The sequence below is a fragment of the Pleurodeles waltl genome, chromosome 2_1 (assembly GCF_031143425.1).
Source record: "Pleurodeles waltl isolate 20211129_DDA chromosome 2_1, aPleWal1.hap1.20221129, whole genome shotgun sequence".
Classification (NCBI taxonomy): Eukaryota; Metazoa; Chordata; class Amphibia; order Caudata; family Salamandridae; genus Pleurodeles; species Pleurodeles waltl.
In genome coordinates, this window is record NC_090438.1 from 734,040,355 (window position 1) to 734,112,443 (window position 72,089).

Sequence of the window (72,089 nt, forward strand, 5' to 3'; positions counted from 1 at the left end):
ATACACATGTGGAATTGCCATCATTCTCTACTATCTCTTGTTTGGTGAAATTTTGCACTTTGCTTACTTAAGTCCTTGTAACGTGAGTGATTGAAGTGCTTGAAGGAAATTGCCTCACACCACTGAGCAATCTCACCTCTTTGCTACTGTTTCGAGTCACGCAATGTACCGACCATCTTCTTGTAACTGCACACTCTGACCATAAGTGTTGTCGCGCTGTGCACGGGTCATGGAACATGGTGGCTATATAAGCACAAGCTACCGTTTATGATTCACACTTTTAGCAGCTGCTCAATTGGAGCAGTGCCAAAGTGCTATTGCAGTACTACAATTCTACAGGGCCACAATAAAGAACAGTACTGTTACGTATGTTGTTATTCCAACTCTGGGGATTTGTGTAACACATTACAAGTCGCTGCTTGAACAGCTGGTGAGGTTGAATCTTGTCATATGAAATGTGTGTGAGAGATAGGGAATGTCGTGAGGGCATATATAGTGGGATAGAACCTTGAACGGCATTCATGAACTGGGATTGGTGCTTGTAACATCTTAACCGAGGAATAAACAATTGGAGCATTTACAAGGTAGACTTGTTCTTTCTGTGTAACCCTTTATCCTCTTAGCACTGGTGATGAAGATGGGTAACTACAGCCTTAAAAATGGACTAATATTGATTGTGGGGGAACGATTGCAGAAGATCATCAATTTAAACAGCTTTAGTTATCTGACAGCGAGGGAAAGTCTTTGTGAGACATCCTTGGAGCCTGGGCACCGCCCATAGCTGATTTATTTTGAAGGCACAGCAAGAACAAATTTCTGCATTTTTTAATACTAGTGGTGAAGACTGAGTGCAAGATTCCATTCACATCCACCACATTTTAACTCAGAGGTTCTTGGGACTGGCATGACTTCATCACGCCACGCATCAACAACATGGTGGGCATTTTGGATTGCTTCTGATTATGAGGAGGAAGCAAGTGGAATGCTTCCAGTTTGACTACTGCATTGACAGTGATGTGCACAGCCAAATTATTTATATTTCTACATCCACAGTGATGCGCACACCTAAGTAGAAATCCTGGGCACATTAAAGGTGATGCGCACACCGAAGTGATTATTAATTACTTTTATTCAGCTCGCTCACTGTGATGAACGCACCTAAGTTAGAATGAAACAATGAAGTGCCTTATATTCTAAATTGCTCCTTTTCATAGTAACTGCATATACAATATTACAATCTGTGGACAGTTTTGCCAACATCTATGTTTTTGCTAGCACCTGGGGAAACTACCATGGATTGAGAAACTTGGGAAGTAGTGTTTCCTGCTTATGTAGATGTTTTGGAAGGTGATAATTGTGGATCTGAAAGAAAATTGTCTCTATTAAAGCACTGTGGTTTTGGGCTAAAGTACTACAAAAATCTACAACTTTTACTTAATGCTTGTGAATGGAATGCCTAGCTTTATGCTTCACAACAAATGTACTTGAGATGTGGAAAAATCAAATGTGATTATGGAGAAATTAAAATTTTAATCCAGGAAACAAAATGCCAATGGCCCTTTCGAAGAACATGTTTCAAAGTTACAGTAATTTGCTTCAATTTGTGATTTTGCACACATTAATTATGAACAAGTATTAAGAGATCAGATCTTAATGAAAACCAACAGTAAGAAAGCCCACGAGAGGTTATGGGCTAGTGCTGATATATTACTTGTTGCTGCCATTGAGCTTTTCAAAGCAATAAAACATTCAGAAAAAATTGTGCAAGAGATAAGGGGTTTACCCCGTGGAGAGATTCAGGTTGTTACGAAACATTTAAAAAAAAATTACAAAAACAATATTGAAAAAGGAAGAGGTCAATAAACCATTCCTAACATGGTATAGATTTAGGAATCCCATATATTTACATCATTTACATAATTTTAAAGCCTGCCCTCCCATTGATAAAGTATGTTCTAAATGCAATAAAAAGGGCATTTCAGTAGTGTGTAGATTCAATATGTCGAAAACAATGAGTAAATATATCCAAGGGCCAGCTAGACCAAACTGAGGAATTGACACAATATACAAGTACAGTTTGAATGTATGTGATGAATCAGTCAAAAGGCTTTCTGCCCTGTAATACTGATACTGATTTTAAACACATTTCTGATCTAGTTGATGCCTGTTTTGGGTGCACTACTATTAACTAAAGGATTATTGATTAATTACGGCCTAATACATGTTTACTGCCATCTAATGTGACAGACAGGATATACAATTGATATCGCAGGATATTTTTGGGAAAGGTTGACTTTTTTGGTTTTATTGCTAGAGGAAAAATATATGCAGCATGAAAGGAGTGCTCATTATTGGGATGGTCTCATTGAGTGAGTTGAAATGGACATTAGACTGGACCTAAGTTAAGTTTAACTGTCTTTGAATTTGATGAATGGAAGGGAATTCAACAGAAGTGAATAAGTTTATGTCGCAATTGGAAATAAATATAATCAGGTTTTCAATGAAAATGTAGGTGAATATAAAGGTTTTAAGCATTGTATAGTATTGAAGACTAATGCAATATCTGTAATATATAAAGCCATAAATGTACCATTCATGAGTAGAAAAAACTTAAAATCAAATAAAAAAGATTTATGGGAAAAAGGTATAATTGAGGCAGTATTGAAGTGGAAGCAACTAGGGAATTGAGGCCCTGCAATGATTTACGCAGTATCACTACAGCCATTTGGGTGGACACTCAGCCCCTCCCAAATCTACATGAAATCGTTCCAAACTTGCGGGTGCCAAGGTATTTTGTACCCTGGATTTAGTTACAGCACACCACCATGTCAACCTTGAGGATGAATTCAAAATGCTAACTCTATTCATTTTGTTATCGTAGGATGCATTTTAGGCTACCCAGGGCTACCTCTGTTTTCCAGTGTTTAATGAAAGAAACACTTGAAGGAGTACCTGAGGCAACTGCCTTCTAGGGCAATATTTTGTTATTTGGGAGCAACATTGAAGAACATGATAAAACTTGGATAGAGGTCTCCAGGCTTTGTCAGATCAAGGACTAACACTGAAAATGAACAAATGTACATTTCAAGAACATGAAGTAGAGTATTTGGGACATTTCATAAGTGGGTCAAGTATTTGGGACATTTCATAAGTCGGTCAAGTATCAGCCAAAACATAGTCATGTTGAAGGTATTTTGAAAAGGGCCTATACCTGACACTAAACAGCACTTGATCGCTTTTTTTAGGACTAATTGAGTTTTATGCAAAGTTCATCTAAAACTAAGCTGAGAAGGCCAAGCCTTTAAGGAGTTGCTGAAAAAGAATACAAAGTTTGGGTGGAATAAAGCAAAGACAGTTGCCTTCAATGAGATGAAAAAATTAATAAGCAATCCATCTTGTCTTAAATTGTATGTTGAGGGAAAGGAATTTATAACAGTCATAGGTGCAAGTAATTGTGGAGAACAACAAACCACTTGATAAAAAGAAAGGGGCGAGAATGTGTAGTTTCCTACGCTTCAGAAACACTCCGTCCAGAATTGAACACGTTTCAGGGAAAAACTAGATTCATGCAGATTGCATGTCAAGATTACTGATGTCAGTTGAAAATCCAGTTGACGAATTGGGTGAAGAACATGAGGTAGTATTTACTGTTGCTGATGTGACATTGACAGTTATAGACAATCCTGCCATTTTTGTATCTGAATAAACTGATGAATTGTGGAAAAACTCAAATTTTAAGTTACTCATTGAAATCTTGGTATGTGTTGGCTTGAGGAAAGTAAGGTTCAGAGAGAGTTGAAAGGGTTCTCCAAGGTACATGAGGTGTTAGGTGTTGAAAATAGACAAATTATGAGAGGTTACAAGTTCATTACTCCTTTTGCTCTCAGAAAGAAATTAATTGATCATGCACATGTAGGTCATTTGGGAATATCTTGTATCAGGGGAAGCATCAGAGATCATTTATGTTGGTCTGTAATTGATGTAATGGTTGATAAACAGGTAAGATCCTGTAGTGAATGTGCATTTAGTGTTCAGTCAGTCAAACCACTCATTCCAGATTTGCGTCAAAGATAATTCCTTGCAGGACCGTGGATGAAACTGGGCACAGAAGTCATTGGTCCTTCTGCAGTTTTACCTAAGGATGATCCGATTGGTATACTTCTCAGCGATTACTTCTCAAAGGGGCCGGAAGTCAGAATGATTAAGGAGGTTACATCAGAAAGTGTTACAGAATTCTTTGAAGAGTTGCTTTGCAGAGAGGGACTACCATGAGAAAATATTTCAGAAAATAGTCTGCAATTTACCAGCAATTATACTCAGAATTAATTGTCTAGAAGTATTATCATTCATGGGAGGCTATCTACATCACATCCAGAATCCAATGGCCAAGTGGAAAGATTTAACAGAGTGGTGAAAGAGGCTAATCCGTTATCTGTTACGAGTGGGTTACATTGGAGGGAGGCATTGCCAGCAATGCTCTTAGTGTACACAACCACTCCCAATTCTGTGACTGACACTACACCATTTGAATTGTTGAGAGGGTATAATCCAGGTACTTTTCTTGTACCATGGTGGTTGAAGATGAAGAAGAGCCATGATACGGAAGTAGATATAAAGAAAATAAGAAGGGTGGTGGAGGTCTATAAGCACAAAATGAAAGTTGAGATGGAGATGAGAAAAGGCATTCGCAGTAGTGAACGTGAGCATGAGTTATTTAGTCTGTCTCAAGAAATACGTACTAGTAAGCAAGCGATCAATCAGCATGCTAGTAAGGTCCTGTGAAAGTTGTGGAAGTGATTAGAAATGCTGTGCATGTACCCAGTGGAACAATGTGGAATCTTAATCGTGCTTCTCTATTTAAAGGGAAAATATAGGAAAGAGGAAGACATGGGAGGATAAAGTGGAAAGTAGAGGAAGTGATACATTTTTTTCGATGTACCAAAAATGACATGCAGATTTGGAACTAAAGATGGGGTAACATCATCCACGAGTGCACCAAATAATCCATTTCTCTCAGGGAGATCTGATGTCAATAGTCAATGTACAATAAGTACCAGAGTACGCAGATTACCTGTAAGGCTCAAGGACTATGGGCCAGATGCAGGAAACGATGAGCGAGTCGCAAACGGGAAAAATTCCCGTTTGCGACTCGCTAATCGCATTTTCCTATGCAGAAATGCATATTGCGAGTTGGGACCAACTCGCAATATGCATTTCAGAATCGCAAATAGGAAGGGGTGTTCGCTTCCTATTTGCGATTCGGAGTGGCATGCAATACCATTTGCGACCGCATCGCAGTTACCATCCACTTCAAGTGGATGGTAACCCACTCGCAAATTGGAAGGGGTCCCCATGGGACCCCTTCCCCTTTGCGAATGGACCCAAAACAATTTTTCAGGGCAGGTAGTGGTCAAAGGGACCACTACCTGCCCTGAAAAAATACAGAAACTAAAGGTTTTTTTTTTTTTTTTAAGTGCAGCTCGCTTTCCTTTAAGGAAAACGGGCTACACTTGAAAAAAAAAACTGCTTTATTGATAAAGCAATCACGAACATGGAGGTCTGCTGACGACAGCAGGCCTCCATGTTTGCAAGTGCCTAGACTCGCTATGGGGCCGCAATTTGCGACCCACCTCATTAATATTAATGAGGTGGGTCATTGCGACCCCATAGCGACTCGCAGACGGTGTCTGAGACACCGTTCTGCATACCAATTTGCGAGTTGCAAATTGCGAGACGCAGGGACTCGCAATTTGCAAGTCGCAAATTGGCATTTTCCTACATCTGGCCCTATGTTCTGTAATTCCTCCTGCTATTTGTGTTTATTTAGTGTATAGACATTGGAACTATTTTTCATAATGAGTTTTATTGTTTAATTTTGTGGGGGAAATTATGTTATTTGAACTGTTGGGAGTGGTATATGTAACACATTAGAAGTTGCTGTTTCACCTGCTTTGTGGTTGATTATTGTCATATGAATTGTACGTACGAGCTACAGAATGTCCTGAGGGCATATATAGTGGGGATAGGACTTTGAACGGCATTCATGATCTAGGAGCAGTATGTGTAATATCTTAGCAGAATAAACAATTGGAGTATCTACACTGTAGACTTATTTTTGCTATGTGATTCTTTATCCTCTTAACAAGTACCATTTCACTTGTTCTGAGTAGCTTGTAAGGTAAATGTTTGTTGTGTTCTACCTTCTTAGTCATTATGTGTCTGGCTGCCCAAACTTTTACTTTGACATCCCCCCAGCCGTTCCCGTCTATACCAGGAGAATCTCTCAAGACGTGGGCAGACTGGAGATATCATTTCTAAAATTCTATATCGACCATAGAAGATGATACTTCAGAAGAGTTCTCCTCACAGAAGAAAAAAACATTTTAAATCATACATGAGGGCCAAAATCATTAAGAGTCTCCTGTGAAATGGAAAAGAAGCTGAGAATGCAGGAGGAACTTGATGAATGTAACATCCCTTAGCAGACCTGGATAATTAACTCGAACCTACAGTCTGCCTGCTGATTAAAAGATTGTTTTTTTTCCAGCATAAGCAGGGTGCCACTTAAAAGGATGAAGACTACCCGGCATCTTTAAAACAATTAGCCATCACATGCACATTTGAAATTCTGTATAGTGAGATAATCAGAGGTCAGATTATAATGCATACCATTGAGCCTAATTTGAGGCTCTGCGGTTTAATGGAGATTCCAGCCAAAAGCATGGCATTCCCATAGCAAAAACAATGAGCTATCTAAAAGGTGTTCCACAGCTTCTGTAAAAACCTCACAGGGCAATGAGACTTTAAAGGTTTGCTAAACAACTTCAGTTTAGTCATCTAATGAAAACGAAGTTAACAGTAAAAATTATCAACCCTCTATTCATACATTCAGACACAGGTTTTGGCCCGTTGTCATTCAAATCCCAAGGAGATACATTTCTTTAAAATACATCTCAAGATACCTTTCACAGTGTTAGGTGATCCTGAATACATTGCTTGGAAAGGCTCTCATGAGCGAACAACTGCCCCTCTTTTTTACAACAGTTAAAGGTTTCTTGATTAAATTGCATGTTCACGTCAACAGTTCTACAACCAGAGTAGCTCATCATTATCGCTGTGATTCAAGTCTGTTTTACAGCCCTAAGGTGACACTGCTCTGGTTTGTGATGTCTGACTTTTCTATAATCATCTTCTGTCTGGCTATTCATTGCTTAAAGGAGAAATAGGCAGAACTGGCTGTCTTTTTAAACCATTTCTAGACACACCACTCTGAAAAATATATACATTCCTACTCCAGGGGATATTTAGTGCCCATAGTTGGTTTGAAGAATATGCTGGCAAGTTACATGTCTCCTTTCCAATTCAGCTGTAAAAGTATTTTTTAAACCATCTCCACCCCACTACTTCCTATCAAATGTGCATGATTTATGAATCTGATTTATAAGGTGAGTGTAACTTACCTCTTCTTTTGAATGAGATTCGCTGTGGAAAAATCAATCCGCATAAAACGGGAAAGAAGGTAGTAAGTTCTCTGGTTGTTGGATTAAATTTATCATATGACAATAAAAGAATGGCTTATTTTTGGGGACTCAAAAATAAACAACTGGCATTTCTGTGGAATTCATATTGGAAGACTGAAACCGCATAAGAAAAAATCAAAAATATTTTGCCGCATTTCTTGTTGCAATGCTAGATTTAAGGTAATATCTTGGTGCAATTGTTAGTTTATATTTTGAGTTTCAAACTCCAAGTCTAGCTTCCAAATCTTGATTATCTTTAGGCATCCATACTTAAATTACCAACACACGGTCTTCTACCCTCCTATTAGGCTTTTAATCAGAAGGATGTAGTTAGTAGGAGCCTATGTTTTGAAGGAGTAGGAGCAAAATGTCTTTCGTACTGGAATGGAATAGTTGCTCTGCACAATATATGCTACACCAAAGTGTTTCTGCATTAAAGGAATTAAAAAGCACACACTTTAAAAATACTTCAAAAGGGAAAAATCATAATAAACATTATTAGGACCTATCTCATAGTGCACTTGAACCTCACAGATGTTGTTGCCTGATTCAATCAAACTGACATCACTACGAGGACCAGTCCGATCTATTAATGTGGCCTTTTGTATAGGCTCTGCAATTTCAATCGAAGACAACCTGTGTCCACGCTCCTGATTGATGAGCAGCACTACTCATTACGGTTCTGCTTACCCACGTGTTTTTTCATGAACTGCTGCTGTCAGCTGACACTTGTTGAAAGTAGAACAAATCAATGGACATGTGGAATTGCCATCATTCTCTACTATCTCTTGTTTGGTGAAATTTTGCACTTTGCTTACTTAAGTCCTTGTAACGTGAGTGATTGAAGTGCTTGAAGGAAATTGCCTCACACCACTGAGCAATCTCACCTCTTTGCTACTGTTTCGAGTCACGCAATGTACCGACCATCTTCATGTAACTGCACACTCTGACCATAAGTGTTGTTGCGCTGTGCACGGGTCATTGAACATGGTGGCTATATAAGCACAAGCTACCGTTTATGATTCACACTTTTAGCAGCTGCTCAATTGGAGCAGTGCCAAAGTGCTATTGCAGTACTACGATTCTACAGGGCCACAATAAAGAACAGTACTGTTACGTATGTTGTTATTCCAACTCTGGGGATGTGTGTAACACATTACAAGTCGCTGCTTGAACAGCTGGTGAGGTTGAATCTTGTCATATGAAATGTGTGTGAGAGATAGGGAATGTCGTGAGGGCATATATAGTGGGATAGAAGTTTGAACGGCATTCATGAACTGGGATTGGTGCTAATAACATCTTAACCGAGGAATAAACAATTGGAGCATTTACAAGGTAGACTTGTTCTTTCTGTGTAACCCTTTATCCTCTTAGCACTGGTGATGAAGATGGGTAACTACAGCCTTAAAAATGGACTAATATTGATTGTGGGGGAACGACTGCAGAAGATCATCAATTTAAACAGCTTTAGTTATCTGACAGCGAGGGAAAGTCTTTGTGAGACATCCTTGCAGCCTGGGCACCGCACATAGCTGATTTATTTTGAAGGCACAGCAAGAACAAATTTCTGCATTTTTTAATACTAGTGGTGAAGACTGAGTGCAAGATTCCATTCACATCCACCACATTTTAACTCAGAGGTTCTTGGGACTGGCATGACTTCATCACGCCACGCATCAACAACATGGTGGGCATTTTGGATTGCTTCTGATTATGAGGAGGAAGCAAGTGGAATGCTTCCAGTTTGACTACTGCATTGACAGTGATGTGCACAGCCAAATTATTTATATTTCTACGTCCACAGTGATGTGCACACCTAAGTAGAAATCCTGGGCACATTAAAGGTGATGCGCACACCGAAGTGATTATTAATTACTTTTATTCAGCTCGCTCACTGTGATGAACGCACCTAAGTTAGAATGAAACAATGAAGTGCCTTATATTCTAAATTGCTCTTTTTCATAGTAACTGCATATACAATATTACAATCTGTGGACAGTTTTGCCATTACTTATATAGTTAAGCATTACTATGTTAAGCATAGTACCAACATCTATGTTTTTGCTAGCACCTGGGGAAACTACCATGGATTGAGAAACTTGGGAAGTAGTGTTTCCTGCTTATGTAGATGTTTTGGAAGGTGATAATTGTGGATCTGAAAGAAAATTGTCTCTATTAAAGCACTGTGGTTTTGGGCTAAAGTACTATAAAAATCTACAACTTTTACTTAATGCTTGTGAATGGAATGCCCAGCTATATGCTTCACAACAAATGTACTTGAGATGTGGAAAAATCAAATGTGATTATGGAGAAATTAAAAATTTAATCCAGGAAACAAAATGCCAATGGCCCTTTCGAAGAACATGTTTCAAAGTTACAGTAATTTGCTTCAATTTGTGATTTTGCACACATTAATTATGAGCAAGTATTAAGAGATCAGATCTTAATGAAAACCAACAGTAAGAAAGCCCACGAGAGGTTATGGGCTAGTGCTGATATATTACTTGTTGCTGCCATTGAGCTTTTCAAAGCAATAAAACATTCAGAAAAAATTGTGCAAGAGATAAGGGGTTTACCCCGTGGAGAGATTCAGGTTGTTACGAAACATAAAAAAAAAATAAAAAAAACAATATTGAAAAAGGAAGAGGTCAAGAAACCATTCCTAACATGGTATAGATTTAGGAATCCCATATATTTACATCATTTACATAATTTTAAAGCCTGCCCTCCCATTGATAAAGTATGTTCTAAATGCAATAAAAAGGGCATTTCAGTAGTGTGTAGATTCAATATGTCGAAAACAATGAGTAAATATATCCAAGGGCCAGCTAGACCAAACTGAGGAATTGACACAATATACAAGTACAGTTTGAATGTATGTGATGAATCAGTCAAAAGGCTTTCTGCCCTGTAATACTGATATTCATGTTAAACACATTTCTGATCTAGTTGATGCCTGTTTTGGGTGCACTACTATTAACTAAAGGATTATTGATTAATTACAGCCTAATACATGTTTACTGCCATCTAATGTGACAGACAGGATATACAATTGATATCGCAGGATATTTTTGGGAAAGGTTGACTTTTTTGGTTTTATTGCTAGAGGAAAAATATATGCAGCATGAAAGGAGTGCTCATTATTGGGATGGTCTCATTGAGTGAGTTGAAATGGACATTAGACTGGACCTAAGTTAAGTTTAACTGTCTTTGAATTTGATGAATGGAAGGGAATTCAACAGAAGTGAATAAGTTTATGTCGTAATTGGAAATAAATATAATCAGGTTTTCAATAAAAATGTAGGTGAATATAAAGGTTTTAAGCATTGTATAGTATTGAAGACTAATGCAATATCTGTAATATATAAAGCCATAAATGTACCATTCGTGAGTAGAAAAAACTTAAAATCAAATAAAAAAGATTTATGGGAAAAAGGTATAATTGAGGCAGTATTTAAGTGGAAGCAACTAGGGAATTGAGGCTCTGCAATGATTTACGCTGTATCACTACAGCCATTTGGGTGGACACTCAGCCCCTCCCAAATCTACATGAAATCGTTCCAAACTTGCGGGTGCCAAGGTATTTTGTACCCTGGATTTAGTTACAGCACACCACCATATCAACCTTGAGGATGAATTCAAAATGCTAACTCTATTCATTTCGTTATTGTAGGATGCATTTTAGGCTACCCAGGGCTACCTCTGTTTTCCAGTGTTTAATGAAAGAAACACTTGAAGGAGTACCTGAGGCAACTGCCTTCTAGGGCAATATTTTGTTATTTGGGAGCAACATTGAAGAACATGATAAAACTTGGATAGAGGTCTCCAGGCTTTGTCAGATCAAGGACTAACACTGAAAATGAACAAATGTACATTTCAAGAACATGAAGTAGAGTATTTGGGACATTTCATAAGTGGGTCAAGTATTTGGGACATTTCATAAGTCGGTCAAGTATCAGCCAAAACATAGTCATGTTGAAGGTATTTTGAAAAGGGCCTATACCTGACACTAAACAGCACTTGATCGCTTTTTTTAGGACTAATTGAGTTTTATGCAAAGTTCATCTAAAACTAAGCTGAGAAGGCCAAGCCTTTAAGGAGTTGCTGAAAAAGAATACAAAGTTTGGGTGGAATAAAGAAAAGACAGTTGCCTTCAATGAGATGAAAAAAAAATAAGCAATCCATCTTGTCTTAAATTGTATGTTGAGGGAAAGGAATTTATAATAGTCATAGGTGCAAGTAATTGTGGAGAACAACAAACCACTTGAGAAAAAGAAAGGGGCGAGAATGTGTAGTTTCCTACGCTTCAGAAACACTCTGTCCAGAATTGAACACGTTTCAGGGAAAAACTAGATTCATGCAGATTGCATGTCAAGATTACTGATGTCAGTTGAAAATCCAGTTGACAAATTGGGTGAAGAACATGAGGTAGTATTTACTGTTGCTGATGTGACATTGACAGTTTTAGACAATCCTGCCATTTTTGTATCTGAATAAACTGATGAATTGTGGAAAACTCAAATTTTAAGTTACTCATTGAAATCTTGGTATGTGTTGGCTTGAGGAAAGTAAGGTTCAGAGAGAGTTGAAAGGGTTCTCCAAGGTACATGAGGTGTTAGGTGTTGAAAATAGACAAATTATGAGAGGTTACAAGTTCATTACTCCTTTTGGTCTCAGAAAGAAATTAATTGATCATGCACATGTAGGTCATTTGGGAATATTTTGTATCAGGGGAAGCATCAGAGATCATTTATGTTGGTCTGTAATTGATGTAATGGTTGATAAACAGGTAAGATCCTGTAGTGAATGTGCATTTAGTGTTCAGTCAGTCAAACCACTCATTCCAGATTTGCGTCAAAGATAATTCCTTGCAGGACCGTGGATGAAACTGGGCACAGAAGTCATTGGTCCTTCTGCAGTTTTACCTAAGGATGATCCGATTGGTATACTTCTCAGCGATTACTTCTCAAAGGGGCCGGAAGTCAGAATGATTAAGGAGGTTACATCAGAAAGTGTTACAGAATTCTTGGAAGAGTTGCTTTGCAGAGAGGGACTACCATGAGAAAATATTTCAGAAAATAGTCTGCAATTTACCAGCAATTATACTCAGAATTAATTGTCTAGAAGTAGTATCATTCATGGGAGGCTATCTACATCACATCCAGAATCCAATGGCCAAGTGGAGAGATTTAACAGAGTGGTGAAAGAGGCTAATCCGTTATCTGTTACGAGTAGGTTACGTTGGAGGGAGGCATTGCCAGCAATGCTCTTAGTGTACACAACCACTCCCAATTCTGTGACTGACACTACACCATTTGAATTGTTGAGAGGGTATAATCCAGGTACTTTTCTTGTACCATGGTGGTTGAAGATGAAGAAGAGCCATGATACGGAAGTAGATATAAAGAAAATAAGAAGGGTGGTGGAGGTCTATAAGCACACAATGAAAGTTGAGATGGAGATGAGAAAAGGCATTCGCAGTAGTGAACGTGAGCATGAGTTATTTAGTCTGTCTCAAGAAATACGTACTAGTAAGCAAGCGATCAATCAGCGTGCTAGTAAGGTCCTGTGAAAGTTGTGGAAGTGATTAGAAATGCTGTGCATGTACTCAGTGGAACAATGTGGAATCTTAATCGTGCTTCTCTATTTAAAGGGAAAATATAGGAAAGAGGAAGACATGGGGAGGATAAAGTGGAAAGTAGAGGAAGTGATACATTTTTTTCGATGTACCAAAAATGACATGCAGATTTGGAACTAAAGATGGGGTAACATCATCCACGAGTGCACCAAATAATCCATTTCTCTCAGGGAGATCTGATGTCAATAGTGAATGTACAATAAGTACCAGAGTACGCAGATTACCTGTAAGGCTCAAGGACTCTGGGCCAGATGCAGGAAACGATGAGCGAGTCGCAAACAGCAAAAATTCCCGTTTGCGACTCGCTAATCGCATTTTCCTATGCAGAAATGCATATTGCGAGTCGGGACCAACTCGCAATATGCATTTCAGAATCGCAAATAGGAAGGGGTGTTCCCTTCCTATTTGCGATTCGGAGTGGCATGCAACACCATTTGCGACCGCATATGCGGTCGCAAATGGAATCGCAGTTACCATCCACTTCAAGTGGATGGTAACCCACTCGCAAATTGGAAGGGGTCCCCATGGGACCCCTTCCCCTTTGCGAATGGACCCAAAACAATTTTTTCAGGGCAGGTAGTGGTCAAAGAGACCACTACCTGCCCTGAAAAAATACAGAAATTAAAGGTTTCGTTTTTTTTTTAAGTGCAGCTCGCTTTCCTTTAAGGAAAACGGGCTACACTTGAAAAAAAAACTGCTTTATTGATAAAGCAGTCACGAACATGGAGGTCTGCTGACGACAGCAGGCCTCCATGTTTGCAAGTGCCTAGACTCGCTATGGGGCCGCAATTTGCGACCCACCTCATTAATATTAATGAGGTGGGTCATTGCGACCCCATAGCGACTCGCAGACGGTGTCTGAGACACCGTTCTGCATACCAATTTGCGAGTTGCAAATTGCGAGACGCAGGGACTCGCAATTTGCAAGTCGCTAATTGGCATTTTCCTACATCTGGCTCTATGTTCTGTAATTCCTCTTGATATTTGTGTTTATTTAGTGTATAGACATTGGAACTATTTTTCATAATGAGTTTTATTGTTTAATTTTGTGGGGGAAATTATGTTATTTGAACTGTTGGGAGTGGTATATGTAACACATTAGAAGTTGCTGTTTCACCTGCTTTGTGGTTGATTATTGTCATATGAATTGTACGTACGAGCTACAGAATGTCCTGAGGGCATATATAGTGGGGTTAGGACTTTGAACGGCATTCATGATCTAGGAGCATTATGTGTAATATCTTAGCAGAATAAACAATTGGAGTATCTACACTGTAGACTTATTTTTGCTATGTGATTCTTTATCCTCTTTATAAGTACCATTTCACTTATTCTGAGTAGCTTGTAAGGTAAATGTTTGTTGTGTTCTACCTTCTTAGTCATTATGTGTCTGGCTGCCCAAACTTTTACTTTGACATCCCCCCAGCCGTTCCCGTCTATACCAGGAGAATCTCTCAAGACGTGGGCAGACTGGAGATATCATTTCTAAAATTCTATATCGACCATAGAAGATGATACTTCAGAAGAGTTCTCCTCACAGAAGAAAAAAACATTTTAAATCATACATGAGGGCCAAAATCATTAAGAGTCTCCTGTGAAATGGAAAAGAAGCTGAGAATGCAGGAGGAACTTGATGAATGTAACATCCCTTAGCAGACCTGGATAATTAACTCGAACCTACAGTCTGCCTGCTGATTAAAAGATTGTTTTTTTTCCAGCATAAGCAGGGTGCCACTTAAAAGGATGAAGACTACCCGGCATCTTTAAAACAATTAGCCATCACATTTGAAATTCTGTATAGTGAGATAATCACAGGTCAGATTATAAAGCATACCATTGAGCCTAATTTGAGGCTCTACGGTTTAATGGAGATTCCAGCCAAAAGCATGGCATTCCCATAGCAAAAACAATGAGCTATCTAAAAGGTGTTCCACAGCTTCTGTAAAAACCTCACAGGGCAATGAGACTTTAAAGGTTTGCTAAACAACTTCAGTTTAGTCATCTAATGAAAACGAAGTTAACAGTAAAAATTATCAACCCTCTATTCATACATTCAGACACAGGTTTTGGCCCGTTGTCATTCAAATCCCAAGGAGATACATTTCTTTAAAATACATCTCAAGATACCTTTCACAGTGTTAGGTGATCCTGAATACATTGCTTGGAAAGGCTCTCATGAGCGAACAACTGCCCCTCTTTTTTACAACAGTTAAAGGTTTCTTGATTAAATTGCATGTTCACGGGGGCGTGGCTTCGGGCGTCAAGATGGCGGTCGCACTCTGAGAGTGCTCTGGACCCCTCCGTCATCCGCCCGTAGTTAGAGTGGCCTGACCGAGTTGAGGACGTCGTCTTGATGATCCTTGCGACCCCTGGACCCCTGGGAATCTCCGGCGGCGAGTAACTTCATGAGAGCGGCCCCGTTCCCGAGCCGCGCCCGATCCGTCCGATCCGTCCCTGGAAACAAAATGGCGGCCGGGGCTGATTTCCGCGGCTGAGTCGGGGCCGAACCGACGATCCCGCCCGGTGCGGTTGAGCTGGAGCGGAGGTGTGGCGGGGTGAGGAAAGAACCCTGGAGGGAGCTGAGGCTGCGCTTCAAACGTGGTCCCCGCGGCATGCAGGAGCAGTGCTGCTGCATCTAGGGTGAGAGAGCGCTGTGTGGGTGGCGCTGCGGCCGTGCGCCGGCTCGGGGGCATCGGCCGAGGAGAGCTGAGAGGCTGCGCTGCACCCAGGGGAGACCCTGCGGGCCGGGGCTGGAGCGGCGGAGGGGCGTTCGCGGAGAGGGACTTCCTGGTGTCGTGAGTGATGACAGAGGTGTGCTGAGGGTCCGCGGAATGTGGCGGAGACACCGGGATGGGACGAGGCCTCTCTGAGGATACTGACACGTCCGAATAACCAAAATTGAACGGAAAGACTTGGGGCCACCCTCTCCGGGTTCCCGTTCTGAACGGGCCCACCGCGGACCGCTGCCGCGCCGAGAAACACACCGTGATCCGGCCCAACGAAGGGCATAGGCCTTGAGTGACTTCATGGCGCCGCGGGTGCAGCGTGATCAGCCCTGGGGCCGGTCGAGGCCCTACTGAAGGTAACGGCACGAAGTGACAACAGGGTGGGGGAGGGGAGAGGAGTTAGGGAAGAGGATGCCCTACCCCCCCTTACCATTTAATACCTAATGGCGGTTAGCGGCTGGGTCGGGATGGAGCCGGACCCATCGTGGAGCCACCGGATGCCAAAGGTGGAGAAGACCACAACTTGGGCCTGAACACCTCTCCCCACGCCCTCTTTATAACTGTGGTAACTACAAACGCGCAGGGGACCTAGGCTGGACTTGAAAGACCGCAAGAAGTGAGCTACCTGACTCCTGTTTCCGATATTGCGATGGGGAGAGACAAGGCGAACAAACAACCCCCACCCTCCCAGCAAAAGATTGACCAGTTCACGACGCCGGCGGGCCAGCGGGGAGAGGGAGACACAGCCAGCGGAGGCCCCGCACCAGACGGAGTGAGTGCCATCCTTCAAGCCATTCAATCATCACAGTCTGCGGTAGAGACTAAGATCGGGGAAGTGCGAGAAGACGTGGGTCTTGTCCGACAGGACCTCAGAAACGCAGTGAACCGGATCACTGAGGTTGAAACTAGAGTCTCCCAGACTGAAAACGACCTAGCAGACCTCAGAAGTAAAGTGGCCCAGCTGCAGACCCGAACCGGCGAGCTTCACCGCCGTGCGGAAGATGCAGAAAACCGGTCAAGACGCAATAACCTGCGTTTCATCGGACTCCCAGAGGGCATAGAAGATGGTGGTGCATCTGAGTTCCTAGAGAAGTGGATTAAAACCTGGATGCCAGAGCAGTCCCTTTCGCCCTGGTTCGCGATCGAAAGAGCACACAGGGCATTGGCTCCGCGCCCCCCTCCAGGCGGCCCAAAACGTCCAATGATTGCGCGCTTCTTCAACTTCAAAGATAGAGACAATATCCTTAAAGAGGCTAGGAGGTTGGAAGATCTTCAATGGGAGAACCATAAAATCCTAATTTTTCCAGACTATACCCGTGAGGTCCAGACCCGCCGCCGGTCGTACGAACACGTTAAGCAGAAACTTAGAGCGATGCAACTTTCATACATGCTCCTCTTCCCCGCGTGGCTCAAGGTCCTCCTGGCCGGGCGAGCGCATTTTTTTGAAACACCTGAAGAGGCTTGGGACTGGCTGACGGAGGAGGGTGTCGGAGCCCGAGGGGGGCCCTCGGGACACTCGGAGAGGGCCCCTCGGGTTGGTCCCCTCGCCCCGGGAGGTCCCCGGAGGAGCCGGAGGCGCACCAGATCCCGGAGAGGGAGACCGAAAGACACAAACACCTTGGAAAATAATGAGGAAATCCGAGACTTTGGCTCACAAACAGAGAGGGAACCCGTGGAACCCTCAGGGCCTCAGACCCCAAACCAATCAATAGATGACAACAACTTGAGCCAGTCCCCGGCCCTTGGTTAATATGACGCATTTGACACCCACTGATGGGAGTCCAAAAGACTTGGGATGTCAGACTTACCTATGCAGACCTTACAAGGGTCACTATAGAAGGCGCCAAGCCTCCCTAATATATGACACCCGAGACTTGGCAGGCTTTCTCTAATTGTAATTGATCCGACTATATGGAGGGGTCCACCACTCCACCCCAAGGACAGTCCTGCTGGCTGTCTGGTTTTGGTTGGGTATTTGGGCGACAGATGCTTCCGGGGTGGGAGTATGGGGAGGGGGGTGGTTGGGGGGTGGGGTTTTTGAAGTTAGTTTAGATAGGAATAGGAATAAGTTGGTTAGGTCTCTTATTATTTCTTTGTTATGTTTGGAATGGTCGCCCCTAGGTCCACAGCCTGACACTCAGCCCTATGTAACACCTACGCAACTCATGCCTGGCACTCACTAACCCAGGTCCTTTCCTGGAACGTAAATGGCCTGTTGGACAAGATCAAGAGGTCAGCAGTATTTAACACTCTCCGCAGGTACTCCCCCTCAGTGGTCCTCTTGCAAGAAACTCACCTCCTTGGGACTAGGTGCCCCATGCTCATGCGGGGAGGATATGACAGAGTATACCACGCGGGCTTCTCCAGGGGCTCTAGAGGGGTAGCCATTTTACTTCATCGCTCTCTGCCTGTGGTGATCACAGCCACGCAGGTCGACCCACAGGGCAGATTTGTTGTGGCCACGGGGACTCTTCATGGAACACCGATAAACTTTATATCTGCATATGCCCCCCCGACGAGACTTGATGCCTTCTTGCACTCACTCCGCCGAGTGGTTGTGGGACTGCCCCAGGGGACCACCCTGTTGGGAGGGGACTTCAACGTGGTTCTTGATCCCGATTTGGATGTATCCGGCGAGATCACGGCCAGTAGATTAGCCAGGGCTTCGGCTCTGACTGGTTGGACCGAGAGCCTTGGCCTTTGCGAGGTATGGAGAACCTGGCACCCTAGGGATCGTCGGTACACCCACACGTCGGCCGCCCACCAGACGCAATCTAGAATAGATCTGGTATTCATGTCCGCTCTGGACCTCTCAAGCGTCACAGGGACAGAGATACTTCCCCGGGGAGTTTCAGACCACGCACCGGTGCGGGTCCGCCTAGGTGGAGCAGATCCCTCCAGACGCCCGGTATGGCGCCTAAACGCATGGTACCTTCAAGACAAAGACTACACCCAGGAGATCAGAAATCAACTAACCCAATATTTTGATCTGAACCTGGGGTCGGTCCGGTCCCCGGGAACATTATGGGCCGCCTGTAAGGCTACCCTTAGAGGGCATGCCAAGCACCTTCTCCGCACCCGCGAGCGAGACAGGAACTCCCAGATCTCTGACCTGGAGGCTAGGGCCCTGAGACTGGAACGCCAACAAACGACCTCTTCGTCTGCCACTGCCCTGAGGCAGCTGACTATGGTCAGAGAAGAAATTAAACACATAATGCTAGACTCGGCTAGGTGCATGTGGAGAGCTTCGGTAGCCCGTATATATGGCTGGGGGGATAAAAATGGGAAGCTCCTGCACTGGCTGGCGGCTCGCCCTCTGGCCGGCAGGGTTATACCTGAGATTTTAGAACCCTCGGGCTCCCTCTCCAGGACACCTGCTGAAATTGCACAGAGCTTTGCCTCGTACTATGCCCGCCTCTATGCAATGCACCCCCGCCCTGCCATTGAGAAACAGACCCCCCTTTTGAATGACGTCACTCTCCCCAGGATCTCCCTGGAGGCAAGAGATAGACTGGATGAAACTATTAGCCTCGCAGAGATAACCAGTGCAATTTCCGGCTTGGCATCGGGCAAAACTCCAGGCCCTGACGGACTCCCGGCAGAGCTATATAACAAATGCAGTGATATACTGGGTCCCCACTTACTCAATATGTATGGAGAAGCCGAGAAACTAGGCCGATTCCCCACCGAGATTGACCAAGCTACGATAGTTGTGATACCAAAAACCCAACCCCCATCGCGGCATTGTTCGGCATACCGACCCATCTCACTTCTGAATATTGAGATCAAAGTGCTTTCCTTGACCCTGGCCTCTAGATTGAAAGAGATAATGCCCACACTAGTGCACCCTGATCAATGTGGCTTTATGCCCACTCGTAGCACCAGGCACTGCATTAGGCGGCTGCATGTGGCTCTGGCACATCGCAGGACTCTGTCACACACACCCTTGGCATTACTCTTACTGGACTTTGAAAAAGCCTTTGATACAGTGGATTGGTCCTACCTTGAATTGGTCCTGCAGAAAAATGGACTCGGCCCCAAATTCCGAGGCCTAGTGAGACTCCTGTATTCCAAACCGACAGCTCGAGTCCGGGTGAATGGAGTGGTCTCTGACCTGTTCCCTATTGGCCGCGGAACCCGGCAGGGTTGCCCGCTATCCCCATTGCTCTTCGCATTAATGATAGAGCCTCTTGCGATACTGCTGCGAGGAGATCCCCTGATCGAAGGCTGGTCTTGGCCCGCTTGCGCAGAGGACCGTGTGGCGCTATACGCAGATGATGTCTTCCTATATCTCTCCAACCCGGCTAAAAGTGGCCCCCGCGTGCTAGAGATCCTGAGCCTTTTCGCAGAAGCCTCGGGGTTGATCCTGAATCCCGCCAAGTCCCTGTTGGTCCCCCTACACCGCTCCGGAGATTGTGTGGATTGGCAGCGGAATATTCCAGTGCGAAGAAACAGCTTTAAATACCTGGGAATATTTATTTCACTTCTCCCTGAGTTGACATGGGAACTTAATGTTACACCGTTAACCAGGAAAATTAGAAGCGATCTCCTACACTGGAGGACACTCCCTCTTAACCTGCTTGGTAGAATAGCGCTCTACAAGATGATGATCCTCCCTAGGCTCCTCTATCTCCTGCAAAATTTTCCCCATCCCATTCCTAGGAAATGGTTTGGGGAAATGGACTCATTGGCACGCCAATTTATATGGAGCGGAGCCCGCTCACGGTTAGCACTCAAAACCTGCCAGAGAGATGTGTATGATGGAGGTTTGGGCATGTCTAATATCCATTTCTACCACCTCGCGTCACAAATACTTGTAATTAATGACTGGATGGGGGGTGGGTGGACAGATCCGGCATACCGACTGGAGCTCCAAACAATGGGATACCCACGGATTTGGGACACCCTTTATGGAGGTCCGATCTCTCGAGACATCCCGGACGTGACCAAGGTGGTTCTGCAGGGATGGCGGACGGCTCAAAAATCGACAGGGTGGTGGGGCCGTCTTACCCAACAGACCCCATTGTGGCAGGGGAGGCAATTGGTGGAGGTGGCGGGCCTGGAGGGGTTTCAGAATTGGGATAACATTGGCATCTCCACACTAGGCGATGTCTGGAATGGGTCACACATACAATCCTTCGAAGATCTCCAGAAAAACTTTTCATTAAATAAGACACAGTTCCACAGATACCTCCAGCTCCGACATGCCCTATCAGTACATATCCGAGTGGGAGAAACCATACCCGAGTGCAGCCCCATGGAGGCCAAGGCACTGATGGGGAGCTTGGGCAAGGGGGGTGTTTCCCAGATATATCGCACCCTGGTCTCCGGCACCTCGGGTTCCCTGGGGGTGCTTCGCCAGAGATGGGAGGGGTGGGTGGGCCCCATGGAAGAGGTGGAATGGAGTGAGGCGCTAATGGCCCCGCGTGCCCTGGCGATTGCTACCCGTCTTAGACTGATACAAACGTATTTTTTGCACACAGCATACCTCACACCCGACAAACTACACAGAGCGGGCCTCCGCCCCACTGCGGAGTGCCCCCGCTGCAGAAATCCCATAGCCGACTTCTTTCACATGGTGTGGACCTGCCCGGCCATGGTAGCCTATTGGGGAGCTGTCTTGGGGGAGGTTTCTGAGGTGTTGCAGGAGAATATAGAAAGAGAGCCTTTGCCCCTCCTTCTTGGGAGCATGGGTGACACCGAACTAAGGAGACCGGATCGAATCTTCCTCGGGGTGGCGTGCTTAGTGGCTAAGAGGGATATAGTGGCAAACTGGAAGGCCAAGAGTGCCCCATCACTGGCTAAATGGAGACGGGGAGTGGATTGGTGCGCACAGAGTGAAAAACTTGTATATGAGGCTAGAGGATGTCCGGATAAATACAATAGGATATGGGGGAAATGGGAGACCGCAATAGGCACCTGAACAATATGTCATCTCTAATATTAGTGCTGTCTGGGATCACAGGTTCGACCAATGTTGGGTGCCCGTTGGCATCGTGTTTTGATGTTTGTATCATGGTTTTCTTTCTTTTGCAAAAATCAATAAAAGTTCTTTATAAAAAAAAAAAAAAAAAAAAAAATTGCATGTTCACGTCAACAGTTCTACAACCAGAGTAGCTCATCATTATCGCTGTGATTCAAGTCTGTTTTACAGCCCTAAGGTGACACTGCTCTGGTTTGTGATGTCTGACTTTTCTATAATCATCTTCTGTCTGGCTATTCATTGCTTAAAGGAGAAATAGGCAGAACTGGCTGTCTTTTTAAACCATTTCTAGACACACCACTCTGAAAAATATATACCTTCCTACTCCAGGGGATATTTAGTGCCCATAGTTGGTTTGAAGAATATGCTGGCAAGTTACATGTCTCCTTTCCAATTCAGCTGTAAAAGTATTTTTTAAACCATCTCCACCCCACTACTTCCTAACAAATGTGCATGATTTATGAATCTGATTTATAAGGTGAGTGTAACTTACCTCTTCTTTTGAATGAGATTCGCTGTGGAAAAATCAATCCGCATAAAACGGGAAAGAAGGTAGTAAGTTCTCTGGTTGTTGGATTAAATTTATCATATGACAATAAAAGAATGGCTTATTTTTGGGGACTCAAAAATAAACAACTGGCATTTCTGTGGAATTCATATTGGAAGACTGAAACCGCATAAGAAAAAATCAAAAATATTTTGCCGCATTTCTTGTTGCAATGCTAGATTTAAGGTAATATCTTGGTGCAATTGTTAGTTTATATTTTGAGTTTCAAACTCCAAGTCTAGCTTCCAAATCTTGATTATCTTTAGGCATCCATACTTAAATTACCAACACAGGGTCTTCTACCCTCCTATGAGGCTTTTAATCAGAAGGATGTAGTTAGTAGGAGCCTATGTTTTGAAGGAGTAGGTGCAAAATGTCTTTCGTACTGGAATGGAATAGTTGCTCTGCACAATATATGCTACACCAAAGTGTTTCTGCATTAAAGGAATTAAAAAGCACACACTTTAAAAATACTTCAAAAGGGAAAAATCATAATAAACATTATTAGGACCTATCTCATAGTGCACTGGAACCTCACAGATGTTGTTGCCTGATTCAATCAAACTGACATCACTACGAGGACCAGTCCGATCTATTAATGTGGCCTTTTGTATAGGCTCTGCAATTTCAATCGAAGACAACCTGTGTCCACGCTCCTGATTGATGAGCAGCACTACTCATTACGGTTCTGCTTACCCACGTGTTTTTTCATGAACTGCTGCTGTCAGCTGACACTTGTTGAAAGTAGAACAAATCAATGGACATGTGGAATTGCCATCATTCTCTACTATCTCTTGTTTGGTGAAATTTTGCACTTTGCTTACTTAAGTCCTTGTAACGTGAGTGATTGAAGTGCTTGAAGGAAATTGCCTCACACCACTGAGCAATCTCACCTCTTTGCTACTGTTTCGAGTCACGCAATGTACCGACCATCTTCGTGTAACTGCACACTCTGACCATAAGTGTTGTCGCGCTGTGCACGGGTCATGGAACATGGTGGCTATATAAGCACAAGCTACCGTTTATGATTTACACTTTTAGCAGCTGCTCAATTGGAGCAGTGCCAAAGTGCTATTGCAGTACTACGATTCTACAGGGCCACAATAAAGAACAGTACTGTTACGTATGTTGTTATTCCAACTCTGGGGATGTGTGTAACACATTACAAGTCGCTGCTTGAACAGCTGGTGAGGTTGAATCTTGTCATATGAAATGTGTGTGAGAGATAGGGAATGTCGTGAGGGCATATATAGTGGGATAGAAGTTTGAACGGCATTCATGAACTGGGATTGGTGCTTGTAACATCTTAACCGAGGAATAAACAATTGGAGCATTTACAAGGTAGACTTGTTCTTTCTGTGTAACCCTTTATCCTCTTAGCACTGGTGATGAAGATGGGTAACTACAGCCTTAAAAATGGACTAATATTGATTGTGGGGGAACGATTGCAGAAGATCATCAATTTAAACAGCTTTAGTTATCTGACAGCGAGGGAAAGTCTTTGTGAGACATCCTTGTAGCCTGGGCACCGCACATAGCTGATTTATTTTGAAGGCACAGCAAGAACAAATTTCTGCATTTTTTAATACTAGTGGTGAAGACTGAGTGCAAGATTCCATTCACATCCACCACATTTTAACTCAGAGGTTCTTGGGACTGGCATGACTTCATCACGCCACGCATCAACAACATGGTGGGCATTTTGGATTGCTTCTGATTATGAGGAGGAAGCAAGTGGAATGCTTCCAGTTTGACTACTGCATTGACAGTGATGTGCACAGCCAAATTATTTATATTTCTACGTCCACAGTGATGCGCACACCTAAGTAGAAATCCTGGGCACATTAAAGGTGATGCGCACACCGAAGTGATTATTAATTACTTTTATTCAGCTCGCTCACTGTGATGAACGCACCTAAGTTAGAATGAAACAATAATGTGCCTTATATTCTAAATTGCTCTTTTTCATAGTAATTGCATATACAATATTACAATCTGTGGACAGTTTTGCCATTACTTATATAGTTAAGCATTACTATGTTAAGCATAGTACCAACATCTATGTTTTTGCTAGCACCTGGGGAAACTACCATGGATTGAGAAACTTGGGAAGTAGTGTTTCCTGCTTATGTAGATGTTTTGGAAGGTGATAATTGTGGATCTGAAAGAAAATTGTCTCTATTAAAGCACTGTGGTTTTGGGCTAAAGTACTATAAAAATCTACAACTTTTACTTAATGCTTGTGAATGGAATGCCCAGCTATATGCTTCACAACAAATGTACTAGAGATGTGGAAAAATCAAATGTGATTATGGAGAAATTAAAATTTTAATCCAGGAAACAAAATGCCAATGGCCCTTTCGAAGAACATGTTTCAAAGTTACAGTAATTTGCTTCAATTTGTGATTTTGCACACATTAATTATGAGCAAGTATTAAGAGATCAGATCTTAATGAAAACCAACAGTAAGAAAGCCCACGAGAGGTTATGGGCTAGTGCTGATATATTACTTGTTGCTGCCATTGAGCTTTTCAAAGCAATAAAACATTCAGAAAAAATTGTGCAAGAGATAAGGGGTTTACCCCGTGGAGAGATTCAGGTTGTTACGAAACATTTTAAAAAAAATTACAAAAACAATATTGAAAAAGGAAGAGGTCAATAAACCATTCCTAACATGGTATAGATTTAGGAATCCCATATATTTACATCATTTACATAATTTTAAAGCCTGCCCTCCCATTGATAAAGTATGTTCTAAATGCAATAAAAAGGGCATTTCAGTAGTGTGTAGATTCAATATGTCGAAAACAATGAGTAAATATATCCAAGGGCCGTCTAGACCAAACTGAGGAATTGACACAATATACAAGTACAGTTTGAATGTATGTGATGAATCAGTCAAAAGGCTTTCTGCCCTGTAATACTGATATTCATGTTAAACACATTTCTGATCTAGTTGATGCCTGTTTTGGGTGCACTACTATTAACTAAAGGATTATTGATTAATTACGGCCTAATACATGTTTACTGCCATCTAATGTGACAGACAGGATATACAATTGATATCGCAGGATATTTTTGGGAAAGGTTGACTTTTTTGGTTTTATTGCTAGAGGAAAAATATATGCAGCATGAAAGGAGTGCTCATTATTGGGATGGTCTCATTGAGTGAGTTGAAATGGACATTAGACTGGACCTAAGTTAAGTTTAACTGTCTTTGAATTTGATGAATTGAAGGGAATTCAACAGAAGTGAATAAGTTTATGTCGTAATTGGAAATAAATATAATCAGGTTTTCAATAAAAATGTAGGTGAATATAAAGGTTTTAAGCATTGTATAGTATTGAAGACTAATGCAATATCTGTAATATATAAAGCCATAAATGTACCATTCGTGAGTAGAAAAAACTTAAAATCAAATAAAAAAGATTTATGGGAAAAAGGTATAATTGAGGCAGTATTTAAGTGGAAGCAACTAGGGAATTGAGGCTCTGCAATGATTTACGCTGTATCACTACAGCCATTTGGGTGGACACTCAGCCCCTCCCAAATCTACATGAAATCGTTCCAAACTTGCGGGTGCCAAGGTATTTTGTACCCTAGATTTAGTTACAGCACACCACCATGTCAACCTTGAGGATGAATTCAAAATGCTAACTCTATTCATTTCGTTATCGTAGGATGCATTTTAGGCTACCCAGGGCTACCTCTGTTTTCCAGTGTTTAATGAAAGAAACACTTGAAGGAGTACCTGAGGCAACTGCCTTCTAGGGCAATATTTTGTTATTTGGGAGCAACATTGAAGAACATGATAAAACTTGGATAGAGGTCTCCAGGCTTTGTCAGATCAAGGACTAACACTGAAAATGAACAAATGTACATTTCAAGAACATGAAGTAGAGTATTTGGGACATTTCATAAGTGGGTCAAGTATTTGGGACATTTCATAAGTCGGTCAAGTATCAGCCAAAACATAGTCATGTTGAAGGTATTTTGAAAAGGGCCTATACCTGACACTAAACAGCACTTGATCGCTTTTTTTAGGACTAATTGAGTTTTATGCAAAGTTCATCTAAAACTAAGCTGAGAAGGCCAAGCCTTTAAGGAGTTGCTGAAAAAGAATACAAAGTTTGGGTGGAATAAAGCAAAGACAGTTGCCTTCAATGAGATGAAAAAATTAATAAGCAATCCATCTTGTCTTAAATTGTATGTTGAGGGAAAGGAATTTATAACAGTCATAGGTGCAAGTAATTGTGGAGAACAACAAACCACTTGAGAAAAAGAAAGGGGCGAGAATGTGTAGTTTCCTACGCTTCAGAAACACTCCGTCCAGAATTGAACACGTTTCAGGGAAAAACTAGATTCATGCAGATTGCATGTCAAGATTACTGATGTCAGTTGAAAATCCAGTTGACGAATTGGGTGAAGAACATGAGGTAGTATTTACTGTTGCTGATGTGACATTGACAGTTATAGACAATCCTGCCATTTTTGTATCTGAATAAACTGATGTATTGTGGAAAAACTCAAATTTTAAGTTACTCATTGAAATCTTGGTATGTGTTGGCTTGAGGAAAGTAAGGTTCAGAGAGAGTTGAAAGGGTTCTCCAAGGTACATGAGGTGTTAGGTGTTGAAAATAGACAAATTATGAGAGGTTACAAGTTCATTACTCCTTTTGGTCTCAGAAAGAAATTAATTGATCATGCACATGTAGGTCATTTGGGAATATCTTGTATCAGGGGAAGCATCAGAGATCATTTATGTTGGTCTGTAATTGATGTAATGGTTGATAAACAGGTAAGATCCTGTAGTGAATGTGCATTTAGTGTTCAGTCAGTCAAACCACTCATTCCAGATTTGCGTCAAAGATAATTCCTTGCAGGACCGTGGATGAAACTGGGCACAGAAGTCATTGGTCCTTCTGCAGTTTTACCTAAGGATGATCCGATTGGTATACTTCTCAGCGATTACTTCTCAAAGGGGCCGGAAGTCAGAATGATTAAGGAGGTTACATCAGAAAGTGTTACAGAATTCTTTGAAGAGTTGCTTTGCAGAGAGGGACTACCATGAGAAAATATTTCAGAAAATAGTCTGCAATTTACCAGCAATTATACTCAGAATTAATTGTCTAGAAGTATTATCATTCATGGGAGGCTATCTACATCACATCCAGAATCCAATGGCCAAGTGGAAAGATTTAACAGAGTGGTGAAAGAGGCTAATCCGTTATCTGTTACGAGTGGGTTACGTTGGAGGGAGGCATTGCCAGCAATGCTCTTAGTGTACACAACCACTCCCAATTCTGTGACTGACACTACACCATTTGAATTGTTGAGAGGGTATAATCCAGGTACTTTTCTTGTACCATGGTGGTTGAAGATGAAGAAGAGCCATGATACGGAAGTAGATATAAAGAAAATAAGAAGGGTGGTGGAGGTCTATAAGCACAAAATGAAAGTTGAGATGGAGATGAGAAAAGGCATTCGCAGTAGTGAACGTGAGCATGAGTTATTTAGTCTGTCTCAAGAAATACGTACTAGTAAGCAAGCGATCAATCAGCATGCTAGTAAGGTCCTGTGAAAGTTGTGGAAGTGATTAGAAATGCTGTGCATGTACTCAGTGGAACAATGTGAAATCTTAATCGTGCTTCTCTATTTAAAGGGAAAATATAGGAAAGAGGAAGACATGGGGAGGATAAAGTGGAAAGTAGAGGAAGTGATACATTTTTTTCGATGTACCAAAAATGACATGCAGATTTGGAACTAAAGATGGGGTAACATCATCCACGAGTGCACCAAATAATCCATTTCTCTCAGGGAGATCTGATGTCAATAGTCAATGTACAATAAGTACCAGAGTACGCAGATTACCTGTAAGGCTCAAGGACTATGGGCCAGATGCAGGAAACGATGAGCGAGTCGCAAACGGGAAAAATTCCCGTTTGCGACTCGCTAATCGCATTTTCCTATGCAGAAATGCATATTGCGAGTCGGGACCAACTCGCAATATGCATTTCAGAATCGCAAATAGGAAGGGGTGTTCGCTTCCTATTTGCGATTCGGAGTGGCATGCAATACCATTTGCGACCGCATATGCGGTCGCAAATGGAATCGCAGTTACCATCCACTTCAAGTGGATGGTAACCCACTCGCAAATTGGAAGGGGTCCCCATGGGACCCCTTCCCCTTTGCGAATGGACCCAAAACAATTTTTTCAGGGCAGGTAGTGGTCAAAGGGACCACTACCAGCCCTGAAAAAATACAGAAACTAAAGGTTTCGTTTTTTTTTTTAAGTGCAGCTCGCTTTCCTTTAAGGAAAACGGGCTACACTTGAAAAAAAAAACTGCTTTATTGATAAAGCAATCACGAACATGGAGGTCTGCTGACGACAGCAGGCCTCCATGTTTGCAAGTGCCTAGACTCGCTATGGGGCCGCAATTTGCGACCCACCTCATTAATATTAATGAGGTGGGTCATTGCGACCCCATAGCGACTCGCAGACGGTGTCTGAGACACCGTTCTGCATACCAATTTGCGAGTTGCAAATTGCGAGACGCAGGGACTCGCAATTTGCAAGTCGCAAATTGGCATTTTCCTACATCTGGCCCTATGTTCTGTAATTCCTCCTGCTATTTGTGTTTATTTAGTGTATAGACATTGGAACTATTTTTCATAATGAGTTTTATTGTTTAATTTTGTGGGGGAAATTATGTTATTTGAACTGTTGGGAGTGGTATATGTAACACATTAGAAGTTGCTGTTTCACCTGCTTTGTGGTTGATTATTGTCATATGAATTGTACGTACGAGCTACAGAATGTCCTGAGGGCATATATAGTGGGGATAGGACTTTGAACGGCATTCATGATCTAGGAGCAGTATGTGTAATATCTTAGCAGAATAAACAATTGGAGTATCTACACTGTAGACTTATTTTTGCTATGTGATTCTTTATCCTCTTAACAAGTACCATTTCACTTGTTCTGAGTAGCTTGTAAGGTAAATGTTTGTTGTGTTCTACCTTCTTAGTCATTATGTGTCTGGCTGCCCAAACTTTTACTTTGACATCCCCCCAGCCGTTCCCGTCTATACCAGGAGAATCTCTCAAGACGTGGGCAGACTGGAGATATCATTTCTAAAATTCTATATCGACCATAGAAGATGATACTTCAGAAGAGTTCTCCTCACAGAAGAAAAAAACATTTTAAATCATACATGAGGGCCAAAATCATTAAGAGTCTCCTGTGAAATGGAAAAGAAGCTGAGAATGCAGGAGGAACTTGATGAATGTAACATCCCTTAGCAGACCTGGATAATTAACTCGAACCTACAGTCTGCCTGCTGATTAAAAGATTGTTTTTTTTCCAGCATAAGCAGGGTGCCACTTAAAAGGATGAAGACTACCCGGCATCTTTAAAACAATTAGCCATCACATGCACATTTGAAATTCTGTATAGTGAGATAATCAGAGGTCAGATTATAATGCATACCATTGAGCCTAATTTGAGGCTCTGCGGTTTAATGGAGATTCCAGCCAAAAGCATGGCATTCCCATAGCAAAAACAATGAGCTATCTAAAAGGTGTTCCACAGCTTCTGTAAAAACCTCACAGGGCAATGAGACTTTAAAGGTTTGCTAAACAACTTCAGTTTAGTCATCTAATGAAAACGAAGTTAACAGTAAAAATTATCAACCCTCTATTCATACATTCAGACACAGGTTTTGGCCCGTTGTCATTCAAATCCCAAGGAGATACATTTCTTTAAAATACATCTCAAGATACCTTTCACAGTGTTAGGTGATCCTGAATACATTGCTTGGAAAGGCTCTCATGAGCGAACAACTGCCCCTCTTTTTTACAACAGTTAAAGGTTTCTTGATTAAATTGCATGTTCACGTCAACAGTTCTACAACCAGAGTAGCTCATCATTATCGCTGTGATTCAAGTCTGTTTTACAGCCCTAAGGTGACACTGCTCTGGTTTGTGATGTCTGACTTTTCTATAATCATCTTCTGTCTGGCTATTCATTGCTTAAAGGAGAAATAGGCAGAACTGGCTGTCTTTTTAAACCATTTCTAGACACACCACTCTGAAAAATAGATACATTCCTACTCCAGGGGATATTTAGTGCCCATAGTTGGTTTGAAGAATATGCTGGCAAGTTACATGTCTCCTTTCCAATTCAGCTGTAAAAGTATTTTTTAAACCATCTCCACCCCACTACTTCCTAACAAATGTGCATGATTTATGAATCTGATTTATAAGGTGAGTGTAACTTACCTCTTCTTTTGAATGAGATTCGCTGTGGAAAAATCAATCCGCATAAAACGGGAAAGAAGGTAGTAAGTTCTCTGGTTGTTGGATAAAATTTATCATATGACAATAAAAGAATGGCTTATTTTTGGGGACTCAAAAATAAACAACTGGCATTTCTGTGGAATTCATATTGGAAGACTGAAACCGCATAAGAAAAAATCTAAAATATTTTGCCGCATTTCTTGTTGCAATGCTAGATTTAAGGTAATATCTTGGTGCAATTGTTAGTTTATATTTTGAGTTTCAAACTCCAAGTCTAGCTTCCAAATCTTGATTATCTTTAGGCATCCATACTTAAATTACCAACACACGGTCTTCTACCCTCCTATTAGGCTTTTAATCAGAAGGATGTAGTTAGTAGGAGCCTATGTTTTGAAGGAGTAGGAGCAAAATGTCTTTCGTACTGGAATGGAATAGTTGCTCTGCACAATATATGCTACACCAAAGTGTTTCTGCATTAAAGGAATTAAAAAGCACACACTTTAAAAATACTTCAAAAGGGAAAAATCATAATAAACATTATTAGGACCTATCTCATAGTGCACTTGAACCTCACAGATGTTGTTGCCTGATTCAATCAAACTGACATCACTACGAGGACCAGTCCGATCTATTAATGTGGCCTTTTGTATAGGCTCTGCAATTTCAATCGAAGACAACCTGTGTCCACGCTCCTGATTGATGAGCAGCACTACTCATTACGGTTCTGCTTACCCACGTGTTTTTTCATGAACTGCTGCTGTCAGCTGACACTTGTTGAAAGTAGAACAAATCAATGGACATGTGGAATTGCCATCATTCTCTACTATCTCTTGTTTGGTGAAATTTTGCACTTTGCTTACTTAAGTCCTTGTAACGTGAGTGATTGAAGTGCTTGAAGGAAATTGCCTCACACCACTGAGCAATCTCACCTCTTTGCTACTGTTTCGAGTCACGCAATGTACCGACCATCTTCATGTAACTGCACACTCTGACCATAAGTGTTGTTGCGCTGTGCACGGGTCATTGAACATGGTGGCTATATAAGCACAAGCTACCGTTTATGATTCACACTTTTAGCAGCTGCTCAATTGGAGCAGTGCCAAAGTGCTATTGCAGTACTACGATTCTACAGGGCCACAATAAAGAACAGTACTGTTACGTATGTTGTTATTCCAACTCTGGGGATTTGTGTAACACATTACAAGTCGCTGCTTGAACAGCTGGTGAGGTTGAATCTTGTCATATGAAATGTGTGTGAGAGATAGGGAATGTCGTGAGGGCATATATAGTGGGATAGAAGTTTGAACGGCATTCATGAACTGGGATTGGTGCTAATAACATCTTAACCGAGGAATAAACAATTGGAGCATTTACAAGGTAGACTTGTTCTTTCTGTGTAACCCTTTATCCTCTTAGCACTGGTGATGAAGATGGGTAACTACAGCCTTAAAAATGGACTAATATTGATTGTGGGGGAACGACTGCAGAAGATCATCAATTTAAACAGCTTTAGTTATCTGAGAGCGAGGGAAAGTCTTTGTGAGACATCCTTGGAGCCTGGGCACCGCCCATAGCTGATTTATTTTGAAGGCACAGCAAGAACAAATTTCTGCATTTTTTAATACTAGTGGTGAAGACTGAGTGCAAGATTCCATTCACATCCACCACATTTTAACTCAGAGGTTCTTGGGACTGGCATGACTTCATCACGCCACGCATCAACAACATGGTGGGCATTTTGGATTGCTTCTGATTATGAGGAGGAAGCAAGTGGAATGCTTCCAGTTTGACTACTGCATTGACAGTGATGTGCACAGCCAAATTATTTATATTTCTACGTCCACAGTGATGTGCACACCTAAGTAGAAATCCTGGGCACATTAAAGGTGATGCGCACACCGAAGTGATTATTAATTACTTTTATTCAGCTCGCTCACTGTGATGAACGCACCTAAGTTAGAATGAAACAATGAAGTGCCTTATATTCTAAATTGCTCTTTTTCATAGTAACTGCATATACAATATTACAATCTGTGGACAGTTTTGCCATTACTTATATAGTTAAGCATTACTATGTTAAGCATAGTACCAACATCTATGTTTTTGCTAGCACCTGGGGAAACTACCATGGATTGAGAAACTTGGGAAGTAGTGTTTCCTGCTTATGTAGATGTTTTGGAAGGTGATAATTGTGGATCTGAAAGAAAATTGTCTCTATTAAAGCACTGTGGTTTTGGGCTAAAGTACTATAAAAATCTACAACTTTTACTTAATGCTTGTGAATGGAATGCCCAGCTATATGCTTCACAACAAATGTACTTGAGATGTGGAAAAATCAAATGTGATTATGGAGAAATTAAAAATTTAATCCAGGAAACAAAATGCCAATGGCCCTTTCGAAGAACATGTTTCAAAGTTACAGTAATTTGCTTCAATTTGTGATTTTGCACACATTAATTATGAGCAAGTATTAAGAGATCAGATCTTAATGAAAACCAACAGTAAGAAAGCCCACGAGAGGTTATGGGCTAGTGCTGATATATTACTTGTTGCTGCCATTGAGCTTTTCAAAGCAATAAAACATTCAGAAAAAATTGTGCAAGAGATAAGGGGTTTACCCCGTGGAGAGATTCAGGTTGTTACGAAACATAAAAAAAAAAAAAAAAAAACAATATTGAAAAAGGAAGAGGTCAAGAAACCATTCCTAACATGGTATAGATTTAGGAATCCCATATATTTACATCATTTACATAATTTTAAAGCCTGCCCTCCCATTGATAAAGTATGTTCTAAATGCAATAAAAAGGGCATTTCAGTAGTGTGTAGATTCAATATGTCGAAAACAATGAGTAAATATATCCAAGGGCCAGCTAGACCAAACTGAGGAATTGACACAATATACAAGTACAGTTTGAATGTATGTGATGAATCAGTCAAAAGGCTTTCTGCCCTGTAATACTGATATTCATGTTAAACACATTTCTGATCTAGTTGATGCCTGTTTTGGGTGCACTACTATTAACTAAAGGATTATTGATTAATTACGGCCTAATACATGTTTACTGCCATCTAATGTGACAGACAGGATATACAATTGATATCGCAGGATATTTTTGGGAAAGGTTGACTTTTTTGGTTTTATTGCTAGAGGAAAAATATATGCAGCATGAAAGGAGTGCTCATTATTGGGATGGTCTCATTGAGTGAGTTGATATGGACATTAGACTGGACCTAAGTTAAGTTTAACTGTCTTTGAATTTGATGAATGGAAGGGAATTCAACAGAAGTGAATAAGTTTATGTCGTAATTGGAAATAAATATAATCAGGTTTTCAATAAAAATGTAGGTGAATATAAAGGTTTTAAGCATTGTATAGTATTGAAGACTAATGCAATATCTGTAATATATAAAGCCATAAATGTACCATTCGTGAGTAGAAAAAACTTAAAATCAAATAAAAAAGATTTATGGGAAAAAGGTATAATTGAGGCAGTATTTAAGTGGAAGCAACTAGGGAATTGAGGCTCTGCAATGATTTACGCTGTATCACTACAGCCATTTGGGTGGACACTCAGCCCCTCCCAAATCTACATGAAATCGTTCCAAACTTGCGGGTGCCAAGGTATTTTGTACCCTGGATTTAGTTACAGCACACCACCATGTCAACCTTGAGGATGAATTCAAAATGCTAACTCTATTCATTTCGTTATTGTAGGATGCATTTTAGGCTACCCAGGGCTACCTCTGTTTTCCAGTGTTTAATAAAAGAAACACTTGAAGGAGTACCTGAGGCAACTGCCTTCTAGGGCAATATTTTGTTATTTGGGAGCAACATTGAAGAACATGATAAAACTTGGATAGAGGTCTCCAGGCTTTGTCAGATCAAGGACTAACACTGAAAATGAACAAATGTACATTTCAAGAACATGAAGTAGAGTATTTGGGACATTTCATAAGTGGGTCAAGTATTTGGGACATTTCATAAGTCGGTCAAGTATCAGCCAAAACATAGTCATGTTGAAGGTATTTTGAAAAGGGCCTATACCTGACACTAAACAGCACTTGATCGCTTTTTTTAGGACTAATTGAGTTTTATGCAAAGTTCATCTAAAACTAAGCTGAGAAGGCCAAGCCTTTAAGGAGTTGCTGAAAAAGAATACAAAGTTTGGGTGGAATAAAGAAAAGACAGTTGCCTTCAATGAGATGAAAAAAATAATAAGCAATCCATCTTGTCTTAAATTGTATGTTGAGGGAAAGGAATTTATAATAGTCATAGGTGCAAGTAATTGTGGAGAACAACAAACCACTTGAGAAAAAGAAAGGGGCGAGAATGTGTAGTTTCCTACGCTTCAGAAACACTCCGTCCAGAATTGAACACGTTTCAGGGAAAAACTAGATTCATGCAGATTGCATGTCAAGATTACTGATGTCAGTTGAAAATCCAGTTGACGAATTGGGTGAAGAACATGAGGTAGTATTTACTGTTGCTGATGTGACATTGACAGTTTTAGACAATCCTGCCATTTTTGTATCTGAATAAACTGATGAATTGTGGAAAACTCAAATTTTAAGTTACTCATTGAAATCTTGGTATGTGTTGGCTTGAGGAAAGTAAGGTTCAGAGAGAGTTGAAAGGGTTCTCCAAGGTACATGAGGTGTTAGGTGTTGAAAATAGACAAATTATGAGAGGTTACAAGTTCATTACTCCTTTTGGTCTCAGAAAGAAATTAATTGATCATGCACATGTAGGTCATTTGGGAATATTTTGTATCAGGGGAAGCATCAGAGATCATTTATGTTGGTCTGTAATTGATGTAATGGTTGATAAACAGGTAAGATCCTGTAGTGAATGTGCATTTAGTGTTCAGTCAGTCAAACCACTCATTCCAGATTTGCGTCAAAGATAATTCCTTGCAGGACCGTGGATGAAACTGGGCACAGAAGTCATTGGTCCTTCTGCAGTTTTACCTAAGGATGATCCGATTGGTATACTTCTCAGCGATTACTTCTCAAAGGGGCCGGAAGTCAGAATGATTAAGGAGGTTACATCAGAAAGTGTTACAGAATTCTTGGAAGAGTTGCTTTGCAGAGAGGGACTACCATGAGAAAATATTTCAGAAAATAGTCTGCAATTTACCAGCAATTATACTCAGAATTAATTGTCTAGAAGTAGTATCATTCATGGGAGGCTATCTACATCACATCCAGAATCCAATGGCCAAGTGGAGAGATTTAACAGAGTGGTGAAAGAGGCTAATCCGTTATCTGTTACGAGTAGGTTACGTTGGAGGGAGGCATTGCCAGCAATGCTCTTAGTGTACACAACCACTCCCAATTCTGTGACTGACACTACACCATTTGAATTGTTGAGAGGGTATAATCCAGGTACTTTTCTTGTACCATGGTGGTTGAAGATGAAGAAGAGCCATGATACGGAAGTAGATATAAAGAAAATAAGAAGGGTGGTGGAGGTCTATAAGCACAAAATGAAAGTTGAGATGGAGATGAGAAAAGGCATTCGCAGTAGTGAACGTGAGCATGAGTTATTTAGTCTGTCTCAAGAAATACGTACTAGTAAGCAAGCGATCAATCAGCGTGCTAGTAAGGTCCTGTGAAAGTTGTGGAAGTGATTAGAAATGCTGTGCATGTACTCAGTGGAACAATGTGGAATCTTAATCGTGCTTCTCTATTTAAAGGGAAAATATAGGAAAGAGGAAGACATGGGGAGGATAAAGTGGAAAGTAGAGGAAGTGATACATTTTTTTCGATGTACCAAAAATGACATGCAGATTTGGAACTAAAGATGGGGTAACATCATCCACGAGTGCACCAAATAATCCATTTCTCTCAGGGAGATCTGATGTCAATAGTGAATGTACAATAAGTACCAGAGTACGCAGATTACCTGTAAGGCTCAAGGACTCTGGGCCAGATGCAGGAAACGATGAGCGAGTCGCAAACGGCAAAAATTCCCGTTTGCGACTCGCTAATCGCATTTTCCTATGCAGAAATGCATATTGCGAGTCGGGACCAACTCGCAATATGCATTTCAGAATCGCAAATAGGAAGGGGTGTTCCCTTCCTATTTGCGATTCGGAGTGGCATGCAATACCATTTGCGACCGCATATGCGGTCGCAAATGGAATCGCAGTTACCATCCACTTCAAGTGGATGGTAACCCACTCGCAAATTGGAAGGGGTCCCCATGGGACCCCTTCCCCTTTGCGAATGGACCCAAAACAATTTTTTCAGGGCAGGTAGTGGTCAAAGAGACCACTACCTGCCCTGAAAAAATACAGAAATTAAAGGTTTCGTTTTTTTTTTAAGTGCAGCTCGCTTTCCTTTAAGGAAAACGGGCTACACTTGAAAAAAAAAACTGCTTTATTGATAAAGCAGTCACGAACATGGAGGTCTGCTGACGACAGCAGGCCTCCATGTTTGCAAGTGCCTAGACTCGCTATGGGGCCGCAATTTGCGACCCACCTCATTAATATTAATGAGGTGGGTCATTGCGACCCCATAGCGACTCGCAGACGGTGTCTGAGACACCGTTCTGCATACCAATTTGCGAGTTGCAAATTGCGAGACGCAGGGACTCGCAATTTGCAAGTCGCTAATTGGCATTTTCCTACATCTGGCTCTATGTTCTGTAATTCCTCTTGATATTTGTGTTTATTTAGTGTATAGACATTGGAACTATTTTTCATAATGAGTTTTATTGTTTAATTTTGTGGGGGAAATTATGTTATTTGAACTGTTGGGAGTGGTATATGTAACACATTAGAAGTTGCTGTTTCACCTGCTTTGTGGTTGATTATTGTCATATGAATTGTACGTACGAGCTACAGAATGTCCTGAGGGCATATATAGTGGGGTTAGGACTTTGAACGGCATTCATGATCTAGGAGCATTATGTGTAATATCTTAGCAGAATAAACAATTGGAGTATCTACACTGTAGACTTATTTTTGCTATGTGATTCTTTATCCTCTTTATAAGTACCATTTCACTTATTCTGAGTAGCTTGTAAGGTAAATGTTTGTTGTGTTCTACCTTCTTAGTCATTATGTGTCTGGCTGCCCAAACTTTTACTTTGACATCCCCCCAGCCGTTCCCGTCTATACCAGGAGAATCTCTCAAGACGTGGGCAGACTGGAGATATCATTTCTAAAATTCTATATCGACCATAGAAGATGATACTTCAGAAGAGTTCTCCTCACAGAAGAAAAAAACATTTTAAATCATACATGAGGGCCAAAATCATTAAGAGTCTCCTGTGAAATGGAAAAGAAGCTGAGAATGCAGGAGGAACTTGATGAATGTAACATCCCTTAGCAGACCTGGATAATTAACTCGAACCTACAGTCTGCCTGCTGATTAAAAGATTGTTTTTTTTCCAGCATAAGCAGGGTGCCACTTAAAAGGATGAAGACTACCCGGCATCTTTAAAACAATTAGCCATCACATGCACATTTGAAATTCTGTATAGTGAGATAATCAGAGGTCAGATTATAAAGCATACCATTGAGCCTAATTTGAGGCTCTGCGGTTTAATGGAGATTCCAGCCAAAAGCATGGCATTCCCATAGCAAAAACAATGAGCTATCTAAAAGGTGTTCCACAGCTTCTGTAAAAACCTCACAGGGCAATGAGACTTTAAAGGTTTGCTAAACAACTTCAGTTTAGTCATCTAATGAAAACGAAGTTAACAGTAAAAATTATCAACCCTCTATTCATACATTCAGACACAGGTTTTGGCCCGTTCTCATTCAAATCCCAAGGAGATACATTTCTTTAAAATACATCTCAAGATACCTTTCACAGTGTTAGGTGATCCTGAATACATTGCTTGGAAAGGCTCTCATGAGCGAACAACTGCCCCTCTTTTTTACAACAGTTAAAGGTTTCTTGATTAAATTGCATGTTCACGTCAACAGTTCTACAACCAGAGTAGCTCATCATTATCGCTGTGATTCAAGTCTGTTTTACAGCCCTAAGGTGACACTGCTCTGGTTTGTGATGTCTGACTTTTCTATAATCATCTTCTGTCTGGCTATTCATTGCTTAAAGGAGAAATAGGCAGAACTGGCTGTCTTTTTAAACCATTTCTAGACACACCACTCTGAAAAATATATACCTTCCTACTCCAGGGGATATTTAGTGCCCATAGTTGGTTTGAAGAATATGCTGGCAAGTTACATGTCTCCTTTCCAATTCAGCTGTAAAAGTATTTTTTAAACCATCTCCACCCCACTACTTCCTAACAAATGTGCATGATTTATGAATCTGATTTATAAGGTGAGTGTAACTTACCTGTTCTTTTGAATGAGATTCGCTGTGGAAAAATCAATCCGCATAAAACGGGAAAGAAGGTAGTAAGTTCTCTGGTTGTTGGATTAAATTTATCATATGACAATAAAAGAATGGCTTATTTTTGGGGACTCAAAAATAAACAACTGGCATTTCTGTGGAATTCATATTGGAAGACTGAAACCGCATAAGAAAAAATCAAAAATATTTTGCCGCATTTCTTGTTGCAATGCTAGATTTAAGGTAATATCTTGGTGCAATTGTTAGTTTATATTTTGAGTTTCAAACTCCAAGTCTAGCTTCCAAATCTTGATTATCTTTAGGCATCCATACTTAAATTACCAACACAGGGTCTTCTACCCTCCTATGAGGCTTTTAATCAGAAGGATGTAGTTAGTAGGAGCCTATGTTTTGAAGGAGTAGGTGCAAAATGTCTTTCGTACTGGAATGGAATAGTTGCTCTGCACAATATATGCTACACCAAAGTGTTTCTGCATTAAAGGAATTAAAAAGCACACACTTTAAAAATACTTCAAAAGGGAAAAATCATAATAAACATTATTAGGACCTATCTCATAGTGCACTGGAACCTCACAGATGTTGTTGCCTGATTCAATCAAACTAACATCACTACGAGGACCAGTCCGATCTATTAATGTGGCCTTTTGTATAGGCTCTGCAATTTCAATCGAAGACAACCTGTGTCCACGCTCCTGATTGATGAGCAGCACTACTCATTACGGTTCTGCTTACCCACGTGTTTTTTCATGAACTGCTGCTGTCAGCTGACACTTGTTGAAAGTAGAACAAATCAATGGACATGTGGAATTGCCATCATTCTCTACTATCTCTTGTTTGGTGAAATTTTGCACTTTGCTTACTTAAGTCCTTGTAACGTGAGTGATTGAAGTGCTTGAAGGAAATTGCCTCACACCACTGAGCAATCTCACCTCTTTGCTACTGTTTCGAGTCACGCAATGTACCGACCATCTTCGTGTAACTGCACACTCTGACCATAAGTGTTGTCGCGCTGTGCACGGGTCATGGAACATGGTGGCTATATAAGCACAAGCTACCGTTTATGATTCACACTTTTAGCAGCTGCTCAATTGGAGCAGTGCCAAAGTGCTATTGCAGTACTACGATTCTACAGGGCCACAATAAAGAACAGTACTGTTACGTATGTTGTTATTCCAACTCTGGGGATGTGTGTAACACATTACAAGTCGCTGCTTGAACAGCTGGTGAGGTTGAATCTTGTCATATGAAATGTGTGTGAGAGATAGGGAATGTCGTGAGGGCATATATAGTGGGATAGAAGTTTGAACGGCATTCATGAACTGGGATTGGTGCTAATAACATCTTAACCGAGGAATAAACAATTGGAGCATTTACAAGGTAGACTTGTTCTTTCTGTGTAACCCTTTATCCTCTTAGCACTGGTGATGAAGATGGGTAACTACAGCCTTAAAAATGGACTAATATTGATTGTGGGGGAACGACTGCAGAAGATCATCAATTTAAACAGCTTTAGTTATCTGACAGCGAGGGAAAGTCTTTGTGAGACATCCTTGCAGCCTGGGCACCGCACATAGCTGATTTATTTTGAAGGCACAGCAAGAACAAATTTCTGCATTTTTTAATACTAGTGGTGAAGACTGAGTGCAAGATTCCATTCACATCCACCACATTTTAACTCGGAGGTTCTTGGGACTGGCATGACTTCATCACGCCACGCATCAACAACATGGTGGGCATTTTGGATTGCTTCTGATTATGAGGAGGAAGCAAGTGGAATGCTTCCAGTTTGACTACTGCATTGACAGTGATGTGCACAGCCAAATTATTTATATTTCTACGTCCACAGTGATGTGCACACCTAAGTAGAAATCCTGGGCACATTAAAGGTGATGCGCACACCGAAGTGATTATTAATTACTTTTATTCAGCTCGCTCACTGTGATGAACGCACCTAAGTTAGAATGAAACAATGAAGTGCCTTATATTCTAAATTGCTCTTTTTCATAGTAACTGCATATACAATATTACAATCTGTGGACAGTTTTGCCATTACTTATATAGTTAGGCATTACTATGTTAAGCATAGTACCAACATCTATGTTTTTGCTAGCACCTGGGGAAACTACCATGGATTGAGAAACTTGGGAAGTAGTGTTTCCTGCTTATGTAGATGTTTTGGAAGGTGATAATTGTGGATCTGAAAGAAAATTGTCTCTATTAAAGCACTGTGGTTTTGGGCTAAAGTACTACAAAAATCTACAACTTTTACTTAATGCTTGTGAATGGAATGCCCAGCTTTATGCTTCACAACAAATGTACTTGAGATGTGGAAAAATCAAATGTGATTATGGAGAAATTAAAATTTTAATCCAGGAAACAAAATGCCAATGGCCCTTTCGAAGAACATGTTTCAAAGTTACAGTAATTTGCTTCAATTTGTGATTTTGCACACATTAATTATGAGCAAGTATTAAGAGATCAGATCTTAATGAAAACCAACAGTAAGAAAGCCCATGAGAGGTTATGGGCTAGTGCTGATATATTACTTGTTGCTGCCATTGAGCTTTTCAAAGCAATAAAACATTCAGAAAAAATTGTGCAAGAGATAAGGGGTTTACCCCGTGGAGAGATTCAGGTTGTTACGAAACATAAAAAAAATTAAAAAAAAACAATATTGAAAAAGGAAGAGGTCAAGAAACCATTCCTAACATGGTATAGATTTAGGAATCCCATATATTTACATCATTTACATAATTTTAAAGCCTGCCCTCCCATTGATAAAGTATGTTCTAAATGCAATAAAAAGGGCATTTCAGTAGTGTGTAGATTCAATATGTCGAAAACAATGAGTAAATATATCCAAGGGCCAGCTAGACCAAACTGAGGAATTGACACAATATACAAGTACAGTTTGAATGTATGTGATGAATCAGTCAAAAGGCTTTCTGCCCTGTAATACTGATATTCATGTTAAACACATTTCTGATCTAGTTGATGCCTGTTTTGGGTGCACTACTATTAACTAAAGGATTATTGATTAATTACGGCCTAATACATGTTTACTGCCATCTAATGTGACAGACAGGATATACAATTGATATCGCAGGATATTTTTGGGAAAGGTTGACTTTTTTGGTTTTATTGCTAGAGGAAAAATATATGCAGCATGAAAGGAGTGCTCATTATTGGGATGGTCTCATTGAGTGAGTTGAAATGGACATTAGACTGGACCTAAGTTAAGTTTAACTGTCTTTGAATTTGATGAATGGAAGGGAATTCAACAGAAGTGAATAAGTTTATGTCGTAATTGGAAATAAATATAATCAGGTTTTCAATAAAAATGTAGGTGAATATAAAGGTTTTAAGCATTGTATAGTATTGAAGACTAATGCAATATCTGTAATATATAAAGCCATAAATGTACCATTCGTGAGTAGAAAAAACTTAAAATCAAATAAAAAAGATTTATGGGAAAAAGGTATAATTGAGGCAGTATTTAAGTGGAAGCAACTAGGGAATTGAGGCTCTGCAATGATTTACGCTGTATCACTACAGCCATTTGGGTGGACACTCAGCCCCTCCCAAATCTACATGAAATCGTTCCAAACTTGCGGGTGCCAAGGTATTTTGTACCCTAGATTTAGTTACAGCACACCACCATGTCAACCTTGAGGATGAATTCAAAATGCTAACTCTATTCATTTCGTTATCGTAGGATGCATTTTAGGCTACCCAGGGCTACCTCTGTTTTCCAGTGTTTAATGAAAGAAACACTTGAAGGAGTACCTGAGGCAACTGCCTTCTAGGGCAATATTTTGTTATTTGGGAGCAACATTGAAGAACATGATAAAACTTGGATAGAGGTCTCCAGGCTTTGTCAGATCAAGGACTAACACTGAAAATGAACAAATGTACATTTCAAGAACATGAAGTAGAGTATTTGGGACATTTCATAAGTGGGTCAAGTATTTGGGACATTTCATAAGTCGGTCAAGTATCAGCCAAAACATAGTCATGTTGAAGGTATTTTGAAAAGGGCCTATACCTGACACTAAACAGCACTTGATCGCTTTTTTTAGGACTAATTGAGTTTTATGCAAAGTTCATCTAAAACTAAGCTGAGAAGGCCAAGCCTTTAAGGAGTTGCTGAAAAAGAATACAAAGTTTGGGTGGAATAAAGCAAAGACAGTTGCCTTCAATGAGATGAAAAAATTAATAAGCAATCCATCTTGTCTTAAATTGTATGTTGAGGGAAAGGAATTTATAACAGTCATAGGTGCAAGTAATTGTGGAGAACAACAAACCACTTGAGAAAAAGAAAGGGGCGAGAATGTGTAGTTTCCTACGCTTCAGAAACACTCCGTCCAGAATTGAACACGTTTCAGGGAAAAACTAGATTCATGCAGATTGCATGTCAAGATTACTGATGTCAGTTGAAAATCCAGTTGACGAATTGGGTGAAGAACATGAGGTAGTATTTACTGTTGCTGATGTGACATTGACAGTTATAGACAATCCTGCCATTTTTGTATCTGAATAAACTGATGAATTGTGGAAAAACTCAAATTTTAAGTTACTCATTGAAATCTTGGTATGTGTTGGCTTGAGGAAAGTAAGGTTCAGAGAGAGTTGAAAGGGTTCTCCAAGGTACATGAGGTGTTAGGTGTTGAAAATAGACAAATTATGAGAGGTTACAAGTTCATTACTCCTTTTGGTCTCAGAAAGAAATTAATTGATCATGCACATGTAGGTCATTTGGGAATATCTTGTATCAGGGGAAGCATCAGAGATCATTTATGTTGGTCTGTAATTGATGTAATGGTTGATAAACAGGTAAGATCCTGTAGTGAATGTGCATTTAGTGTTCAGTCAGTCAAACCACTCATTCCAGATTTGCGTCAAAGATAATTCCTTGCAGGACCGTGGATGAAACTGGGCACAGAAGTCATTGGTCCTTCTGCAGTTTTACCTAAGGATGATCCGATTGGTATACTTCTCAGCGATTACTTCTCAAAGGGGCCGGAAGTCAGAATGATTAAGGAGGTTACATCAGAAAGTGTTACAGAATTCTTTGAAGAGTTGCTTTGCAGAGAGGGACTACCATGAGAAAATATTTCAGAAAATAGTCTGCAATTTACCAGCAATTATACTCAGAATTAATTGTCTAGAAGTATTATCATTCATGGGAGGCTATCTACATCACATCCAGAATCCAATGGCCAAGTGGAAAGATTTAACAGAGTGGTGAAAGAGGCTAATCCGTTATCTGTTACGAGTGGGTTACGTTGGAGGGAGGCATTGCCAGCAATGCTCTTAGTGTACACAACCACTCCCAATTCTGTGACTGACACTACACCATTTGAATTGTTGAGAGGGTATAATCCAGGTACTTTTCTTGTACCATGGTGGTTGAAGATGAAGAAGAGCCATGATACGGAAGTAGATATAAAGAAAATAAGAAGGGTGGTGGAGGTCTATAAGCACAAAATGAAAGTTGAGATGGAGATGAGAAAAGGCATTCGCAGTAGTGAACGTGAGCATGAGTTATTTAGTCTGTCTCAAGAAATACGTACTAGTAAGCAAGCGATCAATCAGCATGCTAGTAAGGTCCTGTGAAAGTTGTGGAAGTGATTAGAAATGCTGTGGATGTACTCAGTGGAACAATGTGAAATCTTAATCGTGCTTCTCTATTTAAAGGGAAAATATAGGAAAGAGGAAGACATGGGGAGGATAAAGTGGAAAGTAGAGGAAGTGATACATTTTTTTCGATGTACCAAAAATGACATGCAGATTTGGAACTAAAGATGGGGTAACATCATCCACGAGTGCACCAAATAATCCATTTCTCTCAGGGAGATCTGATGTCAATAGTCAATGTACAATAAGTACCAGAGTACGCAGATTACCTGTAAGGCTCAAGGACTATGGGCCAGATGCAGGAAACGATGAGCGAGTCGCAAACGGGAAAAATTCCCGTTTGCGACTCGCTAATCGCATTTTCCTATGCAGAAATGCATATTGCGAGTCGGGACCAACTCGCAATATGCATTTCAGAATCGCAAATAGGAAGGGGTGTTCGCTTCCTATTTGCGATTCGGAGTGGCATGCAATACCATTTGCGACCGCATATGCGGTCGCAAATGGAATCGCAGTTACCATCCACTTCAAGTGGATGGTAACCCACTCGCAAATTGGAAGGGGTCCCCATGGGACCCCTTCCCCTTTGCGAATGGACCCAAAACAATTTTTTCAGGGCAGGTAGTGGTCAAAGGGACCACTACATGCCCTGAAAAAATACAGAAACTAAAGGTTTCGTTTTTTTTTTTAAGTGCAGCTCGCTTTCCTTTAAGGAAAACGGGCTACACTTGAAAAAAAAAACTGCTTTATTGATAAAGCAATCACGAACATGGAGGTCTGCTGACGACAGCAGGCCTCCATGTTTGCAAGTGCCTAGACTCGCTATGGGGCCGCAATTTGCGACCCACCTCATTAATATTAATGAGGTGGGTCATTGCGACCCCATAGCGACTCGCAGACGGTGTCTGAGACACCGTTCTGCATACCAATTTGCGAGTTGCAAATTGCGAGACGCAGGGACTCGCAATTTGCAAGTCGCAAATTGGCATTTTCCTACATCTGGCCCTATGTTCTGTAATTCCTCCTGCTATTTGTGTTTATTTAGTGTATAGACATTGGAACTATTTTTCATAATGAGTTTTATTGTTTAATTTTGTGGGGAAAATTATGTTATTTGAACTGTTGGGAGTGGTATATGTAACACATTAGAAGTTGCTGTTTCACCTGCTTTGTGGTTGATTATTGTCATATGAATTGTACGTACGAGCTACAGAATGTCCTGAGGGCATATATAGTGGGGATAGGACTTTGAACGGCATTCATGATCTAGGAGCATTATGTGTAATATCTTAGCAGAATAAACAATTGGAGTATCTACACTGTAGACTTATTTTTGCTATGTGATTCTTTATCCTCTTTATAAGTACCATTTCACTTGTTCTGAGTAGCTTGTAAGGTAAATGTTTGTTGTGTTCTACCTTCTTAGTCATTATGTGTCTGGCTGCCCAAACTTTTACTTTGACATCCCCCCAGCCGTTCCCGTCTATACCAGGAGAATCTCTCAAGACGTGGGCAGACTGGAGATATCATTTCTAAAATTCTATATCGACCATAGAAGATGATACTTCAGAAGAGTTCTCCTCACAGAAGAAAAAAACATTTTAAATCATACATGAGGGCCAAAATCATTAAGAGTCTCCTGTGAAATGGAAAAGAAGCTGAGAATGCAGGAGGAACTTGATGAATGTAACATCCCTTAGCAGACCTGGATAATTAACTCGAACCTACAGTCTGCCTGCTGATTAAAAGATTGTTTTTTTTCCAGCATAAGCAGGGTGCCACTTAAAAGGATGAAGACTACCCGGCATCTTTAAAACAATTAGCCATCACATGCACATTTGAAATTCTGTATAGTGAGATAATCAGAGGTCAGATTATAATGCATACCATTGAGCCTAATTTGAGGCTCTGCGGTTTAATGGAGATTCCAGCCAAAAGCATGGCATTCCCATAGCAAAAACAATGAGCTATCTAAAAGGTGTTCCACAGCTTCTGTAAAAACCTCACAGGGCAATGAGACTTTAAAGGTTTGCTAAACAACTTCAGTTTAGTCATCTAATGAAAACGAAGTTAACAGTAAAAATTATCAACCCTCTATTCATACATTCAGACACAGGTTTTGGCCCGTTGTCATTCAAATCCCAAGGAGATACATTTCTTTGAAATACATCTCAAGATACCTTTCACAGTGTTAGGTGATCCTGAATACATTGCTTGGAAAGGCTCTCATGAGCGAACAACTGCCCCTCTTTTTTACAACAGTTAAAGGTTTCTTGATTAAATTGCATGTTCACGTCAACAGTTCTACAACCAGAGTAGCTCATCATTATCGCTGTGATTCAAGTCTGTTTTACAGCCCTAAGGTGACACTGCTCTGGTTTGTGATGTCTGACTTTTCTATAATCATCTTCTGTCTGGCTATTCATTGCTTAAAGGAGAAATAGGCAGAACTGGCTGTCTTTTTAAACCATTTCTAGACACACCACTCTGAAAAATATATACCTTCCTACTCCAGGGGATATTTAGTGCCCATAGTTGGTTTGAAGAATATGCTGGCAAGTTACATGTCTCCTTTCCAATTCAGCTGTAAAAGTATTTTTTAAACCATCTCCACCCCACTACTTCCTAACAAATGTGCATGATTTATGAATCTGATTTATAAGGTGAGTGTAACTTACCTCTTCTTTTGAATGAGATTCGCTGTGGAAAAATCAATCCGCATAAAACGGGAAAGAAGGTAGTAAGTTCTCTGATTGTTGGATTAAATTTATCATATGACAATAAAAGAATGGCTTATTTTTGGGGACTCAAAAATAAACAACTGGCATTTCTGTGGAATTCATATTGGAAGACTGAAACCGCATAAGAAAAAATCAAAAATATTTTGCCGCATTTCTTGTTGCAATGCTAGATTTAAGGTAATATCTTGGTGCAATTGTTAGTTTATATTTTGAGTTTCAAACTCCAAGTCTAGCTTCCAAATCTTGATTATCTTTAGGCATCCATACTTAAATTACCTACACAGGGTCTTCTACCCTCCTATGAGGCTTTTAATCAGAAGGATGTAGTTAGTAGGAGCCTATGTTTTGAAGGAGTAGGTGCAAAATGTCTTTCGTACTGGAATGGAATAGTTGCTCTCCACAATATATGCTACACCAAAGTGTTTCTGCATTAAAGGAATTAAAAAGCACACACTTTAAAAATACTTCAAAAGGGAAAAATCATAATAAACATTATTAGGACCTATCTCATAGTGCACTGGAACCTCACAGATGTTGTTGCCTGATTCAATCAAACTGACATCACTATGAGGACCAGTCCGATCTATTAATGTGGCCTTTTGTATAGGCTCTGCAATTTCAATCGAAGACAACCTGTGTCCACGCTCCTGATTGATGAGCAGCACTACTCATTACGGTTCTGCTTACCCACGTGTTTTTTCATGAACTGCTGCTGTCAGCTGACACTTGTTGAAAGTAGAACAAATCAATGGACATGTGGAATTGCCATCATTCTCTACTATCTCTTGTTTGGTGAAATTTTGCACTTTGCTTACTTAAGTCCTTGTAACGTGAGTGATTGAAGTGCTTGAAGGAAATTGCCTCACACCACTGAGCAATCTCACCTCTTTGCTACTGTTTCGAGTCACGCAATGTACCGACCATCTTCGTGTAACTGCACACTCTGACCATAAGTGTTGTCGCACTGTGCACGGGTCATGGAACATGGTGGCTATATAAGCACAAGCTACCGTTTATGATTCACACTTTTAGCAGCTGCTCAATTGGAGCAGTGCCAAAGTGCTATTGCAGTACTACGATTCTACAGGGCCACAATAAAGAACAGTACTGTTACGTATGTTGTTATTCCAACTCTGGGGATGTGTGTAACACATTACAAGTCGCTGCTTGAACAGCTGGTGAGGTTGAATCTTGTCATATGAAATGTGTGTGAGAGATAGGGAATGTCGTGAGGGCATATATAGTGGGATAGAAGTTTGAACGGCATTCATGAACTGGGATTGGTGCTTGTAACATCTTAACCGAGGAATAAACAATTGGAGCATTTACAAGGTAGACTTGTTCTTTCTGTGTAACCCTTTATCCTCTTAGCACTGGTGATGAAGATGGGTAACTACAGCCTTAAAAATGGACTAATATTGATTGTGGGGGAACGATTGCAGAAGATCATCAATTTAAACAGCTTTAGTTATCTGACAGCGAGGGAAAGTCTTTGTGAGACATCCTTGCAGCCTGGGCACCGCACATAGCTGATTTATTTTGAAGGCACAGCAAGAACAAATTTCTGCATTTTTTAATACTAGTGGTGAAGACTGAGTGCAAGATTCCATTCACATCCACCACATTTTAACTCAGAGGTTCTTGGGACTGGCATGACTTCATCACGCCACGCATCAACAACATGGTGGGCATTTTGGATTGCTTCTGATTATGAGGAGGAAGCAAGTGGAATGCTTCCAGTTTGACTACTGCATTGACAGTGATGTGCACAGCCAAATTATTTATATTTCTACGTCCACAGTGATGCGCACACCTAAGTAGAAATCCTGGGCACATTAAAGGTGATGCGCACACCGAAGTGATTATTAATTACTTTTATTCAGCTCGCTCACTGTGATGAACGCACCTAAGTTAGAATGAAACAATAATGTGCCTTATATTCTAAATTGCTCTTTTTCATAGTAACTGCATATACAATATTACAATCTGTGGACAGTTTTGCCATTACTTATATAGTTAGGCATTACTATGTTAAGCATAGTACCAACATCTATGTTTTTGCTAGCACCTGGGGAAACTACCATGGATTGAGAAACTTGGGAAGTAGTGTTTCCTGCTTATGTAGATGTTTTGGAAGGTGATAATTGTGGATCTGAAAGAAAATTGTCTCTATTAAAGCACTGTGGTTTTGGGCTAAAGTACTACAAAAATCTACAACTTTTACTTAATGCTTGTGAATGGAATGCCCAGCTTTATGCTTCACAACAAATGTACTTGAGATGTGGAAAAATCAAATGTGATTATGGAGAAATTAAAATGTTAATCCAGGAAACAAAATGCCAATGGCCCTTTCGAAGAACATGTTTCAAAGTTACAGTAATTTGCTTCAATTTGTGATTTTGCACACATTAATTATGAACAAGTATTAAGAGATCAGATCTTAATGAAAACCAACAGTAAGAAAGCCCACGAGAGGTTATGGGCTAGTGCTGATATATTACTTGTTGCTGCCATTGAGCTTTTCAAAGCAATAAAACATTCAGAAAAAATTGTGCAAGAGATAAGGGATTTACCCCGTGGAGAGATTCAGGTTGTTACGAAACATTTAAAAAAAAATTACAAAAACAATATTGAAAAAGGAAGAGGTCAATAAACCATTCCTAACATGGTATAGATTTAGGAATCCCATATATTTACATCATTTACATAATTTTAAAGCCTGCCCTCCCATTGATAAAGTATGTTCTAAATGCAATAAAAAGGGCATTTCAGTAGTGTGTAGATTCAATATGTCGAAAACAATGAGTAAATATATCCAAGGGCCAGCTAGACCAAACTGAGGAATTGACACAATATACAAGTACAGTTTGAATGTATGTGATGAATCAGTCAAAAGGCTTTCTGCCCTGTAATACTGATATTGATTTTAAACACATTTCTGATCTAGTTGATGCCTGTTTTGGGTGCACTACTATTAACTAAAGGATTATTGATTAATTACGGCCTAATACATGTTTACTGCCATCTAATGTGACAGACAGGATATACAATTGATATCGCAGGATATTTTTGGGAAAGGTTGACTTTTTTGGTTTTATTGCTAGAGGAAAAATATATGCAGCATGAAAGGAGTGCTCATTATTGGGATGGTCTCATTGAGTGAGTTGAAATGGACATTAGACTGGACCTAAGTTAAGTTTAACTGTCTTTGAATTTGATGAATGGAAGGGAATTCAACAGAAGTGAATAAGTTTATGTCGCAATTGGAAATAAATATAATCAGGTTTTCAATGAAAATGTAGGTGAATATAAAGGTTTTAAGCATTGTATAGTATTGAAGACTAATGCAATATCTGTAATATATAAAGCCATAAATGTACCATTCATGAGTAGAAAAAACTTAAAATCAAATAAAAAAGATTTATGGGAAAAAGGTATAATTGAGGCAGTATTGAAGTGGAAGCAACTAGGGAATTGAGGCCCTGCAATGATTTACGCAGTATCACTACAGCCATTTGGGTGGACACTCAGCCCCTCCCAAATCTACATGAAATCGTTCCAAACTTGCGGGTGCCAAGGTATTTTGTACCCTGGATTTAGTTACAGCACACCACCATGTCAACCTTGAGGATGAATTCAAAATGCTAACTCTATTCATTTCGTTATCGTAGGATGCATTTTAGGCTACCCAGGGCTACCTCTGTTTTCCAGTGTTTAATGAAAGAAACACTTGAAGGAGTACCTGAGGCAACTGCCTTCTAGGGCAATATTTTGTTATTTGGGAGCAACATTGAAGAACATGATAAAACTTGGATAGAGGTCTCCAGGCTTTGTCAGATCAAGGACTAACACTGAAAATGAACAAATGTACATTTCAAGAACATGAAGTAGAGTATTTGGGACATTTCATAAGTGGGTCAAGTATTTGGGACATTTCATAAGTCGGTCAAGTATCAGCCAAAACATAGTCATGTTGAAGGTATTTTGAAAAGGGCCTATACCTGACACTAAACAGCACTTGATCGCTTTTTTTAGGACTAATTGAGTTTTATGCAAAGTTCATCTAAAACTAAGCTGAGAAGGCCAAGCCTTTAAGGAGTTGCTGAAAAAGAATACAAAGTTTGGGTGGAATAAAGCAAAGACAGTTGCCTTCAATGAGATGAAAAAATTAATAAGCAATCCATCTTGTCTTAAATTGTATGTTGAGGGAAAGGAATTTATAACAGTCATAGGTGCAAGTAATTGTGGAGAACAACAAACCACTTGAGAAAAAGAAAGGGGCGAGAATGTGTAGTTTCCTACGCTTCAGAAACACTCCGTCCAGAATTGAACACGTTTCAGGGAAAAACTAGATTCATGCAGATTGCATGTCAAGATTACTGATGTCAGTTGAAAATCCAGTTGACGAATTGGGTGAAGAACATGAGGTAGTATTTACTGTTGCTGATGTGACATTGACAGTTATAGACAATCCTGCCATTTTTGTATCTGAATAAACTGATGAATTGTGGAAAAACTCAAGTTTTAAGTTACTCATTGAAATCTTGGTATGTGTTGGCTTGAGGAAAGTAAGGTTCAGAGAGAGTTGAAAGGGTTCTCCAAGGTACATGAGGTGTTAGGTGTTGAAAATAGACAAATTATGAGAGGTTACAAGTTCATTACTCCTTTTGGTCTCAGAAAGAAATTAATTGATCATGCACATGTAGGTCATTTGGGAATATCTTGTATCAGGGGAAGCATCAGAGATCATTTATGTTGGTCTGTAATTGATGTAATGGTTGATAAACAGGTAAGATCCTGTAGTGAATGTGCATTTAGTGTTCAGTCAGTCAAACCACTCATTCCAGATTTGCGTCAAAGATAATTCCTTGCAGGACCGTGGATGAAACTGGGCACAGAAGTCATTGGTCCTTCTGCAGTTTTACCTAAGGATGATCCGATTGGTATACTTCTCAGCGATTACTTCTCAAAGGGGCCGGAAGTCAGAATGATTAAGGAGGTTACATCAGAAAGTGTTACAGAATTCTTTGAAGAGTTGCTTTGCAGAGAGGGACTACCATGAGAAAATATTTCAGAAAATAGTCTGCAATTTACCAGCAATTATACTCAGAATTAATTGTCTAGAAGTATTATCATTCATGGGAGGCTATCTACATCACATCCAGAATCCAATGGCCAAGTGGAAAGATTTAACAGAGTGGTGAAAGAGGCTAATCCGTTATCTGTTACGAGTGGGTTACGTTGGAGGGAGGCATTGCCAGCAATGCTCTTAGTGTACACAACCACTCCCAATTCTGTGACTGACACTACACCATTTGAATTGTTGAGAGGGTATAATCCAGGTACTTTTCTTGTACCATGGTGGTTGAAGATGAAGAAGAGCCATGATACGGAAGTAGATATAAAGAAAATAAGAAGGGTGGTGGAGGTCTATAAGCACAAAATGAAAGTTGAGATGGAGATGAGAAAAGGCATTCGCAGTAGTGAACGTGAGCATGAGTTATTTAGTCTGTCTCAAGAAATACGTACTAGTAAGCAAGCGATCAATCAGCATGCTAGTAAGGTCCTGTGAAAGTTGTGGAAGTGATTAGAAATGCTGTGCATGTACTCAGTGGAACAATGTGAAATCTTAATCGTGCTTCTCTATTTAAAGGGAAAATATAGGAAAGAGGAAGACATGGGGAGGATAAAGTGGAAAGTAGAGGAAGTGATACATTTTTTTCGATGTACCAAAAATGACATGCAGATTTGGAACTAAAGATGGGGTAACATCATCCACGAGTGCACCAAATAATCAATTTCTCTCAGGGAGATCTGATGTCAATAGTCAATGTACAATAAGTACCAGAGTACGCAGATTACCTGTAAGGCTCAAGGACTATGGGCCAGATGCAGGAAACGATGAGCGAGTCGCAAACGGGAAAAATTCCTGTTTGCGACTCGCTAATCGCATTTTCCTATGCAGAAATGCATATTGCGAGTCGGGACCAACTCGCAATATGCATTTCAGAATCTCAAATAGGAAGGGGTGTTCGCTTCCTATTTGCGATTCGGAGTGGCATGCAATACCATTTGCGACCGCATATGCGGTCGCAAATGGAATCGCAGTTACCATCCACTTCAAGTGGATGGTAACCCACTCGCAAATTGGAAGGGGTCCCTATGGGACCCCTTCCCCTTTGCGAATGGACCCAAAACAATTTTTTCAGGGCAGGTAGTGGTCAAAGGGACCACTACCTGCCCTGAAAAAATACAGAAACTAAAGTTTTTTTTTTTTTTTTTTAAGTGCAGCTCGCTTTCCTTTAAGGAAAACGGGCTACACTTGAAAAAAAAAACTGCTTTATTGATAAAGCAATCACAAACATGGAGGTCTGCTGACGACAGCAGGCCTCCATGTTTGCAAGTGCCTAGACTCGCTATGGGGCCGCAATTTGCGACCCACCTCATTAATATTAATGAGGTGGGTCATTGCGACCCCATAGCGACTCGCAGACGGTGTCTGAGACACCGTTCTGCATACCAATTTGCGAGTTGCAAATTGCGAGACGCAGGGACTCGCAATTTGCAAGTCGCAAATTGTCATTTTCCTACATCTGGCCCTATGTTCTGTAATTCCTCCTGATATTTGTGTGTATTTAGTGTATAGACATTGGAACTATTTTTCATAATGAGTTTTATTGTTTAATTTTGTGGGGGAAATTATGTTATTTGAACTGTTGGGAGTGGTATATGTAACACATTAGAAGTTGCTGTTTCACCTGCTTTGTGGTTGATTATTGTCATATGAATTGTACGTACGAGCTACAGAATGTCCTGAGGGCATATATAGTGGGGATAGGACTTTGAACGGCATTCATGATCTAGGAGCAGTATGTGTAATATCTTAGCAGAATAAACAATTGGAGTATCTACACTGTAGACTTATTTTTGCTATGTGATTCTTTATCCTCTTAACAAGTACCATTTCACTTGTTCTGAGTAGCTTGTAAGGTAAATGTTTGTTGTGTTCTACCTTCTTAGTCATTATGTGTCTGGCTGCCCAAACTTTTACTTTGACATCCCCCCAGCCGTTCCCGTCTATACCAGGAGAATCTCTCAAGACGTGGGCAGACTGGAGATATCATTTCTAAAATTCTATATCGACCATAGAAGATGATACTTCAGAAGAGTTCTCCTCACAGAAGAAAAAAACATTTTAAATCATACATGAGGGCCAAAATCATTAAGAGTCTCCTGTGAAATGGAAAAGAAGCTGAGAATGCAGGAGGAACTTGATGAATGTAACATCCCTTAGCAGACCTGGATAATTAACTCGAACCTACAGTCTGCCTGCTGATTAAAAGATTGTTTTTTTTCCAGCATAAGCAGGGTGCCACTTAAAAGGATGAAGACTACCCGGCATCTTTAAAACAATTAGCCATCACATGCACATTTGAAATTCTGTATAGTGAGATAATCAGAGGTCAGATTATAATGCATACCATTGAGCCTAATTTGAGGCTCTGCGGTTTAATGGAGATTCCAGCCAAAAGCATGGCATTCCCATAGCAAAAACAATGAGCTATCTAAAAGGTGTTCCACAGCTTCTGTAAAAACCTCACAGGGCAATGAGACTTTAAAGGTTTGCTAAACAACTTCAGTTTAGTCATCTAATGAAAACGAAGTTAACAGTAAAAATTATCAACCCTCTATTCATACATTCAGACACAGGTTTTGGCCCGTTGTCATTCAAATCCCAAGGAGATACATTTCTTTGAAATACATCTCAAGATACCTTTCACAGTGTTAGGTGATCCTGAATACATTGCTTGGAAAGGCTCTCATGAGCGAACAACTGCCCCTCTTTTTTACAACAGTTAAAGGTTTCTTGATTAAATTGCATGTTCACGTCAACAGTTCTACAACCAGAGTAGCTCATCATTATCGCTGTGATTCAAGTCTGTTTTACAGCCCTAAGGTGACACTGCTCTGGTTTGTGATGTCTGACTTTTCTATAATCATCTTCTGTCTGGCTATTCATTGCTTAAAGGAGAAATAGGCAGAACTGGCTGTCTTTTTAAACCATTTCTAGACACACCACTCTGAAAAATATATACCTTCCTACTCCAGGGGATATTTAGTGCCCATAGTTGGTTTGAAGAATATGCTGGCAAGTTACATGTCTCCTTTCCAATTCAGCTGTAAAAGTATTTTTTAAACCATCTCCACCCCACTACTTCCTAACAAATGTGCATGATTTATGAATCTGATTTATAAGGTGAGTGTAACTTACCTCTTCTTTTGAATGAGATTCGCTGTGGAAAAATCAATCCGCATAAAACGGGAAAGAAGGTAGTAAGTTCTCTGGTTGTTGGATTAAATTTATCATATGACAATAAAAGAATGGCTTATTTTTGGGGACTCAAAAATAAACAACTGGCATTTCTGTGGAATTCATATTGGAAGACTGAAACCGCATAAGAAAAAATCAAAAATATTTTGCCGCATTTCTTGTTGCAATGCTAGATTTAAGGTAATATCTTGGTGCAATTGTTAGTTTATATTTTGAGTTTCAAACTCCAAGTCTAGCTTCCAAATCTTGATTATCTTTAGGCATCCATACTTAAATTACCTACACAGGGTCTTCTACCCTCCTATGAGGCTTTTAATCAGAAGGATGTAGTTAGTAGGAGCCTATGTTTTGAAGGAGTAGGTGCAAAATGTCTTTCGTACTGGAATGGAATAGTTGCTCTGCACAATATATGCTACACCAAAGTGTTTCTGCATTAAAGGAATTAAAAAGCACACACTTTAAAAATACTTCAAAAGGGAAAAATCATAATAAACATTATTAGGACCTATCTCATAGTGCACTGGAACCTCACAGATGTTGTTGCCTGATTCAATCAAACTGACATCACTACGAGGACCAGTCCGATCTATTAATGTGGCCTTTTGTATAGGCTCTGCAATTTCAATCGAAGACAACCTGTGTCCACGCTCCTGATTGATGAGCAGCACTACTCATTACGGTTCTGCTTACCCACGTGTTTTTTCATGAACTGCTGCTGTCAGCTGACACTTGTTGAAAGTAGAACAAATCAATGGACATGTGGAATTGCCATCATTCTCTACTATCTCTTGTTTGGTGAAATTTTGCACTTTGCTTACTTAAGTCCTTGTAACGTGAGTGATTGAAGTGCTTGAAGGAAATTGCCTCACACCACTGAGCAATCTCACCTCTTTGCTACTGTTTCGAGTCACGCAATGTACCGACCATCTTCGTGTAACTGCACACTCTGACCATAAGTGTTGTCGCGCTGTGCACGGGTCATGGAACATGGTGGCTATATAAGCACAAGCTACCGTTTATGATTCACACTTTTAGCAGCTGCTCAATTGGAGCAGTGCCAAAGTGCTATTGCAGTACTACGATTCTACAGGGCCACAATAAAGAACAGTACTGTTACGTATGTTGTTATTCCAACTCTGGGGATGTGTGTAACACATTACAAGTCGCTGCTTGAACAGCTGGTGAGGTTGAATCTTGTCATATGAAATGTGTGTGAGAGATAGGGAATGTCGTGAGGGCATATATAGTGGGATAGAAGTTTGAACGGCATTCATGAACTGGGATTGGTGCTTGTAACATCTTAACCGAGGAATAAACAATTGGAGCATTTACAAGGTAGACTTGTTCTTTCTGTGTAACCCTTTATCCTCTTAGCACTGGTGATGAAGATGGGTAACTACAGCCTTAAAAATGGACTAATATTGATTGTGGGGGAACGATTGCAGAAGATCATCAATTTAAACAGCTTTAGTTATCTGACAGCGAGGGAAAGTCTTTGTGAGACATCCTTGCAGCCTGGGCACCGCACATAGCTGATTTATTTTGAAGGCACAGCAAGAACAAATTTCTGCATTTTTTAATACTAGTGGTGAAGACTGAGTGCAAGATTCCATTCACATCCACCACATTTTAACTCAGAGGTTCTTGGGACTGGCATGACTTCATCACGCCACGCATCAACAACATGGTGGGCATTTTGGATTGCTTCTGATTATGAGGAGGAAGCAAGTGGAATGCTTCCAGTTTGACTACTGCATTGACAGTGATGTGCACAGCCAAATTATTTATATTTCTACGTCCACAGTGATGCGCACACCTAAGTAGAAATCCTGGGCACATTAAAGGTGATGCGCACACCGAAGTGATTATTAATTACTTTTATTCAGCTCGCTCACTGTGATGAACGCACCTAAGTTAGAATGAAACAATAATGTGCCTTATATTCTAAATTGCTCTTTTTCATAGTAACTGCATATACAATATTACAATCTGTGGACAGTTTTGCCATTACTTATATAGTTAGGCATTACTATGTTAAGCATAGTACCAACATCTATGTTTTTGCTAGCACCTGGGGAAACTACCATGGATTGAGAAACTTGGGAAGTAGTGTTTCCTGCTTATGTAGATGTTTTGGAAGGTGATAATTGTGGATCTGAAAGAAAATTGTCTCTATTAAAGCACTGTGGTTTTGGGCTAAAGTACTACAAAAATCTACAACTTTTACTTAATGCTTGTGAATGGAATGCCCAGCTTTATGCTTCACAACAAATGTACTTGAGATGTGGAAAAATCAAATGTGATTATGGAGAAATTAAAATGTTAATCCAGGAAACAAAATGCCAATGGCCCTTTCGAAGAACATGTTTCAAAGTTACAGTAATTTGCTTCAATTTGTGATTTTGCACACATTAATTATGAACAAGTATTAAGAGATCAGATCTTAATGAAAACCAACAGTAAGAAAGCCCACGAGAGGTTATGGGCTAGTGCTGATATATTACTTGTTGCTGCCATTGAGCTTTTCAAAGCAATAAAACATTCAGAAAAAATTGTGCAAGAGATAAGGGGTTTACCCCGTGGAGAGATTCAGGTTGTTACGAAACATTTAAAAAAAAATTACAAAAACAATATTGAAAAAGGAAGAGGTCAATAAACCATTCCTAACATGGTATAGATTTAGGAATCCCATATATTTACATCATTTACATAATTTTAAAGCCTGCCCTCCCATTGATAAAGTATGTTCTAAATGCAATAAAAAGGGCATTTCAGTAGTGTGTAGATTCAATATGTCGAAAACAATGAGTAAATATATCCAAGGGCCAGCTAGACCAAACTGAGGAATTGACACAATATACAAGTACAGTTTGAATGTATGTGATGAATCAGTCAAAAGGCTTTCTGCCCTGTAATACTGATATTGATTTTAAACACATTTCTGATCTAGTTGATGCCTGTTTTGGGTGCACTACTATTAACTAAAGGATTATTGATTAATTACGGCCTAATACATGTTTACTGCCATCTAATGTGACAGACAGGATATACAATTGATATCGCAGGATATTTTTGGGAAAGGTTGACTTTTTTGGTTTTATTGCTAGAGGAAAAATATATGCAGCATGAAAGGAGTGCTCATTATTGGGATGGTCTCATTGAGTGAGTTGAAATGGACATTAGACTGGACCTAAGTTAAGTTTAACTGTCTTTGAATTTGATGAATGGAAGGGAATTCAACAGAAGTGAATAAGTTTATGTCGCAATTGGAAATAAATATAATCAGGTTTTCAATGAAAATGTAGGTGAATATAAAGGTTTTAAGCATTGTATAGTATTGAAGACTAATGCAATATCTGTAATATATAAAGCCATAAATGTACCATTCATGAGTAGAAAAAACTTAAAATCAAATAAAAAAGATTTATGGGAAAAAGGTATAATTGAGGCAGTATTGAAGTGGAAGCAACTAGGGAATTGAGGCCCTGCAATGATTTACGCAGTATCACTACAGCCATTTGGGTGGACACTCAGCCCCTCCCAAATCTACATGAAATCGTTCCAAACTTGCGGGTGCCAAGGTATTTTGTACCCTGGATTTAGTTACAGCACACCACCATGTCAACCTTGAGGATGAATTCAAAATGCTAACTCTATTCATTTCGTTATCGTAGGATGCATTTTAGGCTACCCAGGGCTACCTCTGTTTTCCAGTGTTTAATGAAAGAAACACTTGAAGGAGTACCTGAGGCAACTGCCTTCTAGGGCAATATTTTGTTATTTGGGAGCAACATTGAAGAACATGATAAAACTTGGATAGAGGTCTCCAGGCTTTGTCAGATCAAGGACTAACACTGAAAATGAACAAATGTACATTTCAAGAACATGAAGTAGAGTATTTGGGACATTTCATAAGTGGGTCAAGTATTTGGGACATTTCATAAGTCGGTCAAGTATCAGCCAAAACATAGTCATGTTGAAGGTATTTTGAAAAGGGCCTATACCTGACACTAAACAGCACTTGATCGCTTTTTTTAGGACTAATTGAGTTTTATGCAAAGTTCATCTAAAACTAAGCTGAGAAGGCCAAGCCTTTAAGGAGTTGCTGAAAAAGAATACAAAGTTTGGGTGGAATAAAGCAAAGACAGTTGCCTTCAATGAGATGAAAAAATTAATAAGCAATCCATCTTGTCTTAAATTGTATGTTGAGGGAAAGGAATTTATAACAGTCATAGGTGCAAGTAATTGTGGAGAACAACAAACCACTTGAGAAAAAGAAAGGGGCGAGAATGTGTAGTTTCCTACGCTTCAGAAACACTCCGTCCAGAATTGAACACGTTTCAGGGAAAAACTAGATTCATGCAGATTGCATGTCAAGATTACTGATGTCAGTTGAAAATCCAGTTGACGAATTGGGTGAAGAACATGAGGTAGTATTTACTGTTGCTGATGTGACATTGACAGTTATAGACAATCCTGCCATTTTTGTATCTGAATAAACTGATGAATTGTGGAAAAACTCAAGTTTTAAGTTACTCATTGAAATCTTGGTATGTGTTGGCTTGAGGAAAGTAAGGTTCAGAGAGAGTTGAAAGGGTTCTCCAAGGTACATGAGGTGTTAGGTGTTGAAAATAGACAAATTATGAGAGGTTACAAGTTCATTACTCCTTTTGGTCTCAGAAAGAAATTAATTGATCATGCACATGTAGGTCATTTGGGAATATCTTGTATCAGGGGAAGCATCAGAGATCATTTATGTTGGTCTGTAATTGATGTAATGGTTGATAAACAGGTAAGATCCTGTAGTGAATGTGCATTTAGTGTTCAGTCAGTCAAACCACTCATTCCAGATTTGCGTCAAAGATAATTCCTTGCAGGACCGTGGATGAAACTGGGCACAGAAGTCATTGGTCCTTCTGCAGTTTTACCTAAGGATGATCCGATTGGTATACTTCTCAGCGATTACTTCTCAAAGGGGCCGGAAGTCAGAATGATTAAGGAGGTTACATCAGAAAGTGTTACAGAATTCTTTGAAGAGTTGCTTTGCAGAGAGGGACTACCATGAGAAAATATTTCAGAAAATAGTCTGCAATTTACCAGCAATTATACTCAGAATTAATTGTCTAGAAGTATTATCATTCATGGGAGGCTATCTACATCACATCCAGAATCCAATGGCCAAGTGGAAAGATTTAACAGAGTGGTGAAAGAGGCTAATCCGTTATCTGTTACGAGTGGGTTACGTTGGAGGGAGGCATTGCCAGCAATGCTCTTAGTGTACACAACCACTCCCAATTCTGTGACTGACACTACACCATTTGAATTGTTGAGAGGGTATAATCCAGGTACTTTTCTTGTACCATGGTGGTTGAAGATGAAGAAGAGCCATGATACGGAAGTAGATATAAAGAAAATAAGAAGGGTGGTGGAGGTCTATAAGCACAAAATGAAAGTTGAGATGGAGATGAGAAAAGGCATTCGCAGTAGTGAACGTGAGCATGAGTTATTTAGTCTGTCTCAAGAAATACGTACTAGTAAGCAAGCGATCAATCAGCATGCTAGTAAGGTCCTGTGAAAGTTGTGGAAGTGATTAGAAATGCTGTGCATGTACTCAGTGGAACAATGTGAAATCTTAATCGTGCTTCTCTATTTAAAGGGAAAATATAGGAAAGAGGAAGACATGGGGAGGATAAAGTGGAAAGTAGAGGAAGTGATACATTTTTTTCGATGTACCAAAAATGACATGCAGATTTGGAACTAAAGATGGGGTAACATCATCCACGAGTGCACCAAATAATCAATTTCTCTCAGGGAGATCTGATGTCAATAGTCAATGTACAATAAGTACCAGAGTACGCAGATTACCTGTAAGGCTCAAGGACTATGGGCCAGATGCAGGAAACGATGAGCGAGTCGCAAACGGGAAAAATTCCTGTTTGCGACTCGCTAATCGCATTTTCCTATGCAGAAATGCATATTGCGAGTCGGGACCAACTCGCAATATGCATTTCAGAATCTCAAATAGGAAGGGGTGTTCGCTTCCTATTTGCGATTCGGAGTGGCATGCAATACCATTTGCGACCGCATATGCGGTCGCAAATGGAATCGCAGTTACCATCCACTTCAAGTGGATGGTAACCCACTCGCAAATTGGAAGGGGTCCCTATGGGACCCCTTCCCCTTTGCGAATGGACCCAAAACAATTTTTTCAGGGCAGGTAGTGGTCAAAGGGACCACTACCTGCCCTGAAAAAATACAGAAACTAAAGTTTTTTTTTTTTTTTTTAAGTGCAGCTCGCTTTCCTTTAAGGAAAACGGGCTACACTTGAAAAAAAAAACTGCTTTATTGATAAAGCAATCACAAACATGGAGGTCTGCTGACGACAGCAGGCCTCCATGTTTGCAAGTGCCTAGACTCGCTATGGGGCCGCAATTTGCGACCCACCTCATTAATATTAATGAGGTGGGTCATTGCGACCCCATAGCGACTCGCAGACGGTGTCTGAGACACCGTTCTGCATACCAATTTGCGAGTTGCAAATTGCGAGACGCAGGGACTCGCAATTTGCAAGTCGCAAATTGTCATTTTCCTACATCTGGCCCTATGTTCTGTAATTCCTCCTGATATTTGTGTGTATTTAGTGTATAGACATTGGAACTATTTTTCATAATGAGTTTTATTGTTTAATTTTGTGGGGGAAATTATGTTATTTGAACTGTTGGGAGTGGTATATGTAACACATTAGAAGTTGCTGTTTCACCTGCTTTGTGGTTGATTATTGTCATATGAATTGTACGTACGAGCTACAGAATGTCCTGAGGGCATATATAGTGGGGATAGGACTTTGAACGGCATTCATGATCTAGGAGCAGTATGTGTAATATCTTAGCAGAATAAACAATTGGAGTATCTACACTGTAGACTTATTTTTGCTATGTGATTCTTTATCCTCTTAACAAGTACCATTTCACTTGTTCTGAGTAGCTTGTAAGGTAAATGTTTGTTGTGTTCTACCTTCTTAGTCATTATGTGTCTGGCTGCCCAAACTTTTACTTTGACATCCCCCCAGCCGTTCCCGTCTATACCAGGAGAATCTCTCAAGACGTGGGCAGACTGGAGATATCATTTCTAAAATTCTATATCGACCATAGAAGATGATACTTCAGAAGAGTTCTCCTCACAGAAGAAAAAAACATTTTAAATCATACATGAGGGCCAAAATCATTAAGAGTCTCCTGTGAAATGGAAAAGAAGCTGAGAATGCAGGAGGAACTTGATGAATGTAACATCCCTTAGCAGACCTGGATAATTAACTCGAACCTACAGTCTGCCTGCTGATTAAAAGATTGTTTTTTTTCCAGCATAAGCAGGGTGCCACTTAAAAGGATGAAGACTACCCGGCATCTTTAAAACAATTAGCCATCACATGCACATTTGAAATTCTGTATAGTGAGATAATCAGAGGTCAGATTATAATGCATACCATTGAGCCTAATTTGAGGCTCTGCGGTTTAATGGAGATTCCAGCCAAAAGCATGGCATTCCCATAGCAAAAACAATGAGCTATCTAAAAGGTGTTCCACAGCTTCTGTAAAAACCTCACAGGGCAATGAGACTTTAAAGGTTTGCTAAACAACTTCAGTTTAGTCATCTAATGAAAACGAAGTTAACAGTAAAAATTATCAACCCTCTATTCATACATTCAGACACAGGTTTTGGCCCGTTGTCATTCAAATCCCAAGGAGATACATTTCTTTGAAATACATCTCAAGATACCTTTCACAGTGTTAGGTGATCCTGAATACATTGCTTGGAAAGGCTCTCATGAGCGAACAACTGCCCCTCTTTTTTACAACAGTTAAAGGTTTCTTGATTAAATTGCATGTTCACGTCAACAGTTCTACAACCAGAGTAGCTCATCATTATCGCTGTGATTCAAGTCTGTTTTACAGCCCTAAGGTGACACTGCTCTGGTTTGTGATGTCTGACTTTTCTATAATCATCTTCTGTCTGGCTATTCATTGCTTAAAGGAGAAATAGGCAGAACTGGCTGTCTTTTTAAACCATTTCTAGACACACCACTCTGAAAAATATATACCTTCCTACTCCAGGGGATATTTAGTGCCCATAGTTGGTTTGAAGAATATGCTGGCAAGTTACATGTCTCCTTTCCAATTCAGCTGTAAAAGTATTTTTTAAACCATCTCCACCCCACTACTTCCTAACAAATGTGCATGATTTATGAATCTGATTTATAAGGTGAGTGTAACTTACCTCTTCTTTTGAATGAGATTCGCTGTGGAAAAATCAATCCGCATAAAACGGGAAAGAAGGTAGTAAGTTCTCTGGTTGTTGGATTAAATTTATCATATGACAATAAAAGAATGGCTTATTTTTGGGGACTCAAAAATAAACAACTGGCATTTCTGTGGAATTCATATTGGAAGACTGAAACCGCATAAGAAAAAATCAAAAATATTTTGCCGCATTTCTTGTTGCAATGCTAGATTTAAGGTAATATCTTGGTGCAATTGTTAGTTTATATTTTGAGTTTCAAACTCCAAGTCTAGCTTCCAAATCTTGATTATCTTTAGGCATCCATACTTAAATTACCTACACAGGGTCTTCTACCCTCCTATGAGGCTTTTAATCAGAAGGATGTAGTTAGTAGGAGCCTATGTTTTGAAGGAGTAGGTGCAAAATGTCTTTCGTACTGGAATGGAATAGTTGCTCTGCACAATATATGCTACACCAAAGTGTTTCTGCATTAAAGGAATTAAAAAGCACACACTTTAAAAATACTTCAAAAGGGAAAAATTATAATAAACATTATTAGGACCTATCTCATAGTGCACTGGAACCTCACAGATGTTGTTGCCTGATTCAATCAAACTGACATCACTACGAGGACCAGTCCGATCTATTAATGTGGCCTTTTGTATAGGCTCTGCAATTTCAATCGAAGACAACCTGTGTCCACGCTCCTGATTGATGAGCAGCACTACTCATTACGGTTCTGCTTACCCACGTGTTTTTTCATGAACTGCTGCTGTCAGCTGACACTTGTTGAAAGTAGAACAAATCAATGGACATGTGGAATTGCCATCATTCTCTACTATCTCTTGTTTGGTGAAATTTTGCACTTTGCTTACTTAAGTCCTTGTAACGTGAGTGATTGAAGTGCTTGAAGGAAATTGCCTCACACCACTGAGCAATCTCACCTCTTTGCTACTGTTTCGAGTCACGCAATGTACCGACCATCTTCGTGTAACTGCACACTCTGACCATAAGTGTTGTCGCGCTGTGCACGGGTCATGGAACATGGTGGCTATATAAGCACAAGCTACCGTTTATGATTCACACTTTTAGCAGCTGCTCAATTGGAGCAGTGCCAAAGTGCTATTGCAGTACTACGATTCTACAGGGCCACAATAAAGAACAGTACTGTTACGTATGTTGTTATTCCAACTCTGGGGATGTGTGTAACACATTACAAGTCGCTGCTTGAACAGCTGGTGAGGTTGAATCTTGTCATATGAAATGTGTGTGAGAGATAGGGAATGTCGTGAGGGCATATATAGTGGGATAGAAGTTTGAACGGCATTCATGAACTGGGATTGGTGCTTGTAACATCTTAACCGAGGAATAAACAATTGGAGCATTTACAAGGTAGACTTGTTCTTTCTGTGTAACCCTTTATCCTCTTAGCACTGGTGATGAAGATGGGTAACTACAGCCTTAAAAATGGACTAATATTGATTGTGGGGGAACGATTGCAGAAGATCATCAATTTAAACAGCTTTAGTTATCTGACAGCGAGGGAAAGTCTTTGTGAGACATCCTTGTAGCCTGGGCACCGCACATAGCTGATTTATTTTGAAGGCACAGCAAGAACAAATTTCTGCATTTTTTAATACTAGTGGTGAAGACTGAGTGCAAGATTCCATTCACATCCACCACATTTTAACTCAGAGGTTCTTGGGACTGGCATGACTTCATCACGCCACGCATCAACAACATGGTGGGCATTTTGGATTGCTTCTGATTATGAGGAGGAAGCAAGTGGAATGCTTCCAGTTTGACTACTGCATTGACAGTGATGTGCACAGCCAAATTATTTATATTTCTACGTCCACAGTGATGCGCACACCTAAGTAGAAATCCTGGGCACATTAAAGGTGATGCGCACACCGAAGTGATTATTAATTACTTTTATTCAGCTCGCTCACTGTGATGAACGCACCTAAGTTAGAATGAAACAATAATGTGCCTTATATTCTAAATTGCTCTTTTTCATAGTAACTGCATATACAATATTACAATCTGTGGACAGTTTTGCCATTACTTATATAGTTAGGCATTACTATGTTAAGCATAGTACCAACATCTATGTTTTTGCTAGCACCTGGGGAAACTACCATGGATTGAGAAACTTGGGAAGTAGTGTTTCCTGCTTATGTAGATGTTTTGGAAGGTGATAATTGTGGATCTGAAAGAAAATTGTCTCTATTAAAGCACTGTGGTTTTGGGCTAAAGTACTACAAAAATCTACAACTTTTACTTAATGCTTGTGAATGGAATGCCCAGCTTTATGCTTCACAACAAATGTACTTGAGATGTGGAAAAATCAAATGTGATTATGGAGAAATTAAAATGTTAATCCAGGAAACAAAATGCCAATGGCCCTTTCGAAGAACATGTTTCAAAGTTACAGTAATTTGCTTCAATTTGTGATTTTGCACACATTAATTATGAACAAGTATTAAGAGATCAGATCTTAATGAAAACCAACAGTAAGAAAGCCCACGAGAGGTTATGGGCTAGTGCTGATATATTACTTGTTGCTGCCATTGAGCTTTTCAAAGCAATAAAACATTCAGAAAAAATTGTGCAAGAGATAAGGGGTTTACCCCGTGGAGAGATTCAGGTTGTTACGAAACATTTAAAAAAAAATTACAAAAACAATATTGAAAAAGGAAGAGGTCAATAAACCATTCCTAACATGGTATAGATTTAGGAATCCCATATATTTACATCATTTACATAATTTTAAAGCCTGCCCTCCCATTGATAAAGTATGTTCTAAATGCAATAAAAAGGGCATTTCAGTAGTGTGTAGATTCAATATGTCGAAAACAATGAGTAAATATATCCAAGGGCCAGCTAGACCAAACTGAGGAATTGACACAATATACAAGTACAGTTTGAATGTATGTGATGAATCAGTCAAAAGGCTTTCTGCCCTGTAATACTGATATTGATTTTAAACACATTTCTGATCTAGTTGATGCCTGTTTTGGGTGCACTACTATTAACTAAAGGATTATTGATTAATTACGGCCTAATACATGTTTACTGCCATCTAATGTGACAGACAGGATATACAATTGATATCGCAGGATATTTTTGGGAAAGGTTGACTTTTTTGGTTTTATTGCTAGAGGAAAAATATATGCAGCATGAAAGGAGTGCTCATTATTGGGATGGTCTCATTGAGTGAGTTGAAATGGACATTAGACTGGACCTAAGTTAAGTTTAACTGTCTTTGAATTTGATGAATGGAAGGGAATTCAACAGAAGTGAATAAGTTTATGTCGCAATTGGAAATAAATATAATCAGGTTTTCAATGAAAATGTAGGTGAATATAAAGGTTTTAAGCATTGTATAGTATTGAAGACTAATGCAATATCTGTAATATATAAAGCCATAAATGTACCATTCATGAGTAGAAAAAACTTAAAATCAAATAAAAAAGATTTATGGGAAAAAGGTATAATTGAGGCAGTATTGAAGTGGAAGCAACTAGGGAATTGAGGCCCTGCAATGATTTACGCAGTATCACTACAGCCATTTGGGTGGACACTCAGCCCCTCCCAAATCTACATGAAATCGTTCCAAACTTGCGGGTGCCAAGGTATTTTGTACCCTGGATTTAGTTACAGCACACCACCATGTCAACCTTGAGGATGAATTCAAAATGCTAACTCTATTCATTTCGTTATCGTAGGATGCATTTTAGGCTACCCAGGGCTACCTCTGTTTTCCAGTGTTTAATGAAAGAAACACTTGAAGGAGTACCTGAGGCAACTGCCTTCTAGGGCAATATTTTGTTATTTGGGAGCAACATTGAAGAACATGATAAAACTTGGATAGAGGTCTCCAGGCTTTGTCAGATCAAGGACTAACACTGAAAATGAACAAATGTACATTTCAAGAACATGAAGTAGAGTATTTGGGACATTTCATAAGTGGGTCAAGTATTTGGGACATTTCATAAGTCGGTCAAGTATCAGCCAAAACATAGTCATGTTGAAGGTATTTTGAAAAGGGCCTATACCTGACACTAAACAGCACTTGATCGCTTTTTTTAGGACTAATTGAGTTTTATGCAAAGTTCATCTAAAACTAAGCTGAGAAGGCCAAGCCTTTAAGGAGTTGCTGAAAAAGAATACAAAGTTTGGGTGGAATAAAGCAAAGACAGTTGCCTTCAATGAGATGAAAAAATTAATAAGCAATCCATCTTGTCTTAAATTGTATGTTGAGGGAAAGGAATTTATAACAGTCATAGGTGCAAGTAATTGTGGAGAACAACAAACCACTTGAGAAAAAGAAAGGGGCGAGAATGTGTAGTTTCCTACGCTTCAGAAACACTCCGTCCAGAATTGAACACGTTTCAGGGAAAAACTAGATTCATGCAGATTGCATGTCAAGATTACTGATGTCAGTTGAAAATCCAGTTGACGAATTGGGTGAAGAACATGAGGTAGTATTTACTGTTGCTGATGTGACATTGACAGTTATAGACAATCCTGCCATTTTTGTATCTGAATAAACTGATGAATTGTGGAAAAACTCAAGTTTTAAGTTACTCATTGAAATCTTGGTATGTGTTGGCTTGAGGAAAGTAAGGTTCAGAGAGAGTTGAAAGGGTTCTCCAAGGTACATGAGGTGTTAGGTGTTGAAAATAGACAAATTATGAGAGGTTACAAGTTCATTACTCCTTTTGGTCTCAGAAAGAAATTAATTGATCATGCACATGTAGGTCATTTGGGAATATCTTGTATCAGGGGAAGCATCAGAGATCATTTATGTTGGTCTGTAATTGATGTAATGGTTGATAAACAGGTAAGATCCTGTAGTGAATGTGCATTTAGTGTTCAGTCAGTCAAACCACTCATTCCAGATTTGCGTCAAAGATAATTCCTTGCAGGACCGTGGATGAAACTGGGCACAGAAGTCATTGGTCCTTCTGCAGTTTTACCTAAGGATGATCCGATTGGTATACTTCTCAGCGATTACTTCTCAAAGGGGCCGGAAGTCAGAATGATTAAGGAGGTTACATCAGAAAGTGTTACAGAATTCTTTGAAGAGTTGCTTTGCAGAGAGGGACTACCATGAGAAAATATTTCAGAAAATAGTCTGCAATTTACCAGCAATTATACTCAGAATTAATTGTCTAGAAGTATTATCATTCATGGGAGGCTATCTACATCACATCCAGAATCCAATGGCCAAGTGGAAAGATTTAACAGAGTGGTGAAAGAGGCTAATCCGTTATCTGTTACGAGTGGGTTACGTTGGAGGGAGGCATTGCCAGCAATGCTCTTAGTGTACACAACCACTCCCAATTCTGTGACTGACACTACACCATTTGAATTGTTGAGAGGGTATAATCCAGGTACTTTTCTTGTACCATGGTGGTTGAAGATGAAGAAGAGCCATGATACGGAAGTAGATATAAAGAAAATAAGAAGGGTGGTGGAGGTCTATAAGCACAAAATGAAAGTTGAGATGGAGATGAGAAAAGGCATTCGCAGTAGTGAACGTGAGCATGAGTTATTTAGTCTGTCTCAAGAAATACGTACTAGTAAGCAAGCGATCAATCAGCATGCTAGTAAGGTCCTGTGAAAGTTGTGGAAGTGATTAGAAATGCTGTGCATGTACTCAGTGGAACAATGTGAAATCTTAATCGTGCTTCTCTATTTAAAGGGAAAATATAGGAAAGAGGAAGACATGGGGAGGATAAAGTGGAAAGTAGAGGAAGTGATACATTTTTTTCGATGTACCAAAAATGACATGCAGATTTGGAACTAAAGATGGGGTAACATCATCCACGAGTGCACCAAATAATCAATTTCTCTCAGGGAGATCTGATGTCAATAGTCAATGTACAATAAGTACCAGAGTACGCAGATTACCTGTAAGGCTCAAGGACTATGGGCCAGATGCAGGAAACGATGAGCGAGTCGCAAACGGGAAAAATTCCTGTTTGCGACTCGCTAATCGCATTTTCCTATGCAGAAATGCATATTGCGAGTCGGGACCAACTCGCAATATGCATTTCAGAATCTCAAATAGGAAGGGGTGTTCGCTTCCTATTTGCGATTCGGAGTGGCATGCAATACCATTTGCGACCGCATATGCGGTCGCAAATGGAATCGCAGTTACCATCCACTTCAAGTGGATGGTAACCCACTCGCAAATTGGAAGGGGTCCCTATGGGACCCCTTCCCCTTTGCGAATGGACCCAAAACAATTTTTTCAGGGCAGGTAGTGGTCAAAGGGACCACTACCTGCCCTGAAAAAATACAGAAACTAAAGTTTTTTTTTTTTTTTTTAAGTGCAGCTCGCTTTCCTTTAAGGAAAACGGGCAACACTTGAAAAAAAAAACTGCTTTATTGATAAAGCAATCACGAACATGGAGGTCTGCTGACGACAGCAGGCCTCCATGTTTGCAAGTGCCTAGACTCGCTATGGGGCCGCAATTTGCGACCCACCTCATTAATATTAATGAGGTGGGTCATTGCGACCCCATAGCGACTCGCAGACGGTGTCTGAGACACCGTTCTGCATACCAATTTGCGAGTTGCAAATTGCGAGACGCAGGGACTCGCAATTTGCAAGTCGCAAATTGTCATTTTCCTACATCTGGCCCTATGTTCTGTAATTCCTCCTGATATTTGTGTGTATTTAGTGTATAGACATTGGAACTATTTTTCATAATGAGTTTTATTGTTTAATTTTGTGGGGGAAATTATGTTATTTGAACTGTTGGGAGTGGTATATGTAACACATTAGAAGTTGCTTTTTCACCTGCTTTGTGGTTGATTATTGTCATATGAATTGTACGTACGAGCTACAGAATGTCCTGAGGGCATATATAGTGGGGATAGGACTTTGAAAGGCATTCATGATCTAGGAGCAGTATGTGTAATATCTTAGCAGAATAAACAATTGGAGTATCTACACTGTAGACTTATTTTTGCTATGTGATTCTTTATCCTCTTAACAAGTACCATTTCACTTGTTCTGAGTAGCTTGTAAGGTAAATGTTTGTTGTGTTCTACCTTCTTAGTCATTATGTGTCTGGCTGCCCAAACTTTTACTTTGACATCCCCCCAGCCGTTCCCGTCTATACCAGGAGAATCTCTCAAGACGTGGGCAGACTGGAGATATCATTTCTAAAATTCTATATCGACCATAGAAGATGATACTTCAGAAGAGTTCCCCTCACAGAAGAAAAAAACATTTTAAATCATACATGAGGGCCAAAATCATTAAGAGTCTCCTGTGAAATGGAAAAGAAGCTGAGAATGCAGGAGGAACTTGATGAATGTAACATCCCTTAGCAGACCTGGATAATTAACTCGAACCTACAGTCTGCCTGCTGATTAAAAGATTGTTTTTTTTCCAGCATAAGCAGGGTGCCACTTAAAAGGATGAAGACTACCCGGCATCTTTAAAACAATTAGCCATCACATGCACATTTGAAATTCTGTATAGTGAGATAATCAGAGGTCAGATTATAATGCATACCATTGAGCCTAATTTGAGGCTCTGCGGTTTAATGGAGATTCCAGCCAAAAGCATGGCATTCCCATAGCAAAAACAATGAGCTATCTAAAAGGTGTTCCACAGCTTCTGTAAAAACCTCACAGGGCAATGAGACTTTAAAGGTTTGCTAAACAACTTCAGTTTAGTCATCTAATGAAAACGAAGTTAACAGTAAAAATTATCAACCCTCTATTCATACATTCAGACACAGGTTTTGGCCCGTTGTCATTCAAATCCCAAGGAGATACATTTCTTTGAAATACATCTCAAGATACCTTTCACAGTGTTAGGTGATCCTGAATACATTGCTTGGAAAGGCTCTCATGAGCGAACAACTGCCCCTCTTTTTTACAACAGTTAAAGGTTTCTTGATTAAATTGCATGTTCACGTCAACAGTTCTACAACCAGAGTAGCTCATCATTATCGCTGTGATTCAAGTCTGTTTTACAGCCCTAAGGTGACACTGCTCTGGTTTGTGATGTCTGACTTTTCTATAATCA